Below are 72,089 nucleotides of genomic sequence, written 5' to 3'. Positions count from 1 at the left end.
AATTTTAAGCGGGTGAATGAAAATCTTTCTCAAAGTTAACTTACGGGAATAATGGAGGTATTTATTGCATGGTGAAAGTTTAGAAAGGTTTTTGTCGCAAATGAAAGTTGTAAAGGGTAATTGTCACTTACGCATAGTGCATAGTGCATAGTGCATAGTGCATAGTGCAGGGTCTTTGTAATTTACCCAAAAACCTTATAAAATTAAACAGAAAACCTCATAAAGGTATAAATTAACTTTTAGCATAGCTTGGACCAAAGGTTATTAAAATGAACTAAATATGCTTTTAGTTTATTTTATCTGTAAACTTCCATGGCTAGAGTGTCTACTCTAGCTAATAGGCTCCAGTGGCCTAAGACAGCTAATTTTTGCAGTGACAGAAACCAAAAGTAGAAAATATGCGAGTTGTTATGGTCATGTGGATGTGGAGAGAATAGTAGCTTCATTTAGTTTTTTAAGCATTGGCGTTGTCACTTTTAATCCAAACAGAAATAGATTAATCAAATCATTTAGCTGGAGATTCGATCACAATGAAGATCTCATTTATTTACTTGATTCTGACTAATTAATGGAATGTAGATTGAGTTGGGGATGAGAATAATGCAGCCCACTCAACTTTTTTTTATCTGGTTCTAATCTATAGTACACTGTTCTGATGTTTTAATTAGCTAATTAAACTCAGTTGTCTAACCCTCCAGCTCCAAGTAGTCCATATTCTAGCTGCAGGTTCTATCTGTATCCCCTACTTTTTCAACAATAAATAAATAAAGAAGAAAAGGGAAAGAAAATCTACCATCCTTCCCCACCCACTACAAGTACTGTCTAATAAAACAGAGCTATCCCGGTCATATTCAGCAAATCTATCAAACTTCTTGACTGAGACATTTGTTTGAGTGGCTGTTTGATCATGACTACCAATTGAAACAGGATTATTTGAAGAAACGAAATGAAATTTTCTATTGCCTTACATCTCTCTTGAATTGTTGATGGGATATAATCTAAGGGTCTGTTTGATTTGTAGTTGGAATTGGAATCGAAATCGGAATTGAAATATTTCGGAATTGAAATGGGAATGGTCCATTCCCATATTCTGTTTGGTTCAGAAAGGAATGAGAATGAGAATTAAAATCAGCAAGAATGGGATTTCATTCCCAAGGGAGAGCAGAGAATGGGGGAATGCCATTCCAGCAGGAATAGGAATGGGATTCCGATTCTATTCAACCAAACAGTTAGAATCAGAATAGCCCCCATTCAGATTCCGATTCCAAACCTCTATTCCCGTGAACCAAACAGAGCCTAAGTGTAAAAATACTAAGAAAACCACTGGTGATTGAAACAAACCAAATTAGATTTTTTTTGCCTTTTGTGGTACCTGGTGGAAAAGCAAAAGGGCAGAATATCTTGCGTAGAACTACTACTCTCCCCATTAGGCAGCATGAATTGACAAACAGTATGAGTTGTTCAAATAGGGTTTAACATTTTAAATTGGTGAAGAAGGTCCGGCCCATCAAATATGATGGACCACATCCTGTTGTAGATAAGATAACTCCATTATTATATTGTGCAAAAGCGTACCTTCCTTTTCGGTTCACAGACGATGGCCATCACCTTAAAAGTTTAAAACTTATCCATACAAAGATTGCTGGTCCATGATCTCTCTCTCGCTTAGCAGATATCCTGGGCTGAAAGTTGTTATCTTTCGTTAGCATTTTCTACCCCATCCCATCAAAGCAAGGGTTCAACTATTGGCTCCCTCGTTTGTACTATATTACCCAACTTGGTATCAGACTGCTTACTCCACTTGGTAGTCAAATAAAAGAAAGAAAACGAATATCAAAGTATTTAGCCAAACAGTGTTGTATGGATAGAGACATGAGAATCGCAATCTGACGTGTATCTAAGAGTCTGACTTGGCTAGACATTAATATCAAAACCATCTTTTATCCATGAGTTTTCTAAATCTTTAGATATCAGAATAATTAAAAGCCTACTTAATTATATTGGCATTATGAATGGAGTAAGAATTACGTACAAGTAAATGGATGTAATATGAATTAATAAGAAAACTAATTGAGAAGCATCTATTTTGATGTAAACTAATTTACGTACAAGATAGCGGTTAGAACTTAAAAGCATGACCTACTAATGAAGTTAGGATTTGTAGAGGATATTTAGTATATGAGGTCCACCTACAAGTTAGAATATAATTATAAGTAGGATAAGAATAAAATAATTAATGTTATCAAGGATCTTTAAGATCTGTATATATTGGCCATAGATTCATATAAGATCGATGGTCAATATCCTAAAAATAAAAATGCCTGCAGTTTTACTTAAGTTTCCTTGTGTGTTTGCCAATTGACAAATACATCAAGTTATTCTCTTCAGTCTCCCTTCCTTCTCAGGAATAGGTTGTTTGGATATGGGCATGGTAACCTAGATCCTGGATCATTTAATTAGTTAATAGAGCTTGAAGGGATGGATTCCATTACGGAATTACAATGAAAATGAAAGGTGAGGATGTCAACAAGCTTTTATCTAGTATATTACGGATGATAAATGTTATTTAGTTTTGAGAAATCTAATTAATTTCCAACAACAACAACAACAACAATACATCATCCTATATATTCCAAAACAATTTAATTTGCACTCATTGAATAGATCAGCTTATGACATTTGTAGAGGGGCTGCTGTGTTGTGTATATCTACAAAGGAAAATGCATTGGAAGGAGAACTTACACCACATGTTAATTGTTGGTTTTTGTTAATTAGCCAGATGGCTAATGAGTTGATGTATTGGGAATATCTGACCGTTGGGCTAATTTCATTAATCCAAACCTTGTGTCCATGCACAGCCATGCTAGAGAGGAATTGGGATCTGCTTCTCATAAAACACTTAGTCACACGGATTTTACATTCACATCCCATTATACATTGGAAACATTTCCCATAAATAATAACATACAAATACATATACAGAAAATGTTCCTATTAATTCCTCCTACACAGTTCACAGAGGATGACATTTTCGCAAAGAAAATCAAAGCTCGGTTGCGGCTCCCTTGTCTCACTTCTTCCAAGTGAGAATAAAGAAACAGTGGAACCCAGTGGATAAAGATTGAGATTGGCCTGAGTACGATCAATTTAAATCTTAAACTAATTGAGACCAATAGTGCCACTAGGATCAAGGAAGCTAATTATCCGTCTTTTCATATCCATCAAATTAAAAAAAAAAAATTATCCGTCTTTCCCAACTCAAATCTGTGGTAGTAATGCCCACAGAAATGGAAATAACACCTAATGGGTCCCTGACATTCATCCAAATACACTTCTTGTCTGGTAAGATCCTTGGAAGGGATGTTAACTCAGAGGATTTATAGCTAAGTAGAAGTAACAGTAGTCACGGCCACTGAGCCACATGATTTTTCTTTTTATTGATTTAGCAATTAAGATTATAATTTTGGTATATAAATCCAGATCGGATGGGATGGTCAGACTGCAAAACCCAGGAATTGGTCATCTGATTGGTTTTATTTTATCTTAAAACTATTTTTTATTTTTTAGTTTTTTTTATTGTTTTATCAGAACAAACCATCCATTCAAATTGAACACAGTTAGACCATTTGACCTGGGAACCGGACCCAAAACAATTTCCTATCCGGTCCTGTTTCAAAAACCTTGTATTGGGCGATGGGTGCTAATAAGCAATGCCCAAAATAAGGGCCTAAAGTCTAAACGTACAATAAAACAAGGTTGGGATAAAAGTGGGCTCCGTTGACCGTTGGTATCCAATTTGATGAGCCCGACTTCAGTCAGTGCAAGCCCATAACTATAGATATTCCCAATGCAAGACTGTAACGGCCGTTCGAAGGGCTTTTGCACTGAATGAAGCGGAAGTCCAGTTTGATGCCATGCCGCATGAATATATTACACCTTTAATAACGACGTCCTCCCCATACTTTTTCAGGCAATAGAGTTGGGGTTTTGAGTTTTGAGCAGGCATGAGAGTCGAGAGATGGCCCTTAAACCATATAAAGACGAAATCTAAACATAAAGATTTGTGCAGAGTTAAGGGCTGGTTATGCGCTTAGCTTTAATTAATTCTGTCCTAAATTAATTGTTTTCTTCATAAAGAAGTTAGGTTTGGGTTTGGGAAGTGGGGTTGAGACCACAATTAGACTGGATTTGATCCATTGGTCTAATATGAATTCCTTAGTATGAATATTTTGAATTATTTTGGATCGATCCGATTCAATATCTGGACCACTCAATATATATTAAAATTGGGTTTGATCCGATTTATTGACACCTATATATTCTTATCTTTTATCAATGAATCAGATATTGTTTCAATTTGACCCAATCTAATAAATATTTTAGACTATTAAGTATGCAATCATTTAATTCAATACATTTTATTTTATTGGCTCATCCAATTTATCCAAAATTAATTTTGATTTGGATGGATGCAACCCAAAACCGGTCCATTGACACTAACAAAATGCAAATGTAGGAGACCCATGAGAGAGCAATCCAAGACCTCATGTTCACTGAATACTGTTTAATTACGTCCCTACCAAACCCAACCAAAAGGGAAAAGGTCATCCCGGAAACAAAATTAGGACCACACAAAATTTAGCTCTTCCTTTACTTCCCATTTAATTCCCCATTTTAAGGAATCCATGGTTTTAGCCTGTTGTTTCCATGAAACAACTACCTTTGTACCCAGCCCACATTCCACTCTACTCCAAACCACTTCATCCTTCTGGCTCCCTCTATATATGAATTCTTTCTCCCTTATCGGATAAACAATAATTCAGCCACCCCCCTGTAATTAAGGTGCTTAAGTGCGAACTGACAACTGTCGATCGAGTACTACTCTTTTTCTTGGAGAAGAAAGGAAAAAACAGATGAGAAACATAGACAAGGCCTGCATAGCAATTACTCTAGGAGCTGCACTTGGTCTCGAAGACCAAACGACGACGAGATCCAATTCGTCCGCCCTTTCCAGGAACTGGACCGCCATTGGATCATCAGCACAAGCAAGTGTCCTTCCTGCTCCTGCTTCTCTGGATGCGGCGACATTGAATGACAGAAGGATCCTGGACGAGAAGCGAAAGGCAGCAGAAGAATCGCTGAGGATGGTGGTTTACTTGAGCTGCTGGGGACCCAATTGAGGGTTTCTCGTGTTCTCAACAGGACACAGAAGAGCTTGCATGAGTAGTTAGTTCTTCGAAACAAGTGTTCCTTGGATGTTGGGTTCTTGTCTCATCATGGATCCCTCTTCGTGCGGGGACGGTCAGACTGGCATTGACACACAATCAATGTCATCTGATACACGTAGTAGAGAATAGAGATCGTGACAATTAAAGAGGTGACAACCAGGGGTAAATCTTTATTCATGGCCGGCGGGATCAATCTGTTTCTTTCTGTATCTCAAATCTCAACATGCATGGAGCTTTTCTGCTAACTGGGTTTAGATGTACTCATGTACATAGACGGAAGAACTCAGGTTGGCATCTATCTCAGGATGTCAGGTTACCTCATCGTCGGGGTGAATGTAGCTTTAAGAAGCTTTTGGTAATATAATGATATACTTGATTACTTGTGTTGTTTTATTCCATCAGTTGATAGGTGAGAGACGACCGTCTCCGGTCTCCCTCAGTGTTATTTCCTTTTCTGTACGTGAAGTGAACATTGCGCGCGTACAATGATTAAGAGAGAGAGAGAGAGTAAAATTTTCGTCGGTTTGTGACTTTGTTCCACTGAATTTCAGAATACTTAACGAGCAAAAGTGACAAAAAAGATAAGCAACGCAAAAAAGAAAGGAGTTTAATTTATGGATTTCTTCCTCAAAAAAGGATTTGAATTTTGACATAAACAGAAACACTGTTCCCACCAAGAATTACAATGCACCGTTTGCAAAATTTTTCTTTGTCTAAAACATATAACAATGACTGAAAGAAGATTTTGATTTTTAAATTGAATGCATTCAAAATTGAATGGTGAGCAATTTATCATGTAGCTAGATGCGACATACGATCAACCATCTTGAATCTGAATTGCTTCAGTTTTAATCACTCCCTGATTCTCCAGAAACACTTTAGGACATTTTCAGAATTCAAAATGACCTTGAATGCTGGCTGAAGCGAGAAGAACTCTACCGGAAGCAGTGTGCCAAGGCTGATTGTACTTTGCATGGTGATAGATGCACTAAATTCTTTCATATCTCGGATACCAACAAAAGAAGAAATTATGGAATTTATTGTCTTAAAAATTCTGTTGGAAATTGGACCACCAACTATGCTGAAATCTCTCAAACTTTAGCTTCATACTTTAAGGATCACTTTACTTCTTCTATCCCAGATTTATCAAATGCCCAAGTTCCAAATTTAGGCATTATTCTCTCTCCTGAAGATAATGATTGGTTGTCTCGCATTCCCTCTGCTGAGGAGGTAAAGATTGCATTATTTGGGATCGCCCCTAGAAATCGTCAGGTCCTAATGGAATGCATGCAGGTATCTTACAGCAGCAATGGTCAGTAGTAGGCATTGACATCACAGATTGGGTTCAACATATTTTCAGAGTTCCAGAGGACATTAAACATGTGAACTCCACTTATATTTGCTTGATCCCAAAAATGGAGACAGTTAAAAGTGCAAAAGACTTCAGACCCATTGGCTTAAGCAATGTTCTTTACAAGATTGTTGCTAAGGTCGTTTGTAATAGTCTAAAATTGATCCTCCCCAAACTGATCTTCCCATTCAAAATATAACTGACAGCACAATAATCACTCAAGAGGTCCTTCACAGCATGAAGAAGCAAAAAGATAGAGTTGGAAACTTTCTTCTTAAACTCGATTTGGCTAAAGCTTATGACAAAATGGAATGGTCATTTTTGTGATTTGTTCTTCATCACTTTGGTTTCTCAGCTGAAATTAGTAACATAATTTATCAATGTGTATCTACAACCCAATTTGTGATGCTTGTAAATGGAAAACCAAATACTCCTTTTTGTCCAAGTAGAGGATTGCGACAAGGGTGCCCACTATTGCCCTACCTCTTTATTTTGTGTATGGAAATGTTGTCCAAGCTTTTCGAATCTAAGCTTCAAGAAAGGGAAATTCATGGCTTCAACTTCACTAGAACTGGCATCCATATCTCTCACTTGATATTTGCAAACGGTTTTCTTTTCTTCGGAAAATGCAGCTATTTTGAGGCAAATCGCTTTTTGGGTGTGTTGCAGATGTTCTGTAATTGGTCTAGTCTAGAGATTAATTTTGACAAATCAGCCATTTACTTCAGTACCAACACTCATAGAAGAATACGAATCCGCATAGCTAGCATTTTTGGTGTGTCATTCATGAAATGAGGAGAAAAATATTTGGGTGGACCTCTCTTCTTAGGAAGAGATAAGACTGTTGAATGGAATTATTTGGTAGATCGGTTGAAATTGAAGTTGTCGACTTAGAAAAGGAACACCCTCTCTCATGTCGGAAGAAGTGTGCTCATAAATTCTACTCTTCAGGCATTACCCCAATATGTAATGCAAGCGTATCTATTGTTGACATCAATTTGTAATGAGTTAAACAATGTTTGCCATAACTTTTGGTGGTCGGACTTGAGCTCTAATTCCTTACATCTCCGAAACTGGTCTTCATTTATGTTTCCGAAGGATTTTGGCGGCCTTGGCTTCCGCGATGCAAATTTGAAGAATGCGGCGCTCATTATTAAGTTAGGTTGGCATTTATTGAGAGACCCCAATGCTTTGTGGGCAAAAATTCTTCATGCTAAATATGTTAAGAACTCAAACTTTTGGAGACTCAAAATTAATAATGGTTCTTCTTATATCTGGAAGGGAATTCTGAAATGCCATTAATACCTTCTCAAGGGTTGTCGTTGGCTGGTGGCTAATGGCTAGAACATTAACATCGCTGATGTTCCATGGTTACCTATTGGTGTCCATCTAAACTCTTCTCTGATCCAATACATGTCCTTAAAAGTGGCGGGCTTAGTTGACCATTCAACAATGACTTGGCGACGAGATCTGGTGAATCTCCTCTTTGATTCTATAGTATCCAATCAAATTTTCAATATTGCTCTCCTAGTCCCAAATGCAGAGATGCAAGGCACTTTGATTTGGACCCTTACTCCGTACGGGAAATATGCAATAGCCTCGGGGTACGAACTCTTATTATCTGACAAACCATTACAATCCTCTGCCCATCCCTTAGGTAACGAGATCTCGTGGCATTATTTCTGGAGTCTGAAATTCATTCCTCCTAAACTACAGATTTTTATTTGGAGATTATGCATGATGCTCTTCCTTTTAAAAGAAGATTGAAAGTGGCGCTAAAACATATACCCATTTCTTGCTCTTTTTGTGACAATGAAGAAGAATCACTTGAACACTTATTTCTCAATTTCCCTTTTACTAAGCAAGTTTGGTTCAGTGCGGATATTTCTATCCGTTCTAATCTAAACTCAGAAAGGAGTTTGGCGGATTGGATCACATCCTGGTTTAAGCTCTTTAAATCAATGTGCATCACTAATGTTGACTTACTAAAAATAATTTCTCTTCTTTGGCATATTTGGCTTGCAAGGAATGCGCTCATCTTTAAGAACAAGCCCAAGGCTCCTTAGTTTATTGCTCATCATGCCACCAGCTTAGCTCTTCACAACTTTTTGATCTTCTCTAATTATCACGATAACTTTATGGATCATGCAAGCAACATATTGGTGCAACCAGTGCTTTGAACAAAGCCCCCCAACAGCTTTTCAAAAATTATCTTTGATGCTGCTAACTCCACTCAAAAGTCAGGTGTGGGTTTTGTTGTGAGAGACCACACGGGTTCCTTCATTTTTGCGTGTGCCATTCCGATCAATCTCTCTACTCCAATTGTGTTTGAATCCACTGCTCTTTTGGAAAGTTTCAAGTTTGCCATTTCCATGGGTTTCTCTCATACCATCTTTGAAGGTGATAATAAATCAATTGTCAAGCTCTTGTTGGATGAAAATTCTAGTCCTCCTTGGAGTATCCTTACTCTGTTATTAAGTTGAAGGAATCTCCTTAATCACCTTGATGGTTCCTTAGTTATTTCTACTCTAAGATCTGGTAACCAAGTAGCTCACCACATAGCCAAAATTGCTCTTACTTGTCTCTCTACTCAAACCTGGTCCTCTGCTCCTAAGTTTATTTCTTTTGTATTGCTCAAGGATGTAACTGAGATTGAAAGTTGAATGAAGTTGCCTAAGGGCTTTAAAAAAAAAAAACGTGAAATAACTAATTCGTGGTTCATATTTTCTAGATAAGGAGACTATAACTAATGGTCCTTTTGGTTTTCCGAAAGGATGGGATGAGAAAAGAATATATTATTTTCTCATTTTGCATTCAATGTTTGTTTTCCAAAAAAACATTATGATCAAAATTCATTTTCCTATATTTGTTTTCTAACAAAATTTAACAAGAAATATATTAACCCAAGTTTGTTGTTTATGATGACCTGAAGTCGAAATCACCTGTTTTGTTGTTTGTGATGACTTGAAGCAAAAAAAATAAAAAATAACAACACAAAAATATCCGATCTGAGATCAACCGAACCAAAAAAATGGTTTGAATCAAAAGTTGGGCACCAAAAATATCAGATTTGGTGACAAGATGAACTCTAGATCTGGAACAAACATATTCCAGAAGCCAGATCTAGAGCTCCGGGTGAACGAACTCAAATGGTCGTTCGTATAGAAACTAGATCTGGACCGAACATGCCAGAAGCTAGATCTGGATGACCAAGGATGGAGAGAGCCAGTGGTGAAATTTCAAGGGGAATCCATCTAACGAAACAAGTCAAAAACGGTATAAAAATGAACGAAAACAATGAGATGGTGTTGGATCTAAGCTTACCGTTAGATGGGAATGCCGAAGATGATGCTGGAGATGTTACCATTGAGCAGCTCAAAGGAAGGAGACGATGTCTGTGAGAGTGCCTCTCAACAATATTTTCTTACCACTTGCCTATTTTTTCTTTTCTCAGCGGGGTCTCACCATTTTAGTGTGACCCTACTTACTGATTTTTAAGAACTCGCGTTCCTAGTGTTTCCCTTCTTTTCCTAGGTTTTCCTTTGGAAACAAACACACGTAAAACCGAATATTCCCCAAAGGTGCTTCCCTTTCCATCCGTTTCTCAAAAACCAAGCGCACCATAAGGTTTTTTTTAATAAGGACCATTGTGTTTTACAAGGTTGTTCACATTTCCCATCCTCCCCTTTCTCCATTCCCTCTTCCCTGCTTTCTTATTAAACTCTCTCTCATTTCTTCCTTATTCTTTTCCACTTTCTCTCATTAATTCTCTCTTTCCTCCTTTTCCCCTACTCCGGCCTTTCATTAAGATATTTGGCAAGACCTAATTCGAAGCTTTCTGATTTTTCCAATTTTTTGTTTTTTCTTTTTCTGATTTTTTGCATAATACACATTGCTAGCTTCTCCTAAGATAACACTCATCAATTTGCATCCATCATGTCTCCATTAAATTAGTTTCCCAAATGATCATTGATTTTCTATTATTGTTACTTCTTTTTTATGTCCACTCTGCACACACAGTTTTGAACCTCCTCCTTTCATTAGTAGATCTCTTCGATCACCTTCTCCATTGGATGCCCTTCTCAGACTTACATTCGTTGTTTGTGTTTCTCCATTGCCATACTTCTAACTATTTGTTATATGTTTTTCCCATTTTAATGCCTATTAATTCTTTAACTAAATATTTTGAGAAAGCCCTCAGACTAGAGAGCTTCTCTCTTAGACACGTGGCACTCATGCAAAAGTGGTTTTTTCCACTTCCAAAAAAAGCTTCATTCCTCAAAATGTGTCTATCAACTCAAAAAAAAATTATGAGCTTCAAATGGCAGTTACATCCACTCTAAAATAGGTTGATAGGCACTAAAAAGATTAAAAAAAATAAAACCCATTTCAAATAATGTAGGATACTATTATTTAGAAATAAAATTTGATTTAATCTCTTAAATTAAGTAACAAAAATTATATATCAAAAATATCAAATAAAATAATGACATAAATTTACAACATAAAAAGGGTGTCAAACAAAATTTAACAGAATACATGAATAAAAAATATCAGAATAATGGCCTCGTACTTGGTCATTCTCTAGTATATATAAATCTAGAACATCTCTCCATAAATGACAAGTGACAACAAATTAACAAGCACAGGAGATGTTATTAGTAAGTGCATCTATGAATGTGCTGGAAGTGTGGGCAGGGTTCTTGTTAGCAGGAGATTCGAGTGCATTTCAGTTGGTTCCGAAATGCATCAGGATGAAAATGTATTTCTTTTTTAAGTAGGGATAGACACGAACCAAGCTTTTCACAAATTATGCAATCTCAACTTGTGAAAAAATTGATTCTGCTCGGTTTAAATTGAATTTCGAATTGAGCTCAAAATTACAAGCTTTTAAGCCAAGTCGAACTCGAATTGAAGTCTTTAATTTGAATCAAGATCAAACTCGAACTCGAATCTCATAATTATTTAATCCCTACTTTTAAACCATAGTGTGTCTTAGAACCCGTTATACTTAGCTTTGGAACGTAGAATATCATGGATTTCAAAATACGCTTATTTCTCGTATTCTAAGACACATCATTCTACAAATATATAGTCTAAAACCTTCTATATTATATTAAAGTGTTGGGTAACATAGTCGAACCACCAATAAATAAACATCTCTAGAAATGAAATGCTTCCTTATCCAATCACGTGGCTTAGTTATTATAGTGTTGCAACTTGCTAGTTAGTTGCTGTACTGAAGTTTCAGCAACGTTATCCATACTCAGGGCTTTGGAATCCATTTCTCCAAAATTTAAAGCATTCATTCAATAGTTATTGTTCCGTTCATGCATGTAAGCTCCAAAGCACTTAATTTTTTTGTTTGACAACTGTCTTATTGCCATGTGAGAAGGCTATTAGGCTAGCATGACAGTCGTCACAGATTTAATATAATTAAGCCTTTAATTATAATAATTGAACCGCACGTGCATTTAGAAAGAAATGTAGAGAGAAGAATAAAAATGGTTAGATTTTCAGATATTGGATTAGACGTAAAGACAAGATTATATTATAAGGCAAAGATAACCTAATAATCAAAACTCCTACGGTCTTACCATGCATGAATGAATGGTGATAGCGTAGAACTTGATTTTCTTGAAATTTTCCTTATAACACAAGTGGGGAGATTTTCCTTTTGCCACGTAGTAGGGTCCACATCATGTATTTTATTCGTTTTCTGTTATTAATAATAGCTGTTAATTTTCTTGAATCTCTTTCTTTTTAATATAAAAAAGAAGAGTAAAAGGCAGTTCATCTTCGCAAATTTATAATTTTCCAACTTAGCTTCTTGGAGAGACTGCGGTTCTAGGACCAGATGGTTTGACGAGTTGTGCAACCTTAAGTGACAACGTCTTTGTTTTATATACAATTAATCGGTTTTGGGTTAGTATTTATTAGAGTGGATTGAATCTGATTTGTATTTGCCTACAATGGATTTATATTGGATTGGGTCAAATTAAACAAATATTCGGTCCATTTAAAAAAGATATCAATGGATCAGGTTTGAATTGCAACGAATCTAAGTTAAAACTAATTTGAACAGATTTTATTGAATTGTCTAGACATTGAATTGGATCGATTCAAAATGATTCATAGCATTCATCGGATTATATTAGACCTGATACATTTGTAATGGATTCATATTAAACCAAATTGGATTGGACCAAATCCGATCCAATTGACACTCCTATATGAAACCCATACCATTTGGTGTGTTCAGTCAGATGCATTGCCCAGATTTCGTCTCCAATCCATCCAGTCTATGCCTTCTACAAGATTGGGGCTTAGGGCCCCCTAAAATAGTATCAGGCATGATTTTACTCATGATCTTTAAAACTGACTCGGAGACCAAATCAGTCAGGAATCCGATTACTGAGTCCAATCCCGTTTTAAAACCAATCAAAACCGTTTGAACGATAAACCACCAAATCAACAATTTATTGACCAAAATCAACAGTTTTTATGTGAAGAAAACCGGAACCGATCAACCATTTAAGGGCAATAGGTAACCCAGCATTGACTGACGAAGCTGCACCATCAAATATTTTAATTGAGTGGGTCCCAATTCAGTTCAATCTACTTGACAGGTGGCAAATTGTCGGTCCACAATCTGGGAAGAGTCATGCAGCAACGCATGGTTGCACTCCAATAATGCTGCCCAATTTACCTCCTCCAAATTATGGTACTATACCACTGACCCAATTATATTGGTACCCAACCCTGTTATTTGACCCTCTTGTGAGTACTCCAAGACAACAAACATAACTGCCACTCTGCCAGTGCCCACAGCCCACGTGAGGAAGTTTGCAAACTGCAGCATTAATTTTCCTGTCACTGCTCGCTCAACAATATAATGACACTAGCAATCCAACAAAAGAGTGTATCATTGAGCAATTTGAATTCAAATTTGAAAATAAATCATTGCAAAAAAAAAATAAAAAAGAAAATGCTATAACCAGAATGAGAACACCATGTGACCACCGTACTGTAATTGATCCAATATTATGAGTAGCAATTTCAACTGATGAGTTTATTTATTAATTGGGAAAAAAGTAATAGTCATGTGGTAATTTGAGACATTGACCTGAAAGAAGCGCCTGTTATCTCCACCGCAAAATTTTATCTATGGCCTTTTTATATGCAGTGCAATTTTATTTGCACTCAAATCATTTGCATTATTACAGTTTTGCGCCAGTGGAAATATATTTGTACTACTATATCCAAAGCGGGGCTATGGAAATATTTTAATAACAAACTTGTGCCCTCTTTAAATTGAGACAAAATTTTATGGTTGGACCAATTAGAAAATAGTGGTTCAGTATCAATGGTTTTCATATGGGACCATCAATGTGGTCAAATCAGAAATTCGGATATATAACAAACTAGATGCCCAATTAGCTATATTTATTTTTGGAAAGCTGCCAATTGATGTTAGGATATATATAAGAAACTCTGCTTTTATTTTTCTTTGATTCAATGATCAAGTGGATAATTGTGGAGGCAGAGCTGCAGAGAATTTGACCTTATATCTATAAAAAAGAAAGAAAAGAAAGAGAGCTTGACCTCAGGTTTGTTCATAGGGGCCAGTGACAATTACTCCTGTAAACCTTCACTTTGCCAATAAATACTCTCTCCAAATACCCATTGAAACATATAAAAATTATCCTCTTTTCTTTCTTCATTGGTGTCAACGTCTCTTTTCATCTTAAAATATAAAAATTATCCTCTTTTCTCCAATAAATCAAGAAAATCAAACAAAATCTTAAATTTATATCTATTAGAAAGAAACCTCTACCATTTCATCTAAATATTAAATTTAACTAAAAATGTATGAGGATTTATTGAAGCAATCAAGATGACTTCAATATTATATTTATAAAACTAATTCAACCATAAATCATTCAAATAAGAAAGGGTAATTTTGGAATTTAAAAAGTTGTTTTAATGAAAATCTTTATCACTTTGATGAAACTCCAATTGGAGGGTATTTGTTGCAACGTGAAAGCTCAGGGAAGTAATTGTCACTGACCCCTATGTGGGGTCTTTGTATTTACCCTTTTTATAAAACAAAAAAAATATATATTCTTTTTTTCTTTTCTTATTTTATAGGTACAGAACAAACGGATGTATTTGGACAACAATGGGATAAAGTGCGGCTCCATCAGTGCAGCCCTCAATTAGAATCCCATCTAAATCTATCTAGCTATCTTGTGGGCCATCTCCATTTTGTCCTAATTTGACTAGTAAGTCCTTGGTTGCTTTCTCAACATTTGTTTTTCATCTCCATGATTGATTTGTGGGATAGAATTAATCCTCCTATGCTTTCAATAGTATTGCTAATGAATATTCCAAGGTGGGTATGAGTGTCTCATAATACATGATGATCTTACCATCCTTCTTAACGATAATGTTATGCATAAATTTGTAGGGTACCTTGGCAGATACGGGCCGGACCCACCAAATATATATAATTTATATCGTATGATATATAATATATATAAAATATATTTTAATTCATATAAAAATATTATATCATTTCTGTTATCCATGTTTTTGTGTGCTGTCGGTATCAACTTTTATCTCCTAAGTAGTTTTTAGGAGTCTCCATGGCAATTCTACCCACATCTACCACATAACATTGTAGTCACACGTAAGTAACATCTCATCCACTGGGAGATATTCCTAATGCATGCATGGAGGTAATGTTTTTGTGAGTAAGCATGGGTAGAGAGATCTTGTAGGCAGGAGATCCGAGTCAAATTTTAGTTATATTTTTTTATAGAATTTAGTTGTGCAAAGCTTTTTAGCGATGGCTGTGCCTATGAGTTGCTTCTCATTTAGTCTACGTGGGCAAGAGATATAATTAAATATGAGTTGCTTTCTTAGTTTCATATATTCCACAAGAAGGCATCTCATCTATTTTATGTTTTCATCTTGTTCCCATAAATATCATATAATCCTATTTGTCTTTTCTTTCTCTGCATTTTCTAATGGGCCCAAATATATGGGCTCATTTGAGCCCAACTTCTCTAGCACATTTACATCATGTCATCCTCACATCTCCTACAAAGTGGGTCTACCTTGCATTATTTGGAAGTTTCTTCTGGATTACAATTAGAAAAAAGTGTTTTTGTTTTAAATTGGATTTTAATTTTTAAATAAATCTGGTATTATTATGCATAGGGCTATAAGTTTAAAAGAAAAAAAAAAAAAAGAGGATATTGTCTAAAACGTGCCATGATTTTTTGGCATTTCTCTTAAATTCATCACGACTTTTCAAAACCTCCAAAATGCCCCTATCAATGATATCACTGTTAAAAGATAAGCGGTTTTATCAAATTTTCCATACTACCCTTCCAAATATCCTATTAGAGGTCGTGATCTTGGGAGAATCGTCTTCTTCTTCTCAAACATGCATGATCCAAAACACACTACTAATCTTAAATGCATAAGGAAACACAAAAATACAATTTGAGTTGCCTACGGCTATATGCAGGAACCCAAAGAATAACTATAGATTTAAATCGAAAAGCAGGAAAGGTACTTACCTTCTTCAATATCACCTCGGATTTTGATTTTGTGACAAGAAAACAAAGCCAATGAGAGAGCGCAACAACACCACAGCTACAATACAATCAAAAACTTTGGTGAGCATATTGCATTTAAAAAAAAAGGAAAAAGAAGATGGAGATTGGAAGATTGGAAGAAGATAGGTTAAACATCTATTTAGTTTTTGGAGTTTTTAAAAGGAAAAATAGTTAACTGTTACTTAAATATATCTAACAACCACTGTATACGTGGAATTAAGAGGGGTTTTAGATATGATATCGCTTCCCATATCATAGTCAGACCCCCAATCCTATTATACAATGATTAAACCCAAGGGTCAGGATTTATTGATTTTGCCGGGTTTCAAATTGACTCCCATAATGCTTACGCTTAAAAATAAGTGTTTATTTGCATTTGGCACCTAGGTGTTTGGTAGTCTTTTTCTTTAATAAGCATTTATGACTATTGTGTCTTTTATTTTATTTTTTTTTTTTTCAAATTTTATGAAAGAATTTTTATAAAAGTACTTTTACTGAAGCACTTTTATGAAAGTACTTTTATTAAAGTAGTTCTATAACAGTACTTGTACAAAAGAACTTTTACAAAGTACTTTTGTGAGCACTTCTATGAAAGTACTTTTATAAAAACATTTTTACAAAAGTACTTTTATAAAATACTTTTATGAAGGCACTTTAGTAAATGCACTTTGACAAAAATATTTTTATAAAATTCAATTGGGGATAGTTTTATAAGTGGTATTTTAAAATTCAACTAGGGATAATTTTGGAAGAAAAAAAATTAGCAAGTGCTTATCGTATAAGCACTTATTTTGAGCTTATTTCTCAAACACCAATAAGTAATTAATGATGTGGTCCCAGTCCAAATAAGCACTTATTTTTAAGTACTCCCAAACATGGCCTAAGGTGGGGTATATGAAAAATCCAACTAGATAAAAAGGAATTTAATTAAATGAAATTAAAGTGAACAAAGTCCAACCAACTGGGTAAATTTTCCCAGTACCAAAAGATTTCTGAGTACTTGGCCTCTTGAGCCACCCTATGAGCAGAAGAAGTTAAAGATCTATAATTAAAGCTAATATTTACATACAAAAAATTAAGACAGAGTTGCTTTATGGTTTGCAGGTGGTGAGTTAAAGAGTTATCAAGAGAACGGCTTTGTCCACTTAGAGGTTGTACTAAATTCGACAAAAAGAATGGGAGCAACCGATCGACTTCGCAAAAAGCAAACTTTCTCTCATCGGCATTTATTCAGCTTCCATAGGACTGCAAACAACATTAAGCTTGTTACCACTAGCACAGAGAAATTTACGGTTGTTATCAAGACTACCAAACCATAGAATCCGTTATTTAAAATTCGTGATCTTCAGTGATATTCACAGCTTGAGAACTAATTTGGACTTGACTTAGAACCCAAGAGACATCTTTGTGCTTATTTTGAAAGATGACGCTATTTCTTAATTACCGGACGAAGTACCAGGCTGAAGCACACCAAGATAAGACTTGATTGAGTAGGATTTTGTTATTAAATTTTTGGCCAAGGAAGATAGAGCCTCTTGGAAACTTGATAGACCTTGGGGGAAACTCGTGTTCACATAACGGACAGGTGGAATTGACCAGAATTCTCCTATTTACAAGTTCTGATTTACAGAGAACAAAACCTCTGATGAGTCTTCACATGAACAACTTGATTTTGGGTGGGCACTTGAGTTTCTAAGAAAGTTTGACCCAATACACACTTGTTCATGACAGACCCGTATCCATGTTCTCCTAGAGGGAATTATAAAATTGCTTATAAGAAAATTCTCCATTTCTGGATCTAGCCTAGCTGAATTTATCTTTTTGGTCTGAATGGATTAGCATATTGAGGACCTAGTCAATTAGTTCTGGCAGAATGGCTTGAATCATCCTTTGATTCCACTTTGGAGGGTTCTGATGGATTAAATCTTTAATCCTTAAAGCTCTATCCTTCTTCAAAGGGGTTCTATAGGGGCAGAGTAATTTCCATTAGACTCAATCCAAGGAAACTCCCAAATAATTGTTTGGGAAGAATTTAAAGGTTTGAGAGCAATATTTTGATAAATATTTTTACAGGTCTTGTCAGTACCCAATTGTTGTTCAATCCATCGCCCGAACCTCAATTCACCCCAAATCCCCAATCAGATCCTTTTGAAACACCCAAAAAGCTCGAAATCTCAACTTTTAGCTCAAAAGCCCCAAACTCACCATTAAACCTCTCCGATACCGATCCGATGGCCCTGACCAATCCCTATCAACACCTTGACCACTAGATCCAACACCACCATCAAACCCAGGACCTCCCAAAATCTTTGTTTACCCCTTCATCGAGTAAAGATTCCATTTTAACCTCTCTCATTAGTCTAAACACTAGGATCCCAAATTCCTTGCTCTTGACACATCCGAACTGATAAAACCACATCATTAAACTTTGGATACACCAAACACCCATAAAGTTTCAACCCCAGATCCCCCTATTTGCCCTTCCATCAAACGAAGATTCTATTCTGAAACATCCCATTAACCCAAATTCCTATGATCTTAACCCTCCAAGACTAATCAAACATCACCATCAGATCCCAAACGCCTCCAAATACCCGCCTGTAAAATTTCAGCTCAAAACACCCTTGTTTACCCCTCAATCACACATAGATTCTGTTTCAAGACTCTAGATTAACCGAATTAAACCCTTTCTAAATCTGACCATTCCGGGCCTAGTTGGGTCAATTTGACCTTACCAATTGACTCAAAATGTCTAAAAATCCGCCCTGTGAAATTTCAACCAAAATACCCTCATTTACCCTTACATCTAAAAAGATTCAATTTCGACTAATCTCGCTAGCTCACTCACAAAACCCTTCTCAACAGCCAGATCCATCTCAACCTTCCAAATTTTGACCCAAAATCCTAACCATCCATCCACGAACCGCCAGTCTGATCCCCTTAGACGTGTTTGAACAAAAAATACCCGATTTCTTAAAATTACAAGAATACCCCTTGACCAGATTACCAAAATTACCCTCGTGCTAAATTCCTAAAATACCCCTTGACCAAATTCCTAAAATACCCTCGACTAGATTACCAAAACTACCGTCCCACTAAATTCCTAAAATACCCCTTGAGCAAATTCCCGAAATACCCTTGACCAAATTACCAAAATTACCTTCTTTCCAAATTACCAAAATACCCCCCCTTTGACCAATTACCAAAGTACCTCTTGGACCAATTACCGAAATACCCCTGACCTAATTCCCAAATTACCCCTTTTTCTAAATCTCCCGAAATCCCCCTCACCAAATTCCCAAAATACCCTCCATCCCAAATTCCTGAATTGTCCTTTTAGCCAAAATTACCAAAATGCCCTTATTCCCCAAAATTAACCAATTATCCTTTCTAGTCTACCCCTTCTGACCCCAAATCACCAAATTGCCTCAAAATTACCCAATTACCCTTTTATCCACAATTACTAATTTACCCCCAAGCCTCAAATTACAATAACACCCTCCAAAGCTAAAATGCCTTTACTCACCTGAGTACCTCTCTAAATCTATCCCATAAAAACCCCAAATTTCTAGAAAATCCCAAAACCCTCAAATTACTAAACTGCCCCAACCTAAAATTACAAAATTACCCTTCGGACCACAAGTTGTAAAACCTTCCTATTCCTCTAAACCCCAACCTTTCGAAACCCCTTTTTGTTTTAGGATTTGGCAAAAGCCACCCTTCCCTCTCCTTTTAAATAGGGGCACCCATTCCAAGGAAAGGAGGGGAGTAATGGGGAAGAGAAGCTCGAGGGTATATGAAAACCCCGAGTTGAATAGGTGAGAGAGAAAGACTTTTGAGAGGGGATTTTTGAAAGAAAGGAGAAGAGGGAGAAGCTCCTCTGTGAACGACAAAGAGAAAGGAGTGATAGAGAGAAAGAGTTGAGAGAGAAGAAAAGAGGGAGACAATTGTTCTGCTTCCATCGGCTGCCTTTACTATCATTGCCGATCACATCTTCTTCAAACCCCAATGCCGCTCATCTCTAATACACTCTTCTACCATCTCAAGCTAGGCTTTTGGTAGCATCGAAAACCCAGCTATACGCTGAACCTCTGCACGTGAATTCCGCAACATCATCAGTCTTAAGGTTACAGGACGTAAAATCTACTACCTCATCCTCTATCCCCCTACTCGAAGTGGGTTTAGCAGTTCGCTAGTATAGTTTTGTCTTCTATTTGTTTACCTATTTATTTGTTTTTATTTCCTTTTTTTCTTCTTGTCATCTTGCTTCTGTTGGTCGTTTCTCAATGGTTCAATTGTACAGTTGAGTGTTCTCCAATAATCGAAGGCCTAGCACATTTCTTTACTCTTCATACCAGTTAATTGAGTCCGAAGGTGGGGGCTTTGATAGAAAAGGGGTGAGGGATTCCTTACCCTTTTGCTCAGGCCCCTGCATCCAAAAGGGGACTGGTCTGGAAGAGAATAAAGAAACAACTATGCTCCTTCTAGTTGCTAGAGAACCAGAGATTCTTGAATCTAGTTTAAGTAGGGAATATTGGTGTTCACATTGAACAGAGCGGGGTGCTTAACCCCTTCCCTCTCTCTCTCTCTCTCTCTCTCAACTTACCTAGATTAGCTTTGTCGTGGCTGGTTGGTATGGAGTAACCATTAAATCCAAATTTAATTTTAAAATTTAAGTCCGAGAGGCCCATCACTCCCGAATGTCTTATTATGATGGGTGGTGATGTAGTGCAATCTGACTGTTCCCTCGTGTTAGATGACTCAGCGTTGATTTGGATGGTTTCTTGTTAGGGCCGAGCTATGCTAGGCCGAGATGGAGGTGGCCAAGCTAATATGTTCTACAAGAAGGATTAGAGTGCCCAGGTTGTCTTTACTCGGGGTGGGCACTCCAATTTTTAAGTTAGAGAGTGCTTTGAGAGTCATTGAGAAAACAAGAGAGCTTGAGAGTATGTAATCACGTGTACCTTCACAGGTATAAATGAGTATCTTATATAGTTGTCAGTGGTTTGAGCCCTCTTACAACGGGTCTCATCTTCTTGCAGAGCCGTTTCCACTTAGTTCGGTGAATTATTGCATCGACTACGCGCTCTGCGCAGGGGTTACGATCTGTCCGAGTAACTCTAGGGCATGTGGTGTGGTAGGCTGATCTAACAGTTGAGGTATCAACGCTCTAGAGATCTTGGGTTGGTAACGTTTTTTTGAGACAAATCAGTGAACTTGCTCGTAAGTCGCCATATATTCCTATAGCTTGGTTGTCTTTCGAGGCAGGTCATTGTGGGATAGGAGACTTGCTAGCTTAGCCAGGCCGAGGTGGAGGTTGGCCTGCACAAGGTGCTTTACGCTAACTTAACGAACTGGTTTGCTTAGTCAACACTGAGGTGTCATTTGAAATCCACGTGTCGCGATTTGATTTGGATGACCAAATTACCCTTCATCAATTGCCCCCCACTCCCGAGCCCGCGCCAACTCGGCAAAGGGAGTAGCTCTCTTATAAGGTAATTGGTCTAACTAGTCCATAGGTCGCTCGGCTTGCTTTCTGGGTCCAGTTTGAGATCAAGCAAGACCGTAGCAAGTTTTGAATTTTGAAAAATGGAGTGTGCATAGCGAGTGCGCATCATTTGAATATTGAAATTGCCGAGCTTGCGACAATTCAAATTTGAAAATCGCCCGCACATGACATCTTCATCTCATCCGTCAATCTATTACCAACGCACCTCAGCCGCTCGTTCTTCTACCTGGCAGATTATAAATATGGGGTCCCCACTTACACTGTTTTTGGAGTTTTCTGGGGTGGTGTCTAGTCTGAGGTGGTTGCTATCAGAGTGCTATTTTCAGTTTGCCTATCGAGGTTCTATCAGTCGCCAGTGCCGATCTTCCCTATTTTTCTTTTCCGATGAGTAATCTATTTTCAACAATGTCTTTCAATCCTTCTAAGAATAGGTTGTCCAACCAAAGGTCGGACAAAGAGGCGAGTTCCTCAAGGGAGAAATTTGTGGGGGAGTTCTGTGCTGGGTCTCTAGTAGGGAGGAGGAGTGAGGTCAGACGGGCAGTGACTGTTTTTGGTCCAACTATGCTTTCTAGGGAGCGTATTGTGGAACTGTACCACACTTACTAGATCCCTACCGAGTACGATTGTATTGAGCCCCACCCTTGATGAGTATCCTAGGATCACAGCCGGGATGCTATCTACGTTTTTGAGGAGACGCTGGTAGCCAGCCTTCGATTTCCTCTACACCCTTTCATTCTCTTGGTGTTAAGGTATTATAGTCTCTCTTTAGGTCAGCTTGTCCCTAATGTAGTTTGGACTTTGATAGGCTTGATAAGTTTGTGTCACCACCACAACTTTCCTTTGAATCTGGATGTCTTTTCTGGTTTGTGTACGATGAAGAAAGTCCCCCACGTTCCTTTTTGTTTCTATCTCCCCTTCTGAGGTGGATATAAGGTGTTAGATGAGTTTTCCAATAAAGTTAAGGATTAGAAGAGTAGGGCCCTGTTTGGTTCGCAGGAATAGGGGTAAGGAATTGGAATTGGAATTGGAATGGGCTATTCGGATTCCAACTGTTTGGTTGGGCAGAATCGAAATCCCATTCCCATTCCTACTAGAATGGCATTCCCCCATTTGAGGGAATGGCCATTCCCTGCCCCTCCCTTGGGAATGAAATCCCATTCCTACTGATTTTAGTTCCCATTTCCATTCCTGTCTGAACCAAACAAACTATGGGAATGGACCATTCCGATTCCGATTCTGGAGGACGTCGATTCCGATTCCGATTTCGATTCCAACTGCGAACCAAATGAACCCTAGGTTTTTCTTCCTCTCAAGGAGTGGTTGTTGGGGCATGAGCACCGTTCAGTATAGTGATTGTCGGAGCTTTAGTGAGGGGTTTAGCGAAGAGCTGCATGCTGCGGTTCAAGAATTTGTCCGCTAGAGGGTCAAATTAGAAAGCGTTTTGGCTGAGCCCATGCTTATACAAGCCGGCCTAAGTCACGTAGGTAGGTCGGCCATCGAGTCATCTGCATTTGCATTCGGTATTTTACTGGTTTTTAACTCAGCTAACTCTCTTCTCCCTTTTCCAAGGAGAAAAAGGCTTCGATGAAGAAGCAAAGGTCAAATCGTCACTCCTCAATGGAGGGGACCTCGGCCAGTGCCAAGGTGAGGTCACCATCTTTTTCTCCTCCTATCGTCGATCTTAAGGGAGGCAGCGAACCAATGAGTACCGATCAGTACTCTACAGGTCCTATTGGCTTTCAACCTTAGGTTGGCCAAGAGGGACACAAGGTCGGCCCTCACACCTCGAACATTCCTTGCTTCACTCCTAATGTTGATGTCTCTGTACACGATCGCGTGAATGATCCTCGTGTAGCTCTTCAGGTAGCTAGGGGTATGCTGGATCTTGAGGATGTGCGGTTTTACCACAGCTTGGACCCAATCAATACCGTAGCTCGGTAGACTTATTGCATTCAAAGTTTCCACTTTCTTGGTTCTATGACTTCTGCTTTGGTCATACTTTTCTTCTTTTTGGTTGGCGAACACCATCGGGTAGGTCCGTTTGGACCAGGTTCATACGGGCTAGAAGGAGAGAGGCAATCTGTAAGCAAATATCAACGCGTTGCATGCCCAGATGTGTGACGTCCCAACTCAGTGTAGAGGACCACCAATGTTTCTACGAGCTGAGCGAGAAAATGCAACATGAGCTGGCCGAGGCCCACAATACTATTGTTGCCCAAGAGCACCAGTTGGAGGAGAGGCAGACAAAATATACTGAGTACATCCGCCGAGCTTAGGAGGCAGCCGTCACTCATTTCCTAAAGTCCCCTGAGTATGAGAGGAGAAAAGTAAAGGACGCTATCCCTTCGATGAAGAAGGGTTTTAAGCTTTGTCGCTACTATTTGAAAATGTTGCACTCTAACTTCGATTTTGGCTCCCTTTCTATGAACAATGTGCCTGACGAGTTCGTCGTGCAAGTCAATGGGGAGACCTTAACTCCCAAGTAGGGTGAGGAGGAAGATGGCGAGGAAGGGGACGAGAAGGGCAATGGAGTCGATGACCAGCTGTAGGGCGGCGATGACTAGCTTGACCTGTCTGGTGGTTTCTCTTTTTCTGATGTTTCTGGGAGCTTGCACGCTCCTGTAAGTTGATCTTCTTGGGCCTGCGTGCCCTAAATGTTTGGACTTTTCAATTGTGGGGAGGTTTTTTTTTTTTGCATACATGTACATCCGTAGGCCTTTATTTTTCATTTAATGAAACTTAGCTTTTTACATCTGGTGCTTTCCTTTTGGATGTGATTCTTTCCTGTTTCTGTTTTCTAGCTCGGTCGATTTGTTACTAAGTTGGCCAAATGCCTTAGTGCGAAAACTTTCTTCCTTTTGGCTAAGCAGTCGAGAGGTCGGCCCAAATGCCTTAGCAAATTTTTGTGAATTCATAGTTTTTGCTCCGAACTTATCTTTTGTCTTCCTTTGGCCAAGCTGTTGGTAGGTTGGTCCGGATGCCTTGGCAAAACTCCACCAATTCGCGGACGCAACTCAAAACACTTCTTCTCAAAGGTAGTAGTACTTTCTCAGGTTATCTATGTTCCATGACCGGGGTACCATCTTCCCTTTCAATGTTTCGAGCTCGTACACATTTCCACCTATCACCTTGGAGACTCTATAAGGGCCTTTCCAGTTCGGTCCTACCTTTCCCACACCGGGCTCAGGTACCATAACTTTTCTGAGCACTAAGTCGCCAAATCTGAATTGGCGTTTCTTGACTCGAGCATTATAGGCCAGGTCTCTAACTTTTTCCACTAAGTCAAGGCATAGGTCATCCTCGTTAGATTCTTCACTAGACGTCTCAGATCGTAAGGTTGGTACTTCCAATTCCAATGGTAGCACAACTTCAGTTCCATATGTCAGATTGAAGGGCATCTTGCTGGTTGCCGTTTTGATGGTTGTCCGATAGGCCCATAACACACTGGGTATCTCATCCACCCACAAACCTTTAAGGTCGCGGAGGATTGCCTTGTTAATTACCTTGGCCTGACTGTTAGCCTGGGGATGGGCGATTGAGGTGAAGTTCTGCCTTATACTCATTTCTACACACTAGTTCTAAAACTTAATGTCCTCGAACTATTTGCCGTTAATCGAGATCAATACTCTTGGAAATGCGAATCTACATACAATATTTCTCCAAAAGAAGTTCTGCACGTTCTAAGCTGTAATGGTTACTAGTGGTTCGACCTCTACTCATTTCAGGAAGTAGTCAACTGCTACCACTAAAAATTTCCTTTGTCCAATTTCTGGCAGGAAGGGGCCTAGTATGTCAATCCCTCATTCTCCAAACGGCCACAAACTAGTTAGGTATTTCAGGTTGGCCGCTGGTTGGTGTAGAATGTTAGCATGTCACTAGAACTTGTCGCATTTCTATATCAGCTCGATCGCATCTTCTTTCATTGTGGGCCAGTAATACCCTTGTTGCAAAGCCTTTTGGGTGAGGGTTCTGTCCCCCAAGTGTCCTCCACAAAGTCCTTCATGAATCTCATGTTGTATTCCGGTCCGGTTTAGCTCGGCGTAGACACCGTAGGTAAGGTAGCGTAAAAGACCTTCTGTATAGCTGTTCGCCCACAATCACGCAGCGAACTGCTTGTCTAATACTACTTGGATTTCTTTTGGGTCGGCATCGATGCCACGTTAGCTAACAATGTATCCAAGAAAATTAACCGACGTCACACTTGTTTGGGTTAAGTTTTAAGTTATATTTTCTCAAAACATTGAAAATGATGTCTAGGTCAGCAACTAAATCATTTGAAAATTGAGTCTTAACAACCATATCATCAACATAATACTCAACTTTATTTCTGATTAAATCTGAAAAAACATTATTTACAAGTCGTGAAAGTTGCTCTTGCATTTTTTAATCCGAAGGGCATGACTTTATAACAATACACGGCCATCTCAGTTACAAAAGCAGTTTTTTCTTCATCAGCCAGGTCCATCAAAATCTACTTGTATCCGGAGTAAGCACCCATAAAACTCAATAGTTCGAACCCTGAGGTCTTATCTACCAGGCGGTCAATCTGAGGGAGAGGAAAGTTTTCTTTAGGGGAGGCTCGGTTCAGGTTCATATAGTCAATGCACATGCACCACTTGCCGTTGGCCTTTTTCACTAACATTGGATTTGTGATCCAGCTCAGGTACTGGACTTCTCTCACAAAGTCCGTAGTGAGCAACTTCCCTACTTCTTCATCTACTATTTTCCATCTCTCCGGGACAAGGTTCCCTTTCCTCTGTCGGACTGGTCTAACTATAGGGTTGTCAACTATCCGCAAGAGTACGGAGTCGTGCAAGTAATATAGTAGAGAGTTGAAAATCGTTCCCACGGGGAATGAATTATTTAGCCACCTATTAATTTCTTCTCAACTTGTTTAAAGCAATAATCAATTTGGTTTGCAATTTAGGAATTCAAAGTAGTGCTACTGATTAAGGAAATTAAATGACAAAAACAAGTACCTTGAACAAAGTCAATAACAAAGTTGCTAGGGAATAATCCTATCACAATCATCAAGATTCAACATCAATAAAATCTCATGAGGGCTGTTATATTCCATGGTGTTTCCTAAAAGCACTAGTCGATCTTTCTCAAGAGTCAATTAGTTAAACCTATGTTCAATTAAATGGAATTACAATCAATGAATTCTCATTCTTTTAATCGAAATCCTCTTTGCATAAATACAAGCTATCAGTTCACCTATACGGAAATCCTACCAACAATTGATATCTCTACCTAATTATTGGCCAAATAAGTGTTATTAGTTCCACCTCAATTATCATCTCTCAATGAATAATCTTGATCAATGAACGATTCATTGGTGATCAGCCAATGACACATAATCAGCGCAAATAACACTATATAACAAGAACCTCATCGGTTTTATTAATGAATGAAATTCAATGCATGATCAAGCAATAGTCCCTAACAAAAAAAACCTATCCCCTCATGATATAATAAAGAACAAGCAAACTACCCTAATTACTTTTGGATCAAACCACTCTTAATGATAAGAAGAGTCACTGCATACAAGATTTGATAGAACCGATTCAGCAATCAAATCTTTAAGCTATCCGACTGAGGTGAAGTCAGTCTTGGGTTGGTGACGCCCTAATTTATGAGCAGCCTCTCTCGAGCACAGCCCACCCTATCTCTGAATGACAAATCCTATATCTCTATTAGAATTTTACTCACCAAAGATGCATTAAGAACAAGAATTCGCAGGTCATCAATTCAGGTATGAATGATTGCCAACCAAACCATGCAACTTATCTCTAAGATGCATTCAGTCCGTTTTCTTGATTAGATGGTCTGATTACCTAAACTCTTTCTCAAGTAATTCAATTTATCCAAGATGCGAGAACAATTCGGCCAAGATTATTCTATAAATCAAAACCCTAATCAAGAATCCCAAGACTAAATCACACTCAATCGGATTTGCTAAAAATTAATTACAAATTAGAATTAAAACTCATCATCGTTCACATAAAAGAAACAAAGAAGAACTATCCAATAGAGAAACCTCAAGAAACCCTAATCGAATCTAGGTTACCAATGCAGAACCAAAGAAGAAGACAACTTATGAATCTTGGCATCAAACTTCGATCTCATTGCTGTGATCCTTCTCCAGTTTGCATTCAGCAGCCTTCTCTTCCATCTAGTAGTCCTTCTTCCTCAGTTTTCTTCTAGGGGTTCGAACCCTAATTCTGGTGCCTTCCCGGATGAAAACTTGCAGGCTAAGGAACGGCTCCAGCACGTCAACAATGCAGTTGTAGATAATTCGGGCCCGATTTTGACCTTGATGCAGTCCATATCTATCAAAACTCAAAACATGAAAGTTGTATAATTTTTCTTTATATTTCCAACGCATCTTGAATCATCTCAATCGGAGTCTGTATGAGAAAGTTATGCCCAAATTACAATGCAGTGACGAAATTGTCCAAAATTACCCGATTAGCTTTGTTTTCACTTAACGCCTCATTTCGTGTCCTAATTCAAAATATAAGAATAATGAGTCCATTTAGGCACTAAATAAGTATAAAAGACTAAATATTAAGAGATAAAAATATGATAATTTTCATTCTCATCAAGGATCAACATTTAACTTGTAAGATATTATCTTAGGGTCTATGCCAGGCATTTTTACTGCCGACCAAGGAAAAAACATCTAAGTTATTAAGCAAAAAACTTACCAAGTTGGAGTGCACTGGTTCTATTAAGCGAGCTCCTATCTGAATCATCTTCTCCGACTCGGCCTTTGAGACTGACACCAGGACGGTTTCTTCAGTTGGTTGAGCTTGTTAGTATGTGTTTTCAGGTGGTGGCTCCAAATCGATGTCAACGACAATCTTGCCTTTCAACTTTAGGACGACTATGTAGCATTTGCTGGACTCCAATTGGTCACCTCGCATGACTCCAATGCCTCTATTAGTTAGGAACTTCACAGCTAGGTGATATGTCGAAACAACTGCTCGGAGGGCGTGCAGGATAGGTCAGCCCAGTATGGCATTATACGGGGAGGGAGTGACGACTACTAGAAAGTCGTTATCAAACCGCGCTGCGCTAGGAGGCGAGCCCGCCTCAACTGGCACCCTCACCAGGCCAACAAGCCGGACTACTTCCCCGCTGAAGAAGACCAAGGGTACATCTACTAGCTGCAAGTCTTTTCTGTCGAGCTCCGTGTGCTCAAAAGCTTCTAGGAAAATGATGTCAGCCAAACTCCCAGAGTCGACCAATATCCTCTTTACTTTAAAATTGTTGATCAGTAATCTTACCACTAGGGTGTTGTTGTACGGATATTGTATTCCGCACATGTCATCTTTTGTGAAGAAAATTACTTCTTCTTTTTTAGGGCGCTTTGGTAGATTGTCATTATCATGCTCAAGTTCCCTGACTGAATTCTTTTCGGACAAGTTGGTGCATCCGGATACTATAGATCCTTCAGTGATCATGTTGATGACCCCCTAGACGGGCCTTTCCTGTTGTTGATTCCTAGGAGCTTCTTCTTGCTCCCTACTTGTCTGAGGTGCTTCCTTGCCCTGCTCAGCAGGTCGTCCTTCATCTTTTACAAACTTATTAAGGTAACCTCGGCGAATTAGGTCTTTAATCTCATTCTTTAGGTTCCAGTAGTTCTTTGTGTTGTGACCAACGTCACGATGGAAGTGGCAATATTTATTAGGGTTTTTAGCGGTTGGGTCGCCCTTCATCCTGGCAACCACTTTACATATTGGTTGATTTTATTTGCGTCAGTACTGATGATGCACAATCTGCTCACTCCCTCGTGTTCAATGATTGGGCTCGAACAAGGGTTTTGATTTGGCAATGCTGAGCTATACAGCCAAGCCAGTACCTGTATGTCCGAGTTGGAAAGAGCTGTGAAAAGGAAGGATTAGAGTGCCTGGGTAGGTTTTACCCAGGAGACACTTTGATGCTTAAGTCATAAAAGGGATTTTGTGAGAATATACAAGAGAGTTTAAGAGCTTTAGTGTGCATACCTTTTTGGGTGGATCTGGACGTCTTATATAGGCTCTGGACTCAGGGGGCTTAGGGTAACTGTCTTGAGCTCTTTGTGGAGTTGTTTCCCTATTTTCAGGCGCATGAAGGTGTCAATTGAGAGATCTTTGCGGGAGTTACAATTTGTTCACATAGAATCTAGCGTGTGACAAGGTGAGAGATCTTTGGTAGCGAGCTGCTAGGGACAGTTAGTGAGCTCTTCCTCGCAGGTTGCCTTAGGTCCTCTTAGCTCGGCCAACTCCTAGGACAGCTCGCCATAATCTTATGAGTCTGCCAGCTCGGCCTTGCCGACCTGTACTAGGAACTACAGGAGGTGGTTAGCGAGCTCTCCTTAGTAGGTTGCCTTAAGTCCCTACAACTCGATCGACTCCTAGGACAACTCGTCGTAATCCTACGAGTCAACTAGTTTGGTCTCGCTGAGATGGAGGTCGGCCTGGGTGAGATGCTTCGAGATAATTTTACTAAGCTAGTTTGCTGACTCAGCGTTGAGGTGTCATTTGGAAGCCATGTGTCGTTGTATGATTGAGAGGACCAAATTACCCCTCATCAATTACACCCCACTCTTGAGCTAGCTTTAGCTCAGCGAAGAGAGTAACTCTCAGAAAGGGTAATTGGTCTGGCCGATTCATAGGTTGCTTGCTTTATTAGCTTGGTCTGAGGCCGGGCAGGCCGCGGTTTCTTCTTCCAACATCAAATCTGGGGAAAGAAGGGAACACGTGTTGGCTGGTGTAGGATGTTGGCATGTTGCTATCATTTATCACATCTCAAGATTAGCTCGACCACGTCTACTTTCATGGTGGGCCAGTAGTACCTTTGTCATAAGGCTTTTTGAGTTAGTGCCCGACCTCCTAAGTGTCTTCCACAAAGCCCTTCGTGGATCTCGTGTAACACTCGATCTGCCTCAATTCTGCGTAGGCTTCGTAGATATGGTAGAGTGAAAGATCTTTTGTAAATTTGCTCACCTACTATCATGTAGTGAGCTACTTGTCGTTCTATTCTCTAAGCTGCATTTCGTTCTTTTGGCAATGTGACTTATCGAAGGTTGGATCTATCTAGCTCAGCTTTGTAGTATGTGAAAGATCTTCTGTAGAGTTGCTCGCTTACTATCATGTAGCGAGATGCTTGTTGTTCTATGAGTCGAGTTGCATTTCGCTCTTTTGGCAATATGCCTTGTCGAAGGTTGGATTTATCCAGTTTGGCTTTGTATTTGTTATGTGGGCGACCTCTTCTACCCCCTTTTCTATATATGGGCAGGCAACTCTTCTATGTAATTTGTTATTTTAATGAGACAATCGTACTCACAAGTTTGGAAAGGGCATCAGCCTCTGTATTTTCCAATATCGAAATTTGTTGGAGATACCAAGAGTTGAAATTGGAGAGGAGTTCTCTCACCATGGCCAAATAGGCTACCATGGAGGGTTCCCGCGCTTTGTATTCCCCATTCACTTGATTTACGACGAGTTGTGAGTCACTGCACACTACAAGGTGTTTGGCTCATACTTCCTTTGCTAGTGCCAAGCCAGCCAACAATGCTTCATATTCGGCATCATTGTTAGAAGCTTGGAATTGAAACCAGAGCGCATACTCCAGCTTTAATTCGCTAGGTCCATAGAGTATTAACCCAGCTTTGCTCCCCCTTGGTTAGATGAGTCATCCACATGAAGTATCTAGGGCTCCTCATCTCACTCTACTATCTCGTGAGCTAGGAGCGGGTGTCATGCTAGATGAAGCTTCCAATTCCGGTTCTGTCATTACAGGAAGGGGCGAGTTGAAGGTGCACTCGGCAATGAAGTCTGCTAGGACTTGTGCTTTTATTGCTGGCCACGGTTTGTACTGGATGTTGTATTCACTGAACTCTATTGCCCATTTTGTCAGTCCTCCCGAGACCTCAGGTTTCTGAAGGACTTGCTTCAGAGGTCAATTGGTCAAAACTATAATGGTATGGGCCTGGAAATATGGTCTTAGCTTTCGGGTGGCAAGCACCAGTGCGAAGGCGAGCTTCTCTCTATTGGGGTATCTCATTTCCACTGTGTTCAGGACCTTGCTGACATAGCAGATAGGTCATTGTTCTTATCTACTTGTCATACCAGGGCTGAGCTAACCACCTCATCACTTATGGAGAGGTAGAGTTTAAGCTCATCCTCGGTCTCAAGTTTGGTTAACAGCGGAGGCGAACTAAGTTCTCTTTTCAGCTCGTCAAAGGTGAGTTGTTGTACAGAGGTAGAGTGGCTTGTCGTTGATTCGAGCCCCGATGTGGCAACCTGCTTTTTCTTCGTGGCAATCTAATTGTCAGCCCCGGGCTAGGGCTAGGTTCTAGTTATCAATTTGATCCAATCTGGCGTTCTGTTGTGGTACTTGCCGAGGTGGTTGTACTTGTTGGTTCTTCTGGTGTCGAGGCTGATGTTGCTACTGTTGTTGTTGTTGTTGTTGCCCCTCCCACCATGGAGGCAAACTTGCTTTCCCAGAACCTGAGCTAGTCGCTCATACCCTATACACACTACACCAGGTAGTAGAACTGGCGTGCATCAACTCCAGCGGGAGCCGCTGTGGGCTCGACTATAGGAGGAGGCACATTCACATTATTTGGCATGGTAATTGGGTTCAGAGGGACATCTACCTGTCCAATGGTTACAGTAGGAAGTTGATTATTGTTGGTAGGCAGGTTTCTTGATGAAGCCATTAGTTTTTAGTTCCGGGAAATGAAAGGTGAGTACTTAGCTTTTTGTACTAGGTTTCCCATAGATGACGCCAATTGATGTAGCGCAATTTGACTGCTCCCTCATGTTAGATGACACGGACACTGATTCGGATGGTTCCTTGTCAGGGTCAAGTTGTGCTAGGTCGAGCTAGAGATGGCCGAGCTGATATCTTCTACAAGAAGAAGGATTAGAGTGCCTAGTTTGTCTTTACCCAGGGTGGACACTCTGATGCTTAAGTCAAAGAATGTTTTGAGTGTCTTTGAGAGAATGGGAGAGCTTGAGAGTATGTAACCGCACGTACCTTCATAGGTAGAGATGAGTATCTTATATAGTTGTCAGTGGTCTGAGCCCTCTTTCAATGGGTCTCATCTTCTTGTGAAGCCATTTACGCTTAGTTTGATGAGTTATTGTGCTGGTTACACGTTCTGCACGGGGGTTACGATCTATCTGAGTAACTTTGGGGCGTGTGGTGTGGTAGGCCGATCTAACGGTCGACTTATCATTGCTCTAGAGATTCTTGGGCTGGTAACGTTTCTTTAAGACAAGTCAACGAGCTCTCTCGTAGGTTGCCATATATTCCTACAGCTCGGCCAATCTTTCTAGGCAGGTCGTTGTGGATTAGGAGACCTGCTAGCTATGGACGAGGTGCTTTACGCTAAATTGCCGAACCAGTTCACTTAGTCAACGCCGAGGTGTCGTTTGAAATCCATGTGTTCACTATTTGATTTGAAGGACCAAATTACCCCTCATCAAGTGGCGACTCGAGATTCTTGGGCTGGTAACGTTTCTTTAAGACAAGTCAACGAGCTCTCTCGTAGGTCGCCATATATTCCTACAGCTCGGCCAATCTTTCTAGGCAGGTCGTTGTGGGTTAGGAGACCTGCTAGCTATGGACGAGGTGCTTTATGCTAAATTGCCGAACCAGTTCACTTAGTCAGCGCTGAGGTGTCGTTTGAAATCCACGTGTTCACTATTTGATTTGAAGGACCAAATTACCCCTCATCAAGTGGCGACTCCATCTGATTGGCCATGAAGTGAATTGCCGAGTGGTTTTTCCAACGTTCACAGGCCTCAACTATAGTCTTCTAGATTCTAGAAGCCAAGAGAGGTGCTTTCCTAGGGAAAGACTGGCTCCATTTAAGATATTTTCCTACTAAGACTTTCACCCATAAGACATTTTGTTCTATGACAAATCTCTAGCCATTTTAGTAATAAGGGCCTCATTCTTGAGAGTTAGGCGGCCTAGCCCAAGGCCACCTTTATCTTTGGGAGAGCATAATTTGGTCTAGGATGCCCATCCTAAATGTTTTCCATTTTCATTGTCACCCCACTAGAATTGTCTTTGCATTATTTCCAAATCTTTTAAAGTGCTTTGAGGGATTTTTTTCAACACCCATACAGTAAGTGGGAATTGAATGAAGAGCAGACTAAATTAGAGTTTGCTCCCCTGCATAGGAGAGGCTACTAGTTTTCCATTTGCTGAGTTTACTTTTGAATTTATCGAGAAGGAAATCATAGGATTAAATTCTTCTCCTTTTCTAAAAGATAGGGATTCCCAGGTATTTGCTATCAGGACTTAGAAGGGATATTTTCAGTTGTCTCCTTATCATTCTAGCACCTTTAGGAGGTGTACTACAACTGAAAGAAAATTCCAGATTTTTGGAAGTTAATCAAAAGACCTGACAGATCCTGGAAGTGCTCCACGAGATCCTTAAAGTTAGCAGCCTCTTCTCTATTAGCTTTCCCAAGAAGAAGGACATCATCAGCAACCATTAGGTGGGAGATAGGAGGAGAATCTTTTCCTAGCTTGATTCCTTTGAGTTTACCTTCATTATTGGCTTTAAGAATTAACCTGGAGAGCCCTTCCATGGCTATTACAAACAAATAGGGAGACTGAGGGTCACCTTGTCTAAGCCCTCTTATGTCCTTCTGAAACACCATTGATAAGGATAGAGTATTGGACCATGAAGATGCAAGTTTTACCATCGTACACCAATCCTTGGAGAAACCTAAGGTCGTGAGTGACCTTATAATGTAATCCCACTCTAAAGAATCAAAAGCTTTTCAGATATCAAGCTTTAGGGCCCTACATTTTTCTATTAGCGGTTTCATTCTATTTGCCATCAACTTGGATATGATTTTGGATATGACATTACAAAGACTGATAGGCCTATAGTGGTTAACATGTGTTGGGGGCAAGGATTTGGGAATGAGAGCAATAAAGGTGTGATTGAGCCTTGCCACAAATTTTTTGCTGGTAAAGAATTCATTAACCAAGCCAAAGATTTCTCTCTGAGGATATCCCATGACTTTTGAAAGAAGATAGGGGGAAAGTCATCTGGGCATGAGGATTTAAGGCTTCCCACGGACATAACTACAACCTTAATTTCTTCTTTTGAAGGAGGGGTTAGAAGATCTAGGTTATCTTCATCTATGATTACTTTTTCAAAGAGGGAACCAATTTCTAGAACTTGATCAGTCCTTCTCGACTAAAATTGTTCCTCAAAGTGATTTATAAATATTCTTGAAATTTTATTATGATCTGACTCCCATTCCCCTGCACCATTTCTAATCCAAGAGATTTGGTTTCTTTGACTTTTGAAATTAACTGCTTTATGAAAGTAGTTCATATTCTGATCTCCCTCTCTCAACCACAACTGTCTCGATTTTTGTCTCCAAAAACTCTCTTGTTGGGTAATAAGTTTATCTCTTGGAACTAAGAGGTTTTGAAGTTCTTTCTCTTCCAAGTCATCAAGCTGTGAGTTCTCCAAATTTTTTATTAGATTGTTGATTTCATCCACTTTCCTGTTAACATCTCCAAATTGATCTATGTTCCAGGTTTTTAATTCTTGTTTGATTCTCTTTCTAAAACTTGCAAAACGTGGAATAGATTGAGACCATCCCTAAGTTATTATGTTCTTGCAAGTAGGCTTCAAAAACCAATTTTTAAAGAATTTGAAGGGTCTTGATCACTAGTTAAGGTCTAAGTTTATTTTAAAGATTAGAGGCTTGTGATTAGAGTCCCACCTAGGGTAGACCACAACACTTAAGGAATTGAAGACGCCTAGGAAGTCAATCGACAAAAAGATTCAGTTAAGCTTTTTTTCCCTCATAGTTGGACCTCTTTGACCATTAGTCCAAGTTTTAGCTCCACTGGCAATACTGATTTTAATGAGGTAAAAGGAATCTACGAAGTTCCTGAAGTTTTGAGCAACAAGAGAGTTGGTTGGGCAGGTAGGGTCAAACTCATCAGTGTTACAATCAAAGTTGAAATTAACATTATAATCTCCCATAATCACCACTGGAGTTCTATTGATAGATAAATCAAGTAATTCAAATCTCAAGTTATCCCAAAGTTAAGCTTTTCTACTTTTATTTGGCTCCCCATAAAGGAGACAACGTAACAAGGGAGTCTTTGGGGAAAAGGAATTGATTTTTACTAGAATGAATCTCAGGGTGGATCTAATAACTTCTACATCTAGATTATTTTTCTAGTATAGAGCTAGACCACCCCCTAAGCCTTCTACTTCCACCATTTCAGAGTTGTGTGTTAAGTGATTTATGCACAGTTAATTCAAGCAAGTGTACCTTAGTCAAATGTGCATATAATGATGAGAAAAGTGTCGATCCCACAGAGACTAGATTATAGTACCAACTCAATTTTAAACTAACCTAAGTTGAACTTGTGAATCAATTGAATGAATAAAAACTAAGAAGAATTAATGCAAATCTAAGAACTTAATAAAAACTGAATTGACGAATGAATGTAGCTAGGGTTTAGATTTCATTAAATCAAGGTTATATAATTACCTATTTGATCCAACTTAAGACCGAAATTACCCTAAGGTATATTAAAGTTATTTGCATATGATGGTGGATTTCCCTAAATTAATTAATAAGCTTTCTCAAGTCATATTAATCCTTTATTAATCCAATTCTACCACCAAATTTCTAAGTGGTTGTCAAAAGGAAAAATAAGCATTAAGTTCTTTGGAAACCTATAATCATAGAAGGGGAAGTGATTCATTAAGCTTCCTTGATTCCCACACATAAGCTAATCATCTTTTGATATCATAGTCTATCATGCGATTTTTATTGCTTAGGAATCTAATTCATAACAATACAATCCTTTGGTCAATCATGCATGAATCATCAATTCACTAAAAGATTGGCCAATTCTTTTAAAGCATTAAGTACAGAATAAAAATTCTTCATGCAAATAATAAAAGTCTTGAATTGAATTAAATAAATAACTATATAATCTTAAGATCAAAATCCATCTAAACCCTAGCTAAGAGAATTTAGCTAGACATCATTAAATTCAACATACTCAAGAAAATTAGAGGAGAAACACAGAAAAAACACATCAAAGAATAAATAGAATAACAAGAAAACTTTAGCCATTGAAGGTTGAAGACAAGTGTAGCAACTAAGCCTTCCTTCCTCATGGATTCAAATTCTTCCTTTCCTTCTCTAGTGTGCTGAAATTGGTTCCTCTTTTCTTCTCTGATGTGTTGAGAGTGCTTTCTCTCTTTTTCTCTGCTGAATTCTCTCTAAGGATGTGCCCCCTTGCCTTGAGTCTAGGGTCCTTTTTATAGTGTAGCCTCCCCTCAATTGCTTCTCAATGCATACTCCTAATTCAACACAAATTAGGTCTCTTAGTCTTTATCTTAGTTGAATTCATATCTCTTCTGCACTCCTAACTGTCAGACCCGAAACTTGTAGCTCGAATTGAACTTAGTTGGAGGCGGAATTAGGGTGAGTGATAAACATAAGAGTTGTAGCCCTATTTCTTAGTTTTAATTATCCGTTTTAATCACCTCAATCTGAGTTATAGGCAGAAAGTTACGCCCAAAATATGGGAACTATATCAAAATAGGAAATTTCCTGATTTTTGTGCATACATATCAAATCCGATTTCAATGGATTCTCTCCTTCATGGCTATATCAATGAGCATCTTTGCTGCATGGTCCTTTCTCTATGATTATCTTAACCAATTAAATTGAACTCCTCCTTAAAATTTCACAATTAAGCTCCAAATCACCTTGCAAGACAATTTCATCATAATTAGTGCAATATCATGCTAATTCCAAAAACATTATTACCAATATCATCAAGTTAGAGGTATGAAAATATATACAAATATATGCTTATCATTGGGATAACAAATTTTCTTTTTTAAAGAATTCATTTTCAAAGTTCCTATCTTGGTCTCTTAAAGAAATATTAAGTCAGGGGCAGTTCTTCAAATATAATGCAAGAAATTATTATGGAAAGATTTCCTTCTTGTACCTTTATAATTCCCAACAAAAATATTAAGACCAGTAATTAACTGGGAAGAAAACTTTACCTCTCCATGTGAACCATCAGAGCTCTTTTTGAAGGAAGAGCCACCACTTTCAACTATGACTTTTTCATGGATGTTGGGGTCCGACCGTTCTTCTATAGTCATTCGTTAGGAAGAGAAAGGGATTTGCTCTCCTGGGACAAGATACTGAGAGGAAGAGGGGTCTACTTGAGGGGACTGTGATGGCCTATTCTATAACTACAAGGATGAGAAATCATCTTCTGGGAGTCTCTTGGGTCTTTTGTGACTAGGCTCCGAAGGTGTAGTTTGGGTCGGGTTGCTACTTGGGGAACCAAGGGGGTCTACAAGGGCAAGACTTGACAGGTTATGGTGGAGACTGATGCCACTTGTGGCTTGTCAAAATTGCTCTAAGAAACGCTGAGCCTTGCTGAGTGGAGAGTCATGATGAGTAACCGCCGCCTAGGAGTTACCTACTTCCATTCTAGGTAATATGTCAAAAGGATTTGACCTAGTAGGTGTACTAACTCTAGTTCTCCCACCCTTGTGAGCAGTCTTCGAGGAGTTCCTTGTACCAGAGGATTCACCTCTTTCCTAATGATGACCCATCCAATCCTCCATTGGAGGGTTTATGGAACTTTGCCTTTCCTCTTCTGATACGTGCATGTGCATGCATGCACTAGGTGCACAACAGCCGAAGACACGGTCAAAATGGATAGGAGCAGAAGACCCGGTCATATTAGCCCTTAGTTGTGGATAAGCCTTAGCCATTCAGTTTTAATTTTGTTAGAATAGATAAGTCTTCAATTTTGTTTCCTAGATAAGTGCATTTTGATTTTGTTGATAAGCTCCTAAGATTAAGGGGCAGTAGTTCCTATTTCTACTCCCAGTTTGTAGCACAATAAGGCTATAAATATAGCCTGCATGAATGAAATAAGTCATTGGCTTTCCTACAACCGAACTCTCCCTCTCTCTTCTCCTTATTCTAGATCCTTCTCCCCTTTGTTGGAGAACTTGTGCGTATCATCTTCCTCCCTCCGATGTCGAATTTCTTCTTGTCTAATAAACTCACCGAAGTCAGGTAAATGCCATTCAAGGCACATCAGGGTTTTAGCTTTAAGCCAAGGGCCTAGGTAATTCATAGGGCAAGAGGCAAAAAAGTTTTTTGATTTGGGGGATGATAACTTGAAAATGAACAACGACGGTGACCATGACCAATTCTTCCACGTAAGAAGCAGACACTCGGGAGGCTTTTGTACCTGTAAATAGCCCAAATAGTAAGGCTTATGAAACCACCAACTTTTAAAGGTGTGTCGATATCAATAACCACCTTTAGGCGGATATAGCTACCATGGGTCTCCTTGGCTTTGCAGGCCAAGAAGGACGAACCAATCTATTGAGCTCTTTCAATGTTAACCAATTCAAAAGGAAGATTGTGAACTTGAATCCAGACCTCAGCCCGGGTTATGGTTGATTCCCTTTGATCCCTTCCTTCTTGCCACTTTGTTAACATAATCCATTAATCAAAGATGTACCAGGGACCGTTGTCCCTAATGTTGTCATAATCATCTTGGTAGCGAAAACGGAATCTATAGTATCCTCTATTAAGGGGTTGAATCATAATACTATTTTCATTTACACCCCAAGTACCATGGGTACAACTAACCAAGTCTTGCATGGGAACAGTGGCACGAGGGGAAACCCTAGCACGACATGAGTCGACCTTCGACTAGGTGAACCCGTGGAAAGACTAACGCGGAATTCCGCAATGAGGTCAATGAAACCTTAGCACGACATGAGTCGACCTTCGACCAGGTGAACACTGTCTTACAAGTAGTGTTAACCAAACTCCAAGCCCTTCGAGCCTCACGAACCACTCCCGAGACTAACCCCTTCACCCATGAAGAATCCTTACACCCCCATACTTCCCGTTCCAGCTCCACCCATGACCACCCTCATCAGCATGTCAAGCTGTCATTCCCAAAATTTAATGGGGACGATCCGAGCGGCTAGATTTACAAGGCAGAGCAGTATTTTGAGTTTCAAAATATTATTCCGGACCAACAGGTGCAGCTAGCTTCCTTCCATTTGGAAGGCATCGCCTTACAATGGCACAGGTGGTTGACCAAGCATCGCGGACCGCTCACATGGGAAGAATTCTCCAAGGTGGTGTTACAACGGTTCGGCCCCACCAACTACGAGGACCCATCGGAAGCGTTAACCCGCCTGAAGCAAACCACCACTGTGACGGCTTATCAAGAAGCCTTCGAAAGGCTCTCCCACCGAGTTGACGGCCTGCCCGAGAGCTTTCTCATTGGCTATTTCATTGTAGGACTTCGTGATGGCGCCCGTTTAGATGTGAAGATCAAGAAGACTCGAACCTTGATAGAGGCGATTGGAGTGGTCCGGTTAATTGAGGAACGAAATCACTTACAGCGGAGAGCTAGCCAGCCAATTCGGTCCCCATCATCCATGACAGCCCAGAAGGGGTCACCCAACCCCATGGCCGGTGTACTGGGGCCTCCACCAAGCTTGTGCGCGAACCAGGTTTCCAGTGCTCCTTCCCCAACATTCCGGCGACTCACCAACCAGGAGGTGCAAGAATGTCGTGAGAAGGGGTTGTGTTACTACTGCGATGAGAAGTTCACCCTCGGCCACCGTTGTGCACGCCCACAACTGTTCATGATTGAGGAAGAAAACCAAGAAGCCATCCCCGAAATCTCCTTCCATGCTATTGCAAGAGCTGAGCACCTGCAAACCATACGTGTTCTTGGGAAGCTGAAAAACAAGAACGTGACAGTACTAATTGACGGCGGCAGCACCCACAACTTCATTGACCATCGGGTTGCCAGTGAACCGGGACAAGAAATTTCAAGTTATGGTGCCCAACCGTGAAAAGATCGAGTGCATGGGGCAATGCCGAGCTCTCACTCTTGCCATTCAAGGACACCCCGTTACCACTGACTATTATGTTCTACCCGTCGTAGCATGCCAATTGGTATTGGGAGAACAATGGCTAGAGACGCTTAGACCTGTCGAGATGGATTACAAACAACTAACCTTGATGTTCAAGGAGGGACTCACTTGCACCTTCCAAGGATTGGGACGAGCCAGCATCGAAGCCTTAACCAAAAAGGAATGCAACGGGTTACAAGGTACGGGATTTTTTTTTCAAATAGTTCCTTCACATAGCAACGACCAACCAAGTTTCCTCCCACCCGAGATGGACCACCTTCTCATCGAATTTTCCCATGTGTTTGAGCCACCCGCAAGCCTGCCTCCTAAACGACCACATGACCACCGGATTGCACTGCTTCCTGACAAAGGACCGATTAGTGTGAGGCCATATCGATACCCGTATTACTAGAAGACCGAAATAGAGAAGATGGTGAAGGAGCTTCTGCAGACAGGGCTGATAAGACCAAGCAACAGCCCATTCTCATCACCGGTTTTGCTAGTGAAGAAGGCTGATGGAGCTTGGCGGTTTTGCGTGGATTACCGAGCACTGAACGAAATCACTGTTAAAAACAAGTATCCTATTCCTGTGATTGTTGAATTATTAGATGAGCTCTATGGGACCAAATTTTTCTCCAAACTAGATCTATGATCAGGATACCATCAGATTCGAGTACGAAGAAGACGTCCCTAAAACGGCTTTTCAGACACATGAAGGGCATTATGAGTTCTTAGTGATGCCATTCGGCTTGACAAATGCACCTGCAACTTTCCAAAGCCTCATGAACGACCTCTTCTGCCCATACCTCCGGAAATTTATTTTGGTCTTCTTCGACGACATTCTGGTTTATTTTAAATCATGGGAAGACCACCTATCTCATTTGAGAGTTGTTCTAACTGTATTATCCTCTAATAAATTATTTGCAAAAATGTCAAAATGTCAATTTGGTGTTTCGCAGGTCAAGTACTTGGGTCATGTGATTTCAGAACAAGGTGTGTCCGTTGATCCAGCCAAAATACAAGTTGTTCTCGCATGGCCTACATCGACATCAGCAAAGGGGGTCCGTGGCTTCCTCGAGTTAGTAGGATATTACCGGAAGTTCATCCACGACTTCGGAAGCATTGCAGCTCCCTTAACCCAACTGTTGACCAAAGGGGGATTTCAATGGAACGAGGCAGCAAAGCTGGTCTTCCAACAGTTGAAAAAGGCACTCACTTCACCGCCAATCCTACGTCTACCAGATTTTTCCCAACGATTTTTGATTGAATGCGATGCGAGTGGAATCGGGATTGGTGCCATCCTCATCCAGCAAAACAGACCGGTGGCCTACTTTAGTGAAGCATTGAAAGGTTCAGCCTTGGCGTTATCCACCTATGAGAAGGAGATGTTAGCTATTGTCAAAGTCGTTAAGAAATGGCGCCCATATCTGCTTGGAAAACCATCCACAGTCCGCACCGACCAAAAAAGTCTTAAATATTTACTCGAGCAGAGGATAACTACACCGGCACAAACGTAGTGGCTGCCAAAGATACTAGGGTACGACTATGAGATCGAGTATAAAAAAGGGGCAGAGAACCAAGGTGCGGATTCCTTGTTGCGTATGGCTGAATTTCAATTTCTTTCCATCTCTATACCACACGTAGACTGGTGGCCGACGCTACAGGAAGAGGTCAAACAAGACACCTTTTATGGGGAATTAATGAAGAAGCGACCCTCCCACAAGTTGCTTCAACGAGATGGAGTATGGTTTAAGGGGGACAAGATTTATTTGAGCCTCACCTCCACCTTGATTTCAAAGGTGATGGCAGACTGCCACTCATCCCCAGTAGGGGGACACTTTGGGTTTCATAAGACCCTCTCTCGCATCAAGCACAGCTTCCTTTGGCCCCGCATGCATCGGACGGTCAAGGAATTTTTGCAGCAATGTGACGTATGTTAGTGCTTCAAAACAGATTGCATGAGACCAACGGGATTGCTTCAGCCATTACCGATACCTACTCAAATGTGGACAGACATATCCATGGACTTTATCGAAGGATTGCCTCCTTCCAATGGGTATACGGTTATCATGGTAATTGTGGATCGGTTGACAAAATATGCCCACTTCATTCCCTTAAAACACCCATTCACTGCCACCATAGTCGCTAAGGCATTTGTTGCCAACGTTGTCCGCCTACACGGAGTTCCAACATCCATTGTTAGCGACCGTGACAAGGTTTCATCAGCTCATTCTGACAGACACTCTTTCAAATGCATGGGACGAAATTGTGTATGAGCTCAAGTTACCACCCCCAAACCGACAGGCAAACCGAAGTTGTTAACCGGACGTTGGAGCAATATCTACGGTGCTTTGCAGATGACCAGCCGCGGAAATAGTTAGAGTGGGTTCCTTGGGCAGAATACAGCTACAACACCTCCACTCACTCTTCCACCAAAATGACACCCTTCGAAGCAGTCTACGGGATCCCACCCCCAAGTCTGCTGACCTATGTAACAGGTACTACTCGAGTAGGGACAGTTAACGAATACTTGCGTGACCGGGACATCATCTTACGCGAGCTGCAACATAACCTCCAGGTAGCTCAGAATCGGATGAAATGTCAAGCGGACCAGCACCGACGTGAAGCCTCGTTCGTAGTAGGTGATTTCGTGTATGTGAAGCTGCAGCCTTATCGGCAGACATCGGTGGCGTTTCGACGTTCCATGAAGCTCTCCCCACGTTATTTTGGGCCATACTCAATCATTGAGAAGATTGGTCCAGTGGCCTATCGCTTAGCCTTGCTCTCGGCTCTCAGATCCACAATGTGTTTCATGTCAGTTTGCTACGGAAGCACTTGGGACCCATCACCCCAACTTCCACTCAGCTTCCCCCAATCTCGGATACTTCGACCATCCTACCCCAACCGGAAGCAATCTTGGATCATCGTATTATTCACAAGGGCAAATACCGCCCAAAATCCGAAGTCTTGGTCAAATGGGTTGGGGCGCTGGCCGAGGACGCAACCTGAGAGAATGAATGGCGCTTCAGCAAATCATATCCCGACTTCCTTGCGGACAAGGATCCTTCAGGGGGGGAGGAAATGATACGTGCATGTGCATGCATGCACTAGGTGCACAGCAGCTGAAGACCCGGTCAAAATGGATAGGAGCAGAAGACCCAGTCATATTAGCCCTTAGTTGTGGATAAGCCTTAGCCATTCAGTTTTAATTCTGTTAGAATAGATAAGTCTTCAATTCTGTTTCCTAGATAAGTGCATTCTGTTTTTGTTGATAAGCTCCTAAGATTAAGGGGCAGTAGTTCTTATTTCCACTCCCAGTTTGTAGCACAATAAGGCTATAAATATAGCCTGCATGAATGAAATAAGTCATTGGCTTTCCTACAACCGAACTCTCCCTCTCTCTTCTCCTTATTCTAGATCCTTCTCCCCTTTGTTGGAGAACTTGTGCGTATCATCTTCCTCCCTCTGATGTCGAATTTCTTCTTGTCTGATAAACTCACCGAAGTCAGGTAAATGCCATTCAAGGCACATCAGGGTTTTAGCTTTAAGCCAAGGGCCTAGGTAATTCATAGGGCAAGAGGCAAAAAAGTTTTTTGATTTGGGGGATGATAACTTGAAAATGAACAACGACGGTGACCATGACCAATTCTTCCACGTAAGAAGCAGACACTCGGGAGGCTTTTGTACCTGTAAATAGTCCAAATAGTAAGGCTTATGAAACCACCAACTTTTAAAGGTGTGTCGATATCAATAACCACCTTTAGGCGGATATAGCTACCATGGGTCTCCTTGGCTTTGCAGGCCAAGAAGGACGAACCAATCTATTGAGCTCTTTCAATGTTAACCAATTCAAAAGGAAGATTGTGAACTTGAATCCAGACCTCAGCCTGGGTTATGGTTGATTCCCTTTGATCCCTTCCTTCTTGCCACTTTGTTAACATAATCCATTAATCAAAGATGTACCAGGGACCGTTGTCCCTAATGTTGTCATAATCATCTTGGTAGCGAAAACGGAATCTATAGTATCCTCTATTAAGGGGTTGAATCATAATACTATTTTCATTTACACCCCAAGTACCATGGGTACAACTAACCAAGTCTTGCATGGGAACAGTGGCACGAGGGGAAACCCTACCTATTGACATGCAGAGACTCCATATCCCTCTAGACTCCGACAAGCTATTCAAAAAGTCAAATATATCTACATTCTGACTGTCATTATTTTGAAGGAGTTGGGCAAAAACCACATTAAGGTTTTGTTGTTCTTCCCCACTTCAATCATCACCATTCAGTTCATTGTTGTTGTCCATCCTAAAGAAGAAACAAATTTAGAACCCTCACTAAGAGGTGAAAGACCCCGCCAGGGAGCAGGTAAAAGACAAACCTTAGAGAGACAGAGTGTTTTCCAAAGGAACGGAGGCGAGAGAAAGAACGACAATCAGTTTAGTTGATGAAGAAAGAAGAAATAGTAAGTAGGAGAAGAAGGAAACATAAGAAGGATTTGAATGGACAAGACTATTTGAAGGGATGTTTGACATCCCTAGGTGTCAAATGAGAGAGACTTAAATAAACACTTAGGGCATGTTCATTTCCTCTTAACTCTTATATCTTAAGAGGAATCTTTTAACTTTTAAGAGAAAAATGGTTGTTCGTTTCCTCTTATCTCTTATCTCTTAAAGTGCAATCATACAACTTTTTGTTTTCCAATGATACCCCCAAAAAGACAAACAAAAACTCTCATATATGAGGTCAAAATGGATATTTGATAATTTTCAAAATTCAGAATTCAAAACAACATTCTCAGGAAAAGAAAAATTCACTAATACCAATATACCTCTTAATGTAATTATTGCATTTTTAGATGTCAGACTTCAGAGCAAATAAACAAACCCTTAATCCAAGTCGAAAATCGAAAGAAAAACACTCAACCAAAGCTGAACTGCAGACAATCTCATTAATGAAAAGTAGCTAATACTAAATTAACAACAATAAAGAATCTAGCAACAAAATTTAAAGCTTATAAAGTGGGGGTACTTCCCTTTGTCATGTTTGTGGGCATGAGAGCTAATGGAAGCTTCACTTCCATGTTCACCACCCTCTGGTCGTTCCGTCTCTCTTCACACCTTGAACTCGAACCAATAAAATGCATTGTGATCCTCCTATTACAGTTTCGTCCATTGGGACATACACTGTGCTGAATGTTTGGGATTGGGGGATGGGGATTTTGGGTAATAACAAGTTTGAGGTTGGGGTGATGGGGAGGGGGAATAGAAGTGTTGGCACGGCTGGGATGGGGACAGCAGATTTGACCTGTGCTTCCTAAACTTAATCCTCCTCTGATTTGGATATATACACCCCTTCCGTTAATATTTGATTGATGAAGGCATTAATTGACCGTTATACCCCTATTAACTCTTGCAGTCAGATTAGAAGAATTATTTTAATCTCAATTTTGTCCTATAACTCCAAGATGAATAAAAAAATTAATATTTAAACTGTTTTCACCGTAGATCTGAATACCATAGTGTTACTTCTACTCTTTTCTCGTCCGAAATCGACACTTCAAGTTTTCTTTTAAAAGCTGCATTCTATATTGCAAGGCATGACTGCGTTTTAGGTGAAATTCGCACAGACCACGGTAGAGGATATTTTCATTGTATAAAACTAGTCATGATAATATATTATATCCAAGAATATTTAATAGTACTAGATCTCCACTGAAGCACAATCTATCGTGAGATGTTGTAATTGACAAGTGATTAAAAAACCTGGGGACCACAATAAATGGTGGACGTGGATCTCGCTTGATAGATCTTATAAGGTCAAAAGTCAACTATCATATAATCACAACCATTGGATCAAGCATTTAACAAATCACCTTTATGCGATGATAGAATCGGCTCCGAACTACTATGATCTTGTTCATATACATGGTGTTTGGAAGTATGGACGTTTTTTGAGACTGATTTAAAAAAAAAAAAAATGTTTTATGTTTTTAAGACTCATTTTTCATAAAAAAAATGCTTCTGTCACGTAAACAGTGAAAAATATTATGTTTTGGTAAAGTAATTTTTATCACCGTTTTTTATGTATGTACTGACAGATAAACACCAGATAGGATACACATTAATCAATTATTGGCATTTCATGCATTGGTAGGGTCTTGATTTTCAAGACATGTCCGATTTATTAATAATCAGCTGAACCAAATAATAAAATACATGAACATTTATTGAAATGCATATGTGAATCCAATATAGCACCATTTTTTTTAAAAAAAAAAACGGCAATGGTTCCAAACATCTCCTAATTTGCTTGGATTTCTTTGTAATTGTACTACGGTAAATTATGAAATCGTCCGTTTTATTTATGGTATCTATGTATCGGATACATCTGTGAATCGTGTTCGTGCAGATATGCATGTGGGCATGGGAGAGGAAACAGGAAAGTGGTAAGAGTATTTCTGTCATATGATTTTCGTGTATGGGCAAATACGGCATTTTAACATGTTTAAACCCATGATCAGCAATTTTGTCAGGTTTGTAACGTCATAATAACGGAAGGTGTATATAAGTACTTTTACCCCCAAAAGTCAGGGAGATTTAAGGAGATGTCAAATTTTATGGGGAAATTTAAGGCCTTTTCAGAAAACCTTTGTAGGGGAGGTTTACGGGATTTCATCCCAAAAAACGTGGAGGGATGTAGAAAAAGATAATGAGAAGGAGCTGTTAGCATTTTTTTACATTGGGATTTGGGAGATATCAAATATTGGGGGACAAGACAACACAATGAATGGATGAGTCCTGGAGCCTGTTTGCTCACTCGCCATCTGTATGTCTCTCTCTCTCTCGATCCTTCTATCCATTTTCTAAAGACAAGGTCTCGCCACCTGCCCCCTCTCTTTCCTTTTCATCCTCCTCCCTTTTTCGTTTCTCGCGATATCATCACAAATACGCTATTGCTTGGGATAGGCCATTTGGGATGCCTTCCTTATATGTTGGGACACGCGTCAGTGCCTGATCAACGACGACTCATCCTGTATCGTGAGATGTTCCCATCAGAATATATCCCATTTTAGCTGTTACCAGTGCTGCTACGGTGTGCGGACAAAGGTGTCCCCACCCGCCACCGGTATTTCCTAAACCACTCTTGGAAACCGCTTTTGGTTTTCTGGCGATTTACTGTTCAGCCTCTCAGTCCCTTGCTATATAAAGAATGAGCCCTCCTTTATTTCATCCGCTACCTTGGAACGACGTTCAAGGAAGAGGAAGAACAAATCAAACAAGTATACAATTACTTAAACCATTCTTTTCTCAGCCCTTGTTGGAGATCTCCGACGATCCAAAGGGGGAAAACACACAGAGTGAGTGAGAGAGATAAAGGGATTAAACAATATGAGTTATGCGAGCAAAGTCTGGATGGCAGCCGTCGTAGCTGTGGTGCAAGGCCACGCTGATCAGGGTTTCAAATGGAACTCCGGTCTTAGGTCTCTCCACTGCGCTAAGAAAAGCTTGTCATCTGGCGCAAACTCGACTGGTTTTCGGCCTTTGTCCGGCCTTGGTGGTTCGGACCTGGGGCATTTTTTGAGTGGCAGTAGTATTGGAGACGAGAGGCGAAAACTAGCCGATGAATCTCTTCAGAAGGTGATGTACCTGAGCTGCTGGGGTCAGAGCTAAGGGGAAGCAGCAAATGGGAACGAGACGTGTGCTTCCTTCTTTCTCTCTAGTCGACTCATGCCATATTCCGAAGAAATTAAACTGCGCTGAGATCGATTGCTATTCCCCAACTGGGAAGAAAAATGGAGTTTTTTTTCTTCTTTTTTAGGTTTTAGAGGAAGGGTTTGTGTTAATTTGCAAAGGAAAGTTGGAAGGCCGGATTGTTTTTTGTTTTGTTTTGTGAAAAGGCTAAATTCAAAACGGAAGCTGATTGGAAGGAGGGGAAGAAGGGGTGTAAGTCATTAGCTGTATATAAATGGGGATGATATCTCCATTGTGCTTGCACATAAAAAGCTAGCTCTGAAATTTCACCTGTCAATACAAAAAACAAATATATAAAGATCGTGTTGCGTTGCTTTATCAACAATTAATTTTGGGTTTGTGTTCTTATGAAAAAGTTAAATCCTCAGTTGAACATTCAGGTTTGCCGTTTGTGACAGCAAATTACTGTTACTGTTCTCTTGCCTTGAAGCTGGGACCTACCCGATTGTACAACTATCTTGAATTCAGGAACCATCAACCAGACTCTGCGATAAAAAGATCACTCATCCAATAGGAAGTGTCAACAGTCGGACCTGTTTTCAGCATTTGCGTAAATTACAAGTGTAAGCATGCAAGTTCTTTCAGTCACAGCCCAGCCCCATGTGGAGAGATAAGTCCTCGGTACTTTCTGAAAGGTCGGACAAAAGGTATCATGAGTGTACAACCAAATGTAGGTTTGACACGTAGGATTGGCAATGTGGATGGCACGAAAAGCAAGCCAATCCCAGTTCCCAGCCCTCGGTATGTTCAGTTGTTCACCTTCTCCTTATGTCGAGGCAAATGGTTTGGGTGCAAATTATGATTCATTTTTTTCCAAACTTCTTAATTTTAAACCAGAATTTGTACTTGTAATTTGTGAGTAGTCTCACTCTACCATCTAAAAACTTTCAAACGTGTCGCACACTATTTAATTATTGCTCAATTGGTAGTGTACGAACCAAAAAAAGCGATTAAATTATCTTCTTAGCAGGGTGGGGCCTAGCTATAAAGATGAGATCGTCGGGTTGAGTTATAAGGATGTTGGTCTGAACTAAGTAGGATAGTCGGGTTGAGTTATAAGGATGCCGATCTGAGCTAAATAGTTGTGTAGGTCTCAGAAATTAGATTCTTTACCTTGAGCATGGAGTATCTTTTTATATTCAAATATCCGTGTTTTGGTTGGATTGAGCACCCCTGAGATGAGCTTAGCCGTCAAGGTATTCGGGATAGAGTCCTATTCCGGCGGAATCGTCTTTCTTATTCCTCTTTATTCGTGGTTGTGCTCATCCACATGACGTGTAGTTGATGTGGTTGAAATGAAAAGATGGAGGACTACCACAATAGCGTAGCTCGGCCGGGATATGTCGACATGGCTAAGCTAGCCACGACGTGGCTGACTTAAAAAGATGTGGTAGGGCAATAGTTGGGTGGCCACGTGTCTCGCAGAACCAGTTCAACCATGACTCGATCACCACTCCCCCGGTTCTGAAGTCGAGGAATGAAGTTTCCTAGGTTCATTGCTCGGTTGAGGAATTTCAGAGCATGCGTATCATTCGTGCCGTGTTGGTTGTTGCCGAGGAATCCTCTGATTGTCGGTTGTAGAACTTAAACCAAAATTTTGGTTCCCAAACCACTCCCCCAGTTTTGCTATCAAGGAGGGGGAATGCTCGGCTAGGCCATTGCACAACCTAGTCGAGGATTTGCATTCAAGGCTGGATCAGTACGGCAGGTCTATATGTCGAAGGTTGGACCAGTGCAGTAGTTGAACTGACGCAATTAATGGGCACAACCGTTGCCTACTGAGGGTGTCGCTTCGGTTTCTGAGGCTTCCTCATGCACATTATTAGTTACGTGGTTGGTCTCTCCTTGGTCCGTGCCCCTGATGGCTATAAAAGGGAAATGGGGTCCCCCCCTTTCCATCCTTAGTGTCACTTGCAAGAGATTAGCATCCACTTCTTGGCAGATTCATCGGTCAGATAGACCGAAAGAGGAAGCTCTGATTTGATCTACGTATGCCATTCCCGCGGAATACCAGATTAGGTGTCCACAGCCTGGGGAGATGGCTACTGATGCTCAACCCGGTGAGTTGTGCGTTAATGAGCACAACTTGGAGGCTGGGCTGAGGTTCCCGTTGATTGAGGGGTTCGCTGAGGTGCTAAACTGGTACAAGGTGTTGCTAGTGCAGCTGATGCCGAATTCCTTTAGATTTTTGATCGTTCTCATGTCCTATTGTGCGGTCCGCGATATTGATCTAACCCTAGGGATGGTGAGATTTACGCTCAAGTTGAAACACCACCAGCAGGGGTACTACTACTTCTCCACTCGGCGTAACATTCGGTCATTGGTCGGAGCCCCTTCTTCTGTAAAGCACTGGAAGGAGTCTTTCTTCTTCGTGCGAATCCCCGGGGGTCTCCCTTTTCCTGCAACACCAATGGGCGGCGCTTACTTGGGAGGAGAGGTCAGCCCTAAACATGATCCACGAAATCGACGTTATCGCGTACACATGCTCGAAGATGCTGGTGCTCGTTGGGCTGATGGAGGGGGTGTCCGGTCTATTTCGTTTTACTTCTGTTTGTCGATTTAATTTTATGTTGCTAACTGTGTACTTATCTTGGACCTTCTGTGTTACAGGTGCGAGCATGGCCAGCGAGGAAGACATTATTCATCGGATGAGGGATCTTTGACAAAGGCAGGAACGAGCCGGTGTGCAACCAAAGGCTCGTCCCGAGGCGGATGAGCGGCTACGACCCAAACATAGGGCGGCCCATCGGCGAAGAAGGGTACGACAATGAGAGGCCGAGGAGGACGACATTGTCGTGGTTGACCCTCAAGGGGTTTGTCGCCCTGCTAGTACGTCAGTGACTGAGGCATGTAGCAGTTCAGGTCTATACGTGTTGAGGTGGTCGGTTCGCATGAATGACAATCTGGAGACTCTCGGGGTTCCTGAGCAGTTGCTACAGGGGATTACGACCATGTCTATAGCTCGGGAATCGGTTGGGGTTGGTAGTGGAGCTTTGGAGTGTGCTCAGCTTCGGTTTGTTGCCCAGGTAAATCCTCTTCCTTTTGTTCCTTGTGTGTTGCTCTCCTTTTCGATGTACTTATCACATTATATTTGTCTGTAGAATGCTTGTGCGGCGGTTGCTCTAGTTGATCATCTCCGGGGCGTTCGATCAACATATGAGCAGGAACATTCTGAGTATCTACGGCAAAAGGCCCAGTTGGCCAAGCTCCAGGCTCCCGGGGAGCGGTCAGCCACACTTAAGAGGGAAGTGGCTGAGCTGAAGGCGCAACTGGCTGAGCAGGCTAGTCTTGTTCGAGAGTTGAAGCGGGAGATCACCGAGCTCAAGGCTGAACGGGACAGGCTAAGGAAGGAGACCGCCAAGGAAGCCATCACCGAGTACAAAGCGTCTGAGGAGATGCAACTACATATGGATGAGTACGCCGAGGCCTCCTTTATGGCTGGGTTCAACCTTTTCTGGTGAAGGATCCTTCGTCGCCACTCGGAGTTGGCCGAGGAGTTGTAGGGCTGGGACGCTTTTAACCAAACTTCTCCGCAAGAGTCTGCCGAGGGAGCTGAGGATGAGGCTGAAACCGATAGTGACGCTGTTGATTATGCCGTCGAGGACTAATCGGCGGCCTCATATGTTCATTATTCTTATTGTTTTGGTGTTATGCTGGTTCTCTTTTTTTGTTTGCTCGGTATGCCGGGCTTTAAACGATTGTAATAAATTGTTTTTAAGTTGAATAACAGCTCTTCTTCATGTTGACTTCACATATGCCTCTTGTTGTTGTTGATGTACTTGTGCATGTGCCTCTTTTTTTTTTTACCCGTAGCACGCCTAGCCAAGCTATTACGCGTGCCGAGCCGAGCTGAGTTACATCGCGGCCTCTTGTTACTTGTACCATTTTTCTATTGTTGGCCTGGGTGAGGTCAGCTGGGCTGCTGTGTGGGCCGAGTCGGGTTGTTCTTTGTACTTCACACTTCTAGCCCGTTAGCCGAGGTATAGTCGATTAAGGTATGGCCGACAGGTGAGTAGTTGGCCGGGCTATTCCTTGGCGTCCCCAACCTTGTGCTAACCGAGGTTGTCGTTGATTGAGGTGCAGTCGGTCGGGCTATGCCTTGGCATCCCCAGTCCTGTGTTGGTCGAGGTGTCATTAGCTCAGCTGAGCTATGCCTTGGTGTCGTTGTCTGAGATCTTTCAGTTTCCGAGCTCTCGGCCATGGGACGCTCAGTTTCTGGTCTCGGGAGTCTTTGGGGCCATTCTAGGGCTAGTTGTTTCTCAACTAGCTCAGTTGTTAAGTTGGCGGTAGTGCGGAGTTCCTCGACCGCCCTCAGGCCTTGGTGAGTGGGGGCGTTCTTCCTCCATGTTTAGGCTTAGCCATTGGCAGCTGAGTCAAGTAGCTTGCTTGGTAATGTGCTGTCGAGTTGGGAGTAATAGGCTCAGCTGTTTCGGGGATCGGTGGAGTCAGCTCGGCTAGCAGTGTGTCTTAGCATGTGTGTGTAGTCTGCGCAGTTGGCCGTGGGTGTGCCTCTGGATTGAAGAAGTAACATAAAAGAAGATTTGCATTGCTTATGGGTCTACTGGTAGTACATCCTGAGGTTTCCCGAGTTCCAACTCCTCGGAATTGGTTGATCTTCGAGGTCTTCAAGTCTATAAGTGCTTGGTCCAAGGACTTTGGTGACCCTATACGGTCCTTCCCAATTCGGTTTGAGCTTCCCTTCTCCTAGTTTGGGTACAATGACTTTACGCAGAATGAAGTCGCCTGTCTTGAATTCACGTCTTCTTACCTTAGAATTGTAATTTCGTGCCATCTTCTACTTTTGTGCAACCATCTTCACATTGCTCGGTCCCGAGCTTCTTCTATTAGGTCCAACTCCGCGCATAGATCTTCGTCATTCTGTCCCCCGTCAAAGAGCTCGGTTCGAAGAGTCGGGGAACCTAGTAGGATGCAATTAGTTATCTCGGTCTGCCCATTGCTCTGAGGTCGGTGTACCGCGATAGTCCGCTGATCGATCCTTAGGTCAGCACATAAGGCCTCGAACTTCTTTTCAGTGAACTGGGTTCCGTTGTTTGTGATGACCACGCGTAGAATGCCAAAGCGACAGATGATTACCTGCCAAATGAAGTTCTGAGCATTGTGGGCGGTGATGAACACCAGGGCTTCGGCTTCTACCCACTTCGTGAAGTAGTCCACTGCTACGAGGAGAAACTTCTTCTATGCAACCATGGTGGGGAAGGGGCCGAGGATGTCCATTCCTCATTGAGGAAACGACCATGGGCTGGCGATCGGTCTCAAAGGGGTCGCAGGATGGTGATGTAGATTAGAGTGACATTGGCAACTATTGCACCTCCGGACTAGCTGGGCGGCATCCTACTTCATCGTTTGCCAGAAATACCCCTATCGGAGCGCCTTATGGGCCAGTGTGCGTGCGCTGGGGTGATCTCTGCAAATGCCCTCATGTATTTCCCTAAGGACATAGTCTGCCTCGGCTGGGGACAGGGACCTCAAGTAGGGAAGCATGTGGGAACGACGATATAGTTGGCCATGTATCATACAATACATGGTTCCTCTATGTTGGAGTCTTCTCGCTTCTGCCTGATCTTCCGGGGAGGTGCCCTCTCGAAGATACTCGATTATGGGGTTCATCCAAGATGAGCCATGTTGCATTGGAAGAATGAGGACGGCTGGTGGCACGATGCTCGGTTGGGCCAGTGTGTCTAGCCGGATGGTTGAGTCAAGGTCGGACTGCGGTGAGCTGGCGAGCTTTGGAAGGGCGTTGGCTCGAACGTTCTCGGCCCGAGGGATTTGTTGGATGTCGAAATGCTTGAGCCACTGAATGAGCTCCTGCACCTTCTGTAGGTAGCTCGCCATAGAGGGAGTCTGAGCCTCGAACTGGCCATGGATTTGGTTGACCACAAGCTGAGAGTCGCTGAAGGCCTCGACCCGTCATGCCCCGAGGTCTAAAACAAGGCGGAGCCCAATACCATAAGCTGAGACTCATTGTTAGATGCCTTGAATTCGAATATGAGGGTGTGTTCCAATACTACGTCATTTGGGTCGAGGAGGATAAGGCCGGTGCTGTCGCCTTACTTGTTCAACGAGGCATGAATGTTGAGGGTCCACGTTGGGGGCAGTGGGGCCGGTTCCTCTACGACAAACGTACATTTCGCGATGAAATCTACCAAGACCTGGGCTTTGATCGTCGGTTGGGGTGCGTACGTGATGTCAAACTCACTCAGTTCCACGCTCCATTTGACTAGGTGGCCCGACACTTCCGGTCTCTGTAGCACCTGCTTGAGGGGCTGGCTAGTGAGTACTCAGACGTTGTGGGCCTAGAACTAGGGTCTGAGTTTCCTGGCTGTGGTGACGAGAGTCAGAGCCAACTTTTCGAGATTGGAGTATCGGGTTTCTACGCCGTTGAGGACCTTATTGGTGTAATAGATTGGCTTTTGTACTCGACCTTCTTCTTTAACTAAAACTGAGCTGACGACCTCGTCCCTGGCTGAGAGGTAGAGCAATAGCTCGTGTCCTGGGCTCAGCTTAGTTAGGAGGGGCGGCGAGCTCAGATACTGCTTTATTTCCTGGAAAGACTTCTCACATTTCTCCGTGCACTAAAAGTCCTTTGGCGTTTGAGCGCTTTGAAAAAGGGGAGGCACCGGTTTGCGGATTTGGACATAAACCTACCGAGGGAGGCTATTCTCCTAGTGAGCCATTGCACTTCTTTGTGGGTCCGGGGGGATGGCATGTCAAGGATGACTTTTATCTTCTCTAGGTTTGCTTCAATTCCTCTCTGTGTTACCATGAATCCTAGAAACTTGTCGGAGCCAACCCTGAAGGCGCACTTGGTCGGGTTTAACTTCATCTTATACTTTCTATGTGTGTCGAAGACTTCGCAGAGGTCAGTTAGGTGGTGCTTGGCCTTTTTTCTTTTTATGAGCATATTGTCGACATACACCTCCACATTCCTACTGAGCTGCTCTTTGAATACCTTGTTTACCAGCCGCTGATAGGTAGTGCCGGCATTTTTGAGACCAAAGGGCATTACCTTATAGCATTACAGGCCTCGGTCAGTGATAAAAGCTATTTGCTCTTGGTCGCCCGGGTCCATTTGGATCTGGATGTAGCCTGAGAAGGCATCCATGAAGCTCAGGAGCTCATGTTCTGTTGTTGCATTGACAACCTGATTGATCCGAGGAAGGGGAAAGCTGTCTTTGGGATAGGCCTTATTTAGGTCGGTGAAGTCGGTGCAGATCCTCCACTTTCCGTTGGTCTTTTTCACCATCACTACGTTGGCTAGCCAATCAGGGTATTTGACTTCCCTAATGAATTCGGCGTCGATCAACTTCTGTACTTCCTCAGTGATCACTTGCCACCACTTTGGGGTGAAGTTCCTCTTCTTCTGTTTCACAGGTCGGTAACAGCGGTCGACGTTCAGTTGATGTGTGATAACATCGGGATAGATTCCAGGCATGTTCTTTGCCGACCAAGCGAACGCTTTGGCATTGTTCCTCAGTAATCGAACAAGTTCCTCTCGGAGGTGGTCACCTAGCAAGGAACCAGCTTGGACCGTCTTTTCGGGGTCTTCCTCAACCAGGGGAACCTGGACGAGGTCTTCCATAGGTTGGTCGCGCCATGCCTTTACCTAGTAACGCAGGTCATATGCTTCCATCATCAATGTCTCGATCACTGGACGTGGTCCTCGGCAGGATAACTGATAGCAATGTCGCGTTGTTTTCTAATCTCCATGCGCCACCCCTATTCCATACTTGGTTGGAAATTTCATGACAAGGTGATATGTTGAGACTACTGCCTGCAGGGCATTGAGGGTCGGCCTACCGAGGATCATGTTGTAAGAGGAGGGGCAGCGTACCACGATGAAATCTACCATGGCCGTCGCAGTTACGTCGTCATCCTTGATTAAGGGGGAAGAGTTATCCTCCCAATGGGCTAGAGGGACTCTCCCGAAAATCCTATCAAGGGAGTGCTAACTGGAGCAAGCCGATTTCTGGCAATGCCGAGCTTTTCGAACGCATCTTCAAACAACACATTGACGGAACTCCCTATGTCAGTTAGGATCCGTCGTAACTCAAAATTGGCCACTTCGGCAGTGATGACCAAGGCGTCGACATGCGGTGTCTGGACTCCTCGGAGGGTCATTGTCAGTGAAGGTAATAGACGTGTCGCGCCTCCTCCCGTGACCTCGGTCGTCGATCTCGCACAGCCAAGCATATCTCTTCCATCCCAAGCTATTTTCCTCTCCGGAGGCGCTTCTGCCCGATATCACATGGATAACGCTAGCTGGGGGGCCGCGGGGTGGAGGCTATCGAGCTTCGTTTGCTCTTCTTTCCTCTTGGGCTGACTTCCCCATTCTGTCTATGAATCCACTTAGATAACCACGCCTAATTAGATCTTCAATATGGTTGCGTAGGCCAAAACAGTTCTCCGTATCGTGGCCGTGGTCCTTGTAGAACTCACAATATTTGTCTCGGTTCCTCTTGTTTCTTTACGTCTTCATCTTCTCGGGCCACCTGACATAGTTGCGGTCGCGGATTTGCATCAGGACTTTAGACCGCAGAACATTAAGCGATGTGAAATTCCGATAGGTCGGTGGAGGGGTGCGAGGCCTATGGTCGGTCCGACGATTTTGTCTCTTGGTATCTCTGTCTGCTCTCTTAGACTTGCGCTTGTCGTTCTCTCTCCTTTTTCTGTCGGGCTTCTCATCCTCGTCTCTGAGTTGCGCCTGGGCCTCTTCAACGTTGATATACTTCTGCGCGTGGCTCATTAGCGCGACCAACGTTTGAGGAGGATTCTTGGAGATGGAGAAGTTGAACGGGGAAGGGCGGAGTCCGTATTGTATGGGCGTCACCGCGACTAATTGATTTAAGTCCCTAACTTGAAGTGCTTCTTTATTAAATCTCACCAGGTAGTCCCTAAGGGACTCCGCCTTCCTCTATCGAACTTGCATGAGACTGGCTGAGGTTTTCCAATGCTTTTGACTTGTTGTAAACTGCGCCAGGAACTAGGTTTCTAGTTGTGTCCATGACGCTATAGACCTTGGCGGTAGGGAGGAGTACCATGCCAAGGTCGAGTCTTGCAATGTGGCTACAAGGGCTTTGCACATTAGTCCCTCCGACGCACCATGTAACATCATCTGGGCTTGGAGCATTGCGATATGGTCGAAAGGGTTGGACTTTCCGTCGTACTTGTTGAGTTGGGGGGCTCGTCATCCGGTAGGGGGTACCTCATCCATGATGTCCTGGATGAAGGGCGGCTCCTTGGTGATATGTGCGATGGCTTGCACAGGTTGATTCGTGGCGGGGATTGTGCTCTTAGGGGCGGAAGTACGCTTTAACTCTTCTAGACGTTGTCGCAGCCCCTTAATCTCGGTGTCTCTGTTGGCCCGGGGATGCAGTGTGTACGACCTCCCTTTTGGGTGGTGTAGGGTGATCCTTGACTGAACTTGACTCGGCGACGGAGACCACGAAGGGTGGCGTTCTTTTGTTGAGCATTTCTTTGGTGGGGATGCGCATTGACTGGTGTGTTTGGCTATGGCGGTCCCGTCCGCAGGAACGGGCTGTGGCGGTGGGGCTTCGGGTCGTGTCCTGCCTCATCTGCTTAGACTGTTCTCCCCTTATGTCTGTCCAACGTGCTTTGGGGTCCTCAGTCCGAGGATTATCCTTCGTGCGCGTCGGGGCATGAGGGGCATCCCGGTTGAGCGGTGCAGCAAACCCTAGTGTCTGCATGAATTCAAAGATCTTATCAACCTTTTCCTGTATGGCTCGGAACTATGCTTGATCTACCGCAACTGAAGGCTTCGAGACTTCTTGGTGCGGGGAGTGTCGGTTCTCCCGAGTCAGGGAATGGTCAGTTGATTGCTCAAGCTGGTTCTTAGGCATATTGATTGCTTCCTTAATTGCGCGGTGAGGAATGAGATTTTTGGGAAAGGCTTTTTGTGTTGTTCCCACAGACGATGCCAATCTGATGTTGCTCAATCTGAGGTAGTGCACAAACCGAGGAAGGCGATCAGATAATCCTTCTTGGCAGGGCGGGGCCGAGCTACAAGGACGAGGCCGTGCTTCAAGATTTGTAATCAAGGAAACAGAAGTCAGAGACCCAAGGAGTTATCCCCGGGTAAGAACTTCGATGCTTAAGTCAGTAGGTAGTGGTAGGATGGTCGGGCAAAGCTAAAAGGATGCCGGTCTGAGCTAAGTAGTTGTGTCGGTCTTAGAAATTGGATCCCTTACCTTGAGCATGGAGTACCTTTTTATATCCAAAAATTCGTGTCCTGGTCGGATTGGACCTCTAGGGTCGCTGAGATGAGGTTAGCCGCCGAGGTATTCGGGATAGAGTCTCATTTCCTGGCGGAGTCGTCTTCCTTATTCCTCTTTATTTGTGGTTGTGCTCATCCACATGACGTGTAGTTGATGTGGCTGAAAGGAAAAGATGGGGGGCCACCACAATAGCGTAGCTCGGCCGGGCTATGCTGATGTGGCTGAGCTAGCCCAACGTGGCTGACTTAGGAAGATGTGGTAGGGCGATAGTTGGGCGGCCACGTATCTCACAGGACCAGTTTAGCCATGACCCGATCAGTATTTTTTGGTAAACAATACAAGTTTATATGCTATTTAAGATTTTTTGAAAATGTCATAAGTATCTTTTAAATAAAATTTGAAACAATTTTATCATTGTTTAGAAACCATTAAAACATTGGGTTTTGTTTTCTAATGGAAACTAGAGTTAAGTTGGAAGATTATCGGTTCTTATCCTTGTTTTGATGGTCATTTCATTGTAGGCTTTGTAGGCTTCTCTGGGCCTATGGATTTTATGGGATTGTAGTATATACAAAATTGCTAATGATAGATTTTGTTTGGGTGATGGTTGAGCAAGTGGTTATCTCCGTGGCCACCCCCTCAGGCCACATCGATGTCATGCATAACGGAAGAATACAACTAAGGAGTGTCTCATACGTATAACGAAGCGAATTCTGCTCGGGAGGAGAAAACCCCCCAAAAATCTCAGCGGATGCCCTCATCTCAATAATCCTAAAAGCCCTATCCATTTAAGATACAGATGCCCAATTATAAATATGTATTCTCTATTGAACTAAGGGATTTTTAAAATTGCACTCATTATCTATTTGGCTTGGACCAACACTATTTAAACTTTATAATCCGACCGCATCCTTCTCTTTAGTGATAGGTGGTAGCTCCAACAATTCAGCCATGAAGTGGGCCACTGTACGGTGTCCACAATATGTATAACAAATAAATGTCATTTTATTCAATCTTAAATGAGAGAAAAGTTGAGGATGAAAAGGATACTTCATTAATGCATTTATTGCCACTATTTTGGTAAACAAAAATTCCCTTAATAGTCATCCTTAAATGAGAAAAAAAAAATAAAGGATGAGAAGGGCATTTCATGAATGCATTTAATATTTTTTTTTATAAATACTATGGAGACATCTGTACTAATAAAAGTGCAAATCGAGTTTTAGTTTCTAGAATTCTCACTAGACAGAGTTTACCCCTTAATCTTGAATTCTTATGGGGATAATTTTGTATTTTGATAAAGAAACTTTATCAATAATCTTTAAGAAATAAATGTAATTAATTCATAATATATTTAAAATACATTTGTTTTTTTCGTACAAATTATAAATTATATAATTTAAACATTATAATCTGTATATGATGATATTAATTCGTAATGTTACAAAGAAAAATAGAAAAAATGTGTTTATTATAGGTATGGGCTGGGATGTCAGAGATGAGGCGGCTATAAACTTTTGGAGGGATAGGTGTATGGATGACCTCCCTCCTAATGAGGTGGCTCAGAGAACTGAATCAAGTGAAGAGGATCTTAGAGTTTCTAATGTCATTGATCACGATAGGATGGTGTAGAGGTTGAATCCAAAAGGTTCATTCACCGTTAAATCAGCCTACAATGAAGCAATTATCACTAATGGGAACTAGGCACATTGATAATCTTGGATGTAGGGTGTGGAGTCTTCAGTTGCCTCCAAAAATTAAACTTTCTTATTCTTTCTTCTTAACGATAGGCTCCAGACAGAAAAACTTTTGATTGATAGAGGTATCCAATCTGATAATGCTTGTGGTTTGTGTGGGGAGGTGGAGGATGTGGAACACATATTCAGGACTTGTGGGAAAACCTGGATAGGATAAGAGTTAACAAAGGTCAAACCAAAGAAAATTTTTAATAATTTGATCGGGCGATTTGTTTATTGATGGTCAAAATAACCCCCTAATTTAGAGGGAGATAGAACTTGTAAAAAGACCTGTAAACCCATTTTATGGAAATGTCCTCGGGGAGATGCTATCAAAATTAATTTTGATGCCTCAGGAAAGAGTGATGGCCCTTGTGCCATTGCGTGTATTGTGAGAAATTCTCTTGAAAGTATTTTGGAAGTTAAAGCTTATTTTATCGGTACTATCTCAATTAATGTAGCAGAAGCTTGGGCAGTTTGGGAAGCCCACACTTACCCTTGAATTATTGGTATTATCCCATCACAATCGAGTGAGATTCATTGTTGGTAATCTTATGCCTAAAGAAGAAGACTGAAGAACTAGCCTTGGAGATTAAGGACAATTCTGAAAGAATGTAGGAAGACTCAAGAGCATCTTAGAATTCTTGTGGAGTATCATCATGTATTCAGAGAAGCCAATCAATTTGTTAACTAGATGACAAAGGAAGCTCTCTCGCACCCAAATGTCTATTTTTCCCTTAGTAGTGCAAATCTCTCTAACTGACCTACCCCCGCCTTGTGTAGCTCCTTCTATTTCTATCGAAAAAAAACTTTGAAAAGTTGTGATTTTCTCATTTATCTCATTCAAGCACGTTTTTACAGGCGATCGAAGAAGTTTTGGAATGAGTAATTCTCATTTTTCATTTAAGATTGAATGAGCACCAATTCAGAAACCAACCGTTGCCAAAGACACAAAACACCATGTTCATTGTCATCACATTTCATTACTTGCCAAACAACATCTTCACCAACTGTTTCCAGAAATTATCCATCAACATTAAGAGGTGTAATATGGGCCATGCCAGTCTAGCAAAATCCACGTTTGTGAGCCACCCACACTATAGCAGGTCGTGCCTACTTGGCCCAGAACCCCTCGAATATCAAGCCTGGCATGACCCGCGACATGAGTCTAAGCGGGACCATACTGTGATCCTGGGTTGGGCTAGGTCATGGGCCTAGACCGAAGCAGGCTCGGTCTTTTTTATTCTGTCTTTTTTTTTTTGCTAAGTAAAAATGACAAAAATTTTGGAAAAAAAAATAAAACTTTAACAAAAAAACATGTAACAAAATACATAATAGACAATAAATTGAAAATAAAATTTCAAAAACTTTATTTCATTTTAATTTAATGAATATATCACAATTTTATATGAAGTTAAAAAATAAATTAAAAAATTATGACGGAATTGGAATAGAATATAAAAATAATATAATAAAATCGAAAATATAAATTTATAGTGATATTGAAAAAAATAAAAAAAATAAAGTTTAAATAAAATTAGAAAACAAAATTTACAATAATTTTAAAAATCTTGTACAATTATTGAGTATACAAAAAAATATTGACTTCATTATATTCTTTAACTTAAAATTCCACTTCCTCCATCTCCTTGATCTTAATTTACATCTTTTACTTTTGGTGAACGATCAATTGAAGTATTGTGCCCTCCCTGATATTGTAGTATGTATTCAACATTCAGTCACTCCTTCAAGCATATACATATCAACATGCTTTTATCTTTCATGCAACCTCTCTTATCATCTAGTACCTGCATTAAAATAGGACTCTGATAGAACTATGAACACTAGAGGGATTAATAGATCATGTGTCATGGTGGCAAGCATAGGAATTTTTTTATGTTATTTCCACTAAGCTAAAATATCAAAATTATATAATTCCTCAAAGCTAATGGAATTTGTGAAATTACTAAAATTGGATTATTAATAAAAATGAATTGCTCAGTAAATAAACTTAACGATGAAGTGATAGTAGATCTTTGCCTTTTATTTATTAGTGACCAAACTCTATCTGTCCATTATTTGTTAGTAACCAATTATTAAATTCACTTTATTTTGTTTGAATATCACTTCTCCTATTTTCATAATAAGATTCAAATAAAATATCTAAACCATCTTTTTTCTAATTTTAGGATCTAATATTGTAACCAAACAATATAGAGGAGAAAGATTTTCTTAATATTTTTTTAAATTTAATTTCCATTACATCATAATATTTTGAAAACTTACATTATTTCTATATTTAAAAAATCATTAATTATAAATAATTAATTAACTAAAATACAAGAAATTGGATAACAAAACACTCGAAAATGCATTAGTTGTATCATAAAAGAGTTGTAAAAAATCGTTTATACAATTTGCAATTTCACAATCATCACTGGCTATAAAATCATGGGGCATTTTTTTCATTATAAAAATTAGTAAGAATGTCTTTTTATATGAAATACAACTCTTTAGAATAGAATAGGTGGAATGCTAACTATGTTGAAGATTTAATACAAAATTCGTATACTTTAGACCATATTTTTGACATAAATACTTAACTTCTTGTTTTCTTGTTCTAGAAATTTTAATATACATAATACAATTTCTAATTTTAGAAATGGGAGGTGAAATAATATTTAAAGCATCTTGTATACATTAATTTAAGATGTGACATGCACATCTAATATGAAATAATTTACCATTTAAACATGGTTTTAATTGAAATTTTAAAATATTTATAGCTGAATCATTATTACTAGAATTATCAAAACTAATAGAAAAACTTCATTTTCAATACAATAAGCATGCAAAATATTTAATATACTAACAAAAATTATTGGCTAGTATGTGGCCTTAAAGTCTTACAAAACTTAAAATTCATTTTTGTAAAAGCTAATTTTTATCAATAAAATGTCCCATGACACAAATATAACTAATATTATATTTGGAGCTCAAAATATCAGATGTAAGTGAAATTTTGGAATTAAGATTTGACAAAGTAGAATTTATTTTTTCTTTATACGAATAAAATATTTTTAAAACATCTGCTATAATAGTACTTCTAGAAACATTTTTAAATTGGGCATTTATTGATTGTTGTAAAAGCCTTATAGCATAGGGTTTTCAACTAATAAAAATGGTTATTCAGCATGTACAATATATTTATCTAATTCTTGTCTCATTTTTTTTAAATATTCAAAATTATCAAAAAAAACCTAGCCTAATTTGTGATTGATTTTGATAATTGTTATTTTTTTAGATGGTTGGCGATATGTCTATCCATATGGCCAGTACCACCCCTATTGTTATTACTAAAATCACTCTTACATTTTATGCAAATAGCTCTTTTTTTCTTCCTCTTAAGAGTTTGTTAAACATTTCCCAAAGTTGGTTGGTTTTTTCTCTTTCCACCCCTAGCACTAGTAGTATGGTTGGTTTTTCTATTTCCGAACATGTTGGGAAAGGGATTTTGAGAGGAACTGACTATTTTCTAAAAATTTGTAATATTAAAACCGTAAAAAATAAAAATTACTTAGTCGGTCGGTTTGGTTTGGTCGGTATGAAAGAGTATAAGAATTGGTGTGAAGAGAATTAGAGAGGGTAATAGTATTTATAGGAGCAAAAAATAATTTTATTGACTAGAATACCCTTAAAAACTAGCCATTTTATATTTGTTGGGAGGGATATTTTGGTCTTTGAAAAAGTTAATTATCACTTTAATAAAATGCCCCTCCAAACTAGTTGTTATATAGTTATTGGGGGCATTATTGTTATTTTTCCTCTCTTCAAAGCCAAAATACACTAATACGCCCCCATACTAGTTGTTTATAATTATTGAGGGTATTTATGTAAAAACGAAAAAAAAATAAAAATTAGTTGTTGGAGACCTTGCAATGACTAATTCAAAGCTAGCCAATGCGACCCATAGCAGGCCAGCTTCACGCTTTGCAATGTCGGCCTACACAGTGGGTCGTGTCATACTAGCCCACGGATTTCAAAACCCAAGCCCGGCTTGGTCCGGTTGATATAGTGGGTGGCACAACGCATTTTACAACTCTAATTTCATGTTCAATATTGAACCGTCATGGGCCTGGATCAACATTTTCCTAGCAATTCGAGCTAGAGTCAAACAAGTAAGTTCACACAAATCAAATCCCAGAGAAAGCTTTTGAACTACAAATATCAAAAGGAAAATTCAACAAATAGACAACCCACTTCAACAAACAACACGATATAATCATTTAAAAGGACAAAAAAGATAGTGAAAAAATAGAATGTTAAGATCAAAAAGAAAATGAAAGGTAAATTCATTGTTGCATGTTTACTTATGGGGTTTCCATGAAATCTTTATTAGACCCGAAAAATCAATTCATCTTGGGATTTGATCTGGGCAAGTCTCTCTCTTTTCTCTCTCTCACTAGTATTCTCTAGAACCCTTTTTTGGCGATGTTTTCCCATGTGGTTGTGCCAACGACATTCATGATGTAAAGGGTTCTAATTAGGGCTATTTTGGCCATTTAAAATTTATTCTTTTCCCACCGTGTTTTAAAGTTTGGATATTAAAGTAAGACTAGCCCCAAAACATAAGATATTAATCTACAATTTAACCAAAATAAAACAAAGCACCCATATATATATATATGTATGCCTAAAAGTAGGGATATCATTTAATAATTTATTAAAAAACTAAATTGCTCATCGGTATATCTTTATGAGAAAGCAATTTGTCATAGTCAAATTCTCTTATAAATAAGTCATATAGTGAAATATCAAAGGGTAAAATAGTTATAATATAACTAATTCACAATTATTCACTAGAGAAGACCAGAAGTTAAGCTATTATTATGTTATGCAAATTTCACCATTATCGAATGGCCCATAATTGTTTGGTCTCTGAAATAAATGTTTTCAAAGTAATTGTAGAGTTTTTGTTTGCAGAGAATCTCATTGCATTTGGAGGAACAAAAACCGTGTATACACCCTAAGATGTAGGGGTGAGCAAAAAAAATCGAATCAACCGAAAAATCGGTTAACCGAATTGGTTGGTTTGGTTTTTAGTTTGATATTTTTAAAAACCCGAAAGTTTTCGGTTTGATTTTGGTTAATCATTTAAAAAAACCAGTGGTTAACTAAATCAACCGATATATATTTTTATATAATATTATATATATATTAATGTTATATTTTTAAAAAATATAATAAAAACGTTCAACAGTCTGAGAGTGTTCAGACTGCCAAACTGAGAGCTAAGACAAGTTTGCTAGTTTGGAAAACTGGTGAACAACCTGCTTGACAGTCTGAGTCATCTAACAGATTAACACCCGCTGTGCAAGCCTTTCTTTCCCTCTCTTTTAGACTCTCACTCTCTCATACTCCCTCTCTCTCTCTCTCTCTCTCTCTCGCCTCTCAGTCTCTCTCAGAGCTCTCTCTCACCTCTCAGTCTCTCTCTGAGCTCTCTCTCTCACCTCTTAGTCTCTCTCTGAGCTCTCTCAGTCTCTCTTTGAGCTCTCTCTCTCGCCTCTCGGACTCTCTCTTTAGGTTCTAGCCTTTGGCGTTCCACCCTCCAACCGATTCATCAATGGCCTCCGACACTAACGATCCACAACACTGGAGGCTCGGTTGTGGTTAGAGGCTAATGCATCTCGGCGACACTAGCGATCCCAATTATTGTGTTTATGATTTTTTGCTTTGAGAAGATCTGCCTACATTGAGAGTAGTAAGCATACATATCCTTTTATTAGAGCCCGAAAAGAATATTTTTGTGCATACATAGCATATATCCACACATGCATGCTAAATTCATGAAATTAAGGATGTATCCTATATGGGCTAGAATCATATTCTTTGAGAGTGTATACAGTATTTTTTGTTTGTAGGGAATCCCACTTTTATTGCATTCCTCAAAGGCACAAAGCTCTTTTATATGCAATTATTACCCAGCATTAAGGCGGCGGCGGTTTAGAGCCGGCGCTCTTTAAGACCGCCGCCTTAGAGACAGCCAAAGGCAGTATTCTCATAAAGACCGCCGCTTGCTAAATTAAATTAAAAGAAAAATAAAATCTGGGCGGCGGTCTTTGGCACCTGGCACGAGGCTTTATTGTTCGAACCGGATTTGAGCCGGTCTAAAACCTAAAATGCCAAAACCTGCATTCCCGCGTAACCGCGTTTGATCTTCCGCAACTCACCCTCTCTCACCTTTCCCTCGTCTTTCTACTGCTGCTTTTTTTTTTTTTTTTCTCTCTAAACTCTGGAGGGTTTTTTGTTGATACTACGCCTTCCATTTGCCATTACGAGTAATAACAAGGATGGATTCGACATGGCTGATCTCGGCGCTGCCCTTTCTCCTGCTGCTACTGCTGGTAAAGCAAAACTAACTTTAACTCTAACCCCTCTCTCTGTCTGTCCGACTCTTTGTTATTTTCCTATCTCTCTCTCCCTCTCTCTGTCTGTCCGACTCCTACTGCTATTGTGTATTGCTGTCGTTTGTTTGTATTTTGTTGTTGCTGTTATTTATTCCTTTTTTTAAGATTTCAAGCAAGAACAAATTTCTCTAGTTAGCTCAAAATTCAATTCAAGAATAGTACCAGATTAGGAAGGGCCAAAAGAGATTTTCCTGTAGTCCATCTATTTTGTTAGTTTAGTTTCTAGAGATTTTTTAAGAATTTATCATCGTTGCCCTCTGATTCTCTCTTAAAAGTAGATTTTTTCTTTTTTCCTTTCATTATTTTTCCCTTGAATTTTGTCTTTGTCCCCTATTCCTAATATTGGTACTTACTCATTAAGTCTATTAATTAAGGCATTAATCTGTCTCTGTATTTCCTAATTTAATGTCCTAAAATTTTTCAGGACATTGAGGTGAACAACCAGAAGGTTAAGGTGCATTGTGGCAATGTCTCCGTATTTGAACGCTTACCTGATTGTGCCAAAATTTAAGTGGATACAGGAACTCCTTTGGCTTCAGAAATGTGTTTGTGAGTGTGTGGTTTCTAAAGGTAGAATTTGCATACCTTCTTTCTGTAGCTTAGATCCAACATCATTTGTCCATCTTTGAAAACATACTGCCATAAAAATCAGCCTGGATTAATCTCTCACACACCAAAATTACTGTATTCCATATATAGTAATTGCGAACTTGCGATAATCTCAAGGAATGAATGGATGAGCATCTAAGCTAGTTACTTATCCTATATTGTTAGCTTTCAGAAGATTATTATGAAAATTTATGATGATTATACTCCTTTGACTTAATTTGAAGTGGGATATAGTTCCAGAGTCATATTAGAGTTTTAAGTGAGATGCACTGACACTCTAGGTCAAGGCTATGTTATTCAACCCACTTGTTTCCCTAATTTTTAAGTGATCGATTTTTGTCTCTTCATTATTTTCTTTATTGGTATTGTGTGTTGGAATCATTATATTATGGAATTTATACACTTGTTTAAGTATAAATTGTTGTTGTTATTTTGGTGCAATTAAAGTAATTACTTGAAAATGAGAAAATTACAGTACCAACTTTACATATGTTGTTTTCACGATGCTAAGACATTTCATCCGAAGGATTGACCAGATTCGTTTTACAAGCTTACCCCAGTTCCTTGTTGGAAGCCATGGTGTTGGATGGTGTTGCCTCCTCTGTGAAAAGTTATTTGATTTTTTCTTTATTTTTTGTTCACAGAGTGCTGAAATGATCATTTAGCAAAAACAGAGAGTGCTCAAATGATCATAGAGAGCCAATGGTCCAGAATTTATGATCTTGGGGTGGTGTGGGGATATATGTTGAGTCCCAATATGTCCGACCGCTCTCTCTAATCTACTAGATTCCCTCTTGTTCGAGTCTGAAAGATATCATCTCCATGGTGACATCTGATAATTTGAAGGTGCATTCATGTCTGTGTGACCTGGACTGAAATGGAAAGCCAGTCAGGACCAACCTTGACAAAAGATGTGTACAGTAGAAAAGAAAACAGATTAAAAACTACCATCACTTCCTGGGAAACTTTCATAGATGAATAAAACTAAAAGAAGTTGTGCATTGTCATACAGGATATGATATCCAAATGCCCTGGAGTTGAGAGAGAGAGTTCAAGACAGGCCTCCACCACAATGTCATTAATTTACCAAGAAAATAAGACCACAATGTTACAATTTAAGTTTCTGGTATAATGAATAAAGAAGCTTACCCTATATAGTTTAGACAAGGCCTTGTTGAATTTGACTTCACTGTATATGGAAGCAAGAATTTGATATCACATTACTGTTATAGTTCAGGTTTTCTTAGGAGAAGAGGAAGTCCAAAACTAATATATAAAGGATGGGAACTTGATAACCATATCAAGGCAATGGTTGAAATACTAAGGGTGAGTATGTTTATCTCTTATTGAAAGTGTTACATCAAGACATAAGTTCTAAATATCTGACAAATGAATGAATGTGAACCATCATCGCTCCAAGTCTTGGTAGGCATTGACTAATACAAATAATCGTTCGATACCCCCTTTTATCTCATTTAATGTAGGAGATCTTCCAGGTAGAATTCCTGAAAGTCGTTCTCTTTTTCTTATTTTTCTATGGGTTTTCCATTCAGATGTGCTGCAGTTGAATCTATTGAGAATTTGATGTGGCAATATTTGCTTTACTTGATGACTTAATGCTTTTAAATGAACCAAGTTTTGACAGGATGGATGGGGCAGTCACTGTTGTAAATTACAAGGGGACTATACCATGATGTTTTTGGATGGACCCTGACAGTGATGATGATTGCATTGCTCTCTGATTCTAGACCTTGGTGTATGAAAAATGGAAAGGGGAATGAGTGGGGAAATACCATCAAGAATATAAATACATGCCATAGATGGCACTACTTTTCTCTATCAAATTCTTATTACAGTCATGGCATCCTAGACCATTGGTGGGTCCACCATTTCCTTATCCACTTGAAGATCATTCATACCACAGAGTAATGACAATGCAAGCCTAATAGGTGTGGTGCTGATAGTTTAACATCCAGTGTAGGATCCATTCATCTACACATTACTGCATATTGCAGGCCTTTAATTGGTGGATTATTGATTTGATATTGAAACGAAAGGTATCATAAATTCTTTTGATTGCTTATCCCTATTCTGATCCCTCCTGTTAGTTTGGATAGATTCTTTAGTCAATCTTTCCTAAGGAGCACTAAGAGAAGAGGCTGAATATTGCAGAGATTCAGAAGGGCAGTGGTAGTTTGGACAATTTGGGAGGAGAGGAACTCAAGAATCTTCAAGGAAAAAGAGAAGAATAAGAAGGCAATTATTGAGATTGTTAACCCAAGGGTAGCACACTGAGTGAAGATCATGAAGCTATTTTCAGATTTTACAGTAGAAGATTTCTTCAGAAATTGGGGTTCAATTGCTGACTCATCGTCTAGGAAGCAAAGAATCAATGAGGTTTGGCCACCCCCAGATGGAGGATGGATGAAATTAAACTTTGATGGAAGTAGTTTGGGAAATCCAGGACCCTCTGCAATTGGATGAATGATGCAGGATTGGGAGAACATATGTGGATTGTTGTGGGGTCCAATTGGACAAGGTGATTCAGTTAGGGAAGAGTTAATGGGTGCTGTTTCTGGGGTACAAAAAGCTAGGGAAATGGGAATCACAAGGTTGATTGTGGAAGGGGATTCAAAAATAATAATTGGCTGGCTGAATAAAGGAAAGGGGATGATTTGGCAACAAAGTAATGATCAGGCGGTTCAAGATGTTGTCAAGAGTTCACAACATTCAATTTAGATGGGTAAGAAAGTCTGCTAATGGATTGGCTGATTGATTAGCTAAGTAAGGAATGCATCAAAATCACTTGTATTGGGTTCGGTTGTAAAGAGTGCTCAGACTTGACAACTTGTTGTAACCTTTTTCTTAATTAGTTTTAATAAAATTTTCTTCGTCGCTGATAAAAAAAGTCTATGAGCTTCATTCGGCAAGTAATGTTAGGTTGTAATTGATGTGTAATTTAATGTAGAAAGAAATGAAAATGCTATAACTTTCACAACTTGAAAGTGAAGCCAGTAGCCTGCCAAACTAGTCTATCCAAGAAAAGATATGTCCTTGTGAAAGAATAACACCTGTGAAATGAAAAAAAAAATGCAAGTAGGTAAACCTTGCATTGAACACTGTATGGTGCATTCTAATTTTTGAAAATACAATATTCAACACACAAATTGAGAAAAAGAAGATATATTACCAGAAAGAAGAAGCAAAAGAAACACCCATGACCTATCTTGATATTTGCACATAAAAGATTTATACAGGGAAAATAGATATGAAGAAGCACAGAAAACATTTAGCGAGGAAAATGACACTACAATATATCATTCACATGTTACGCATCAATATCTTTCACAAGTGCCAGCTCAAATTAGCAAGCTTACCTGTCTAAGAAACAGTTCAGTCCTAACATGGACATAAACTGCTTTTAATGCAAGCAGCAACATATACAAGTCTAGAGAAGAAACCAAGAACGCCACCAGGAGTGTGCTGGAAATAGGTAGATAGAACTTAGAGAATTCAACTTTAACAGCAAAATAGATATGGATTTCATCTAAAATAAAACAACAGAGGAAGACCACATACCTACCAGAGAAATCCTATAATAAAGTCATCCATAAAAGGAAAATGTATAGGATCTTACAAAATGACATTAGATAATAGGTTCTATCAATAAACTTTTATGTCTTTTCCCAACATCTTGAATGCTTTTACTTATACAGAACATTGACCTATTCATCAACAGGGTGGCCCTCACTACTGTTACCAATTACCAAGGTTCAAAGTATCGATACGATATGTCCCGTATCGAGCGTATCGTATCTTTTACAAACGATACGGTCTGAAACGCCTGTTTCCAGGTGTTTCGGACTCCCATTTTTTTTTAATAATAAAAAACAGCCTATAATCTTTCCAAAAAAACAAAGTTTGAAAAAAAAAACTAAAATTTCGGCCGTTTCTAAGTAGCGGTACGATATGGCCAAAACTCGTATCGTGGTGTTAGGCCTTTGAACCTTGCCAATTACAACACGGGTGTCAAGATCGCTATAGGTAACCTTCTTAATAAAGTCATTCATCTTTCTGAATTGTGGTGTTAGGCCTCCTAAGTATTTAAAACTATCTATGACAATGCTGCATGTAGGGACCATTACTTTAATGGCAGCACTTTACGAATCCTTGTAGACTGCATTGGCATTTTAGAAATTTAAATACACTTTGCTCAACTACTTGATAATTACCAAGACTTCCCCTGTTTTTTGATTGTTAATTAAAACCTTCCCGGTTAGTTGATTTGGCACTACTTTGGGAGTTCTTTTTTTTTTGTGAATGAATGATAAAAATAAATCAGTCATTTGTCAATTGAACAATTGTGAATTACCTAAATACTAAAAAACATGCATGCTAATGGAAGAAGATAGCTGCCATTGTTGGAGAAGTGACATTCATCCCATAAATGCAGAGAAAAGCAATGCTATCAGACTTAGATTGGACACAAAGGTAGAATGCAGGTCATGGGTCAAATGGTCTAACAATTGGGTTGATACAATGACCCATGACATCAATAT

At 40.2% G+C, this 72,089-nt stretch overlaps 2 protein-coding genes and 1 long non-coding RNA gene across 3 annotated transcripts in view; 2 read left to right on the top strand and 1 right to left on the bottom strand.

The window, feature by feature from the left end:
- Positions 1-24,746: 24,746 nt before the first annotated feature.
- On the bottom strand, positions 24,747-25,280 carry LOC148803884 (uncharacterized). Its single transcript, XM_088898285.1, has one exon. The coding sequence runs from the start codon at positions 25,278-25,280 to the stop codon at positions 24,747-24,749; it is 534 nt and encodes a 177-aa protein (XP_088754411.1).
- A 22,631-nt stretch (positions 25,281-47,911) lies between these two features.
- On the top strand, positions 47,912-52,107 carry LOC148803883 (uncharacterized). Its single transcript, XM_088894446.1, has 2 exons — positions 47,912-51,491; positions 51,567-52,107. Exons 1-2 carry the CDS (start codon positions 51,357-51,359, stop codon positions 51,924-51,926), a joined length of 495 nt encoding a protein of 164 aa, XP_088750572.1. The 5' UTR covers positions 47,912-51,356; the 3' UTR covers positions 51,927-52,107.
- Positions 52,108-66,649: 14,542 nt separating this feature from the next.
- Positions 66,650-72,089, top strand: part of LOC104612262 (uncharacterized) — a 7,745-nt gene continuing 2,305 nt past the window's right edge. The window contains exons 1-2 of the long non-coding RNA XR_737792.2: positions 66,650-66,858; positions 67,346-67,491. This is a non-coding gene — a long non-coding RNA (uncharacterized LOC104612262). The remainder of the gene's footprint in view (positions 66,859-67,345; positions 67,492-72,089) is intronic.

The sequence above is a fragment of the Nelumbo nucifera genome, chromosome 1 (genome assembly GCF_055504915.1).
Source record: "Nelumbo nucifera cultivar China Antique chromosome 1, China Antique-T2T, whole genome shotgun sequence".
NCBI lineage: Eukaryota > Viridiplantae > Streptophyta > Magnoliopsida > Proteales > Nelumbonaceae > Nelumbo > Nelumbo nucifera.
The sequence above is the reverse complement of the archived record's forward strand: the minus strand, read 5'-3'. Positions and strand labels throughout refer to the sequence as shown.

Coding starts and splice junctions, on each gene's coding strand:
- LOC148803883 (XM_088894446.1), top strand. CDS start 51,357: ATGAATGACAATCTGGAGACTCTCGGGGTTCCTGAGCAGTTGCTACAG. Junction 51,492..51,566: donor AGCTTCGGTTTGTTGCCCAG/GTAAATCCTCTT, acceptor ATTTGTCTGTAG/AATGCTTGTGCGGCGGTTGC.
- LOC148803884 (XM_088898285.1), bottom strand. CDS start 25,280: ATGAGTATAAGGCAGAACTTCACCTCAATCGCCCATCCCCAGGCTAAC.